General features: G+C 46.1%; 2 protein-coding genes across 9 annotated transcripts; one reads left to right on the top strand and one right to left on the bottom strand.

Moving 5' to 3' along the window:
* The first annotated feature begins 11045 nt into the window (after positions 1 to 11045).
* Positions 11046 to 14404, top strand: LOC123157784 (alpha-ketoglutarate-dependent dioxygenase alkB homolog 3). The gene is made up of 6 exons (XM_044575985.1): positions 11046 to 11340; positions 11420 to 11832; positions 12296 to 12622; positions 13481 to 13597; positions 13748 to 13940; positions 14027 to 14404. Exons 1-6 carry the CDS (start codon positions 11151 to 11153, stop codon positions 14221 to 14223), a joined length of 1437 nt encoding a protein of 478 aa, XP_044431920.1. The 5' UTR covers positions 11046 to 11150; the 3' UTR covers positions 14224 to 14404.
* A 418-nt stretch (positions 14405 to 14822) lies between these two features.
* LOC123156959 (sister chromatid cohesion protein PDS5 homolog A) lies at positions 14823 to 28623 on the bottom strand. 8 transcript variants are annotated; one of them, XM_044575161.1, is made up of 35 exons: positions 28282 to 28620; positions 26503 to 26706; positions 26225 to 26406; positions 24755 to 24881; positions 24439 to 24657; positions 23919 to 24135; positions 23686 to 23831; positions 23441 to 23586; positions 22752 to 22901; positions 22601 to 22649; positions 22330 to 22518; positions 21994 to 22176; positions 21197 to 21348; positions 20957 to 21083; positions 20720 to 20872; positions 20581 to 20646; positions 20358 to 20494; positions 20156 to 20273; positions 19913 to 20047; positions 19636 to 19835; positions 19015 to 19165; positions 18664 to 18807; positions 18431 to 18511; positions 17795 to 18343; positions 17502 to 17603; positions 17290 to 17363; positions 17149 to 17200; positions 16548 to 16634; positions 16421 to 16458; positions 16132 to 16197; positions 15970 to 16035; positions 15827 to 15892; positions 15586 to 15755; positions 15334 to 15488; positions 14823 to 15243 (listed from the first exon to the last, which is right to left on the bottom strand). In XM_044575161.1, exons 1-35 carry the CDS (start codon positions 28372 to 28374, stop codon positions 15208 to 15210), a joined length of 4830 nt encoding a protein of 1609 aa, XP_044431096.1. In that variant the 5' UTR covers positions 28375 to 28620; the 3' UTR covers positions 14823 to 15207. The 8 variants fall into 8 exon arrangements, 6 of the variants coding, with proteins under 6 accessions (XP_044431096.1, XP_044431093.1, XP_044431092.1 ...); XM_044575158.1 differs by having other exon boundaries at positions 16421 to 16455; positions 22601 to 22901; positions 28282 to 28621; XM_044575157.1 differs by having other exon boundaries at positions 22601 to 22901; positions 28282 to 28621.
* Positions 28624 to 72089: the final 43466 nt, after the last annotated feature.

Raw genomic sequence — 72089 nt, forward strand, 5'->3', positions numbered from 1 at the left:
TATTTCCTTCAGTCTCCCACTTGCACTAGAGTCAATAATCTAGATTACATAGTAATGATTCTAACACCCATGGAGTCTTGGTGCTGGTCATGTTTTGCTCATGGAAGAGGCTTAGTCAACGGGTCTGCAATATTCAGATCCGTATGTATCTTGCAAATCTCTATGTCTCCCACCTGGACTTGGTCCCGGATGGAATTGAAGCGTCTCTTGATGTGCTTGGTCCTCTTGTGAAATTTGGATTCCTTTGCCAAGGCAATTGCACCAGTATTGTCACAGAAGATCTTCATTGGTCCCGATGCACTAGGTATGACACCTAGATCGGAAATGAACTCCTTCATCCAGACTCCTTCATTTGCTGCTTCCGAAGTAGCTATGTACTCCGCTTCGCATGTAGATCCCGCCACAACACTTTGTTTAGAACTGCACCAACTGACAGCTCCACCGTTCAATATAAACACGTATCCGATTTGCGATTTAGAATCGTCCGGATCAGTGTCAAAGCTTGCATCAACGTAACCATTTACGACTAGCTCTTTGTCACCTTCATAAACGAGAAACATATCTTTAGTCCTTTTCAGGTATTTCAGGATATTCTTGACCGCTGTCCAGTGATCCACTCCTGGATTACTTTGGTACCTCCCTGCTAAACTTATTGCTAAGCATACATCAGGTCTGGTACACAGCATTGCATACATGATAGAGCCTATGGCTGAAGCATAGGGAACATCTTTCATTTTCTCTCTATATTCTGCTGTGGTCGGGCATTGAGTCTGACTCAACTTCACACCTTGTAATACAGGCAAGAACCCTTTCTTTGCCTGATCCATTTTGAACTTTTTCAAAACTTTATCAAGGTATGTGCTTTGTGAAAGTCCAATTAAGCATCTTAATCTATCTCTATAGATCTTGATGCCCGATATATAAGCAGCTTCACCGAGGTCTTTCATCAAAAAACTTTTATTCAAGTATCCCTTTATGCTATCCAGAAATTCTATATCATTTCCAATTAACAATATGTCATCTACATATAATATCAGAAATGCTACAGAGCTCCCACTCACTTTCTTGTAAATACAGGCTTCTCCAAAAGTCTGTATAAAACCATATGCTTTGATCACACTATCAAAGCGTTCATTCCAACTCCGAGAGGCTTGCACCAGTCCATAAATGGATCGCTGGAGCTTGCACACTTTGTTAGCACCTTTTGGATCGACAAAACCTTCCGGTTGCATCATATACAACTCTTCTTCCAGAAATCCATTCAGGAATGCAGTTTTGACATCCATTTGCCATATTTCATAATCATAAAATGCGGCAATTGCTAACATGATTCGGACAGACTTAAGCATCGCTACGGGTGAGAAAGTCTCATCGTAGTCAACCCCTTGAACTTGTCGAAAACCTTTCGCAACAAGTCGAGCTTTGTAGACAGTTACATTACCATCAGCGTCAGTCTTCTTCTTGAAGATCCATTTATTCTCGATGGCTTGCCGATCATCGGGCAAGTCAACCAAAGTCCATACTTTGTTCTCATACATGGATCCCATCTCAGATTTCATGGCCTCAAGCCATTTTGCGGAATCTGGGCTCATCATCGCTTCCTCATAGTTCGTAGGTTCGCCATGGTCAAGTAACATGACTTCCAGAATAGGATTACCGTACCACTCTGGTGCGGATCTTACTCTGGTTGACCTACGAGGTTCGGTAGTAACTTGATCTGAAGTTTCATGATCAATATCATTAGCTTCCTCACTGATTGGTGTAGTTGTCACAGGAACCGGTTCTTGTGATGAACTACTTTCCAATAAGGGAGCAGGTACAGTTACCTCATCAAGTTCTACTTTCCTCCCACTCACTTCTTTCGAGAGAAACTCCTTCTCTAGAAAGGATCCAAATTTAGCAACAAAAATCTTGCCCTCAGATTTGTGATAGAAGGTGTACCCAATAATCTCTTTTGGGTATCCTATGAAGACACATTTCTCCGATTTGGGTTCGAGCTTATCTGGTTGAAGTTTCTTCACATAAGCATCGCAGCCCCAAACTTTAAGAAACGACAACTTTGGTTTCTTGCCAAACCACAGTTCATAAGGCGTCGTCTCAATGGATTTTGATGGTGCCCTATTTAACGTGAATGCGGCCGTCTCTAAAGCATAACCCCAAAACGATAGCGGTAAATCAGTAAGAGACATCATAGATCGCACCATATCTAGTAAAGTACGATTACGACATTCGGACACACCATTTCGTTGTGGTGTTCCGGGTGGCGTGAGTTGCGAAACTATTCCGCATTGCTTCAAATGTAAACCAAACTCGTAACTCAAATATTCTCCTCCACGATCAGATCGTAGAAATTTTATTTTCTTGTTACGATGATTTTCCACTTCACTCTGAAATTCTTTGAACTTTTCAAATGTTTCAGACTTGTGTTTCATCAAGTAGATATACCCATATCTGCTCAAATCATCTATGAAGGTGAGAAAATAACGATACCTGCTGCGAGCCTCAATATTCATTGGACCACATACATCAGTATGTATGATTTCCAACAAATCAGTTGCTCGCTCCATAGTTCCGGAGAACGGCGTTTTAGTCATCTTGCCCATGAGGCACGGTTCGCAAGTACCAAGTGATTCATAATCAAGTGATTCCAGAAGTCCATCAGTATGGAGTTTCTTCATGCGCTTTACACCAATATGACCCAAACGGCAGTGCCACAAATAAGTTGCACTATCATTATCAACTCTGCATCTTTTGGCTTCAACATTATGAATATGTGTATCACTACTATCGAGATTTAATAAAAATAGACCACTCTTCAAGGGTGCATGACCATAAAAGATATTACTCATATAAATAGAACAACCATTATTCTCTGATTTAAATGAATAACCGTCTCGCATCAAACAAGATCCAGATATAATGTTCATGCTCAACGCTGGCACCAAATAACAATTATTCAGGTCTAATACTAATCCCGAAGGTAGATGTAGAGGTACGTGCCGACCGCGATCACATCGACTTTGGAACCATTTCCCACGCGCATCGTCACCTCGTCCTTAGCCAATCTTCGCTTAATCCATAGTCCCTGTTTCGAGTTGCAAATATTAGCAACAGAACCAGTATCAAATACCCAGGTGCTACTGCGAGCATTAGTAAGGTACACATCAATAACATGTATATCACATATACCTTTGTTCACCTTGCCATCCTTCTTATCCGCCAAATACTTGGGGCAGTTCCGCTTCCAGTGTCCAATCTGCTTGCAGTAGAAGCACTCAGTCTCAGGCTTAGGTCCAGATTTGGGTTTCTTCTCTTGAGCAGCAACTTGCTTGTTGTTCTTCTTGAAGTTCCCCTTCTTCTTCCCTTTACCCTTTTTCTTGAAACTGGTGGTCTTATTGACCATCAACACTTGATGCTCCTTCTTGATTTCTACCTCCGCAGCCTTTAGCATTGCGAAGAGCTCGGGAATAGTCTTGTCCATCCCTTGCATATTATAGTTCATCACGAAGCTCTTGTAGCTTGGTGGCAGTGATTGAAGAATTCTGTCAATGACACTATCATCAGGAAGATTAACTCCCAGTTGAATCAAGTGATTATTATACCCAGACATTTTGAGTATATGTTCACTGACAGAACTATTCTCCTCCATCTTACAGCTATAGAACTTATTGGAGACTTCATATCTCTCAATCCGGGCATTTGCTTGAAATATTAACTTCAACTCCTGGAACATCTCATATGCTCCATGACGTTCAAAACGTCGTTGAAGTCCCGGTTCTAAGCCGTAAAGCATGGCACACTGAACTATCGAGTAGTCATCAGCTTTGCTCTGCCAGACGTTCTTAACGTCGTCAGTTGCATCTGCAGCAGGCCTGGCACCCAGCGGTGCTTCCAGGACGTAATTCTTCTGTGCAGCAATGAGGATAATCCTCAAGTTACGGACCCAGTCCGTGTAATTGCTACCATCATCTTTCAACTTAGCTTTCTCAAGGAACGCATTAAAATTCAACGGAACAACAGCACGAGCCATCTATCTACAACAAACATAGACAAGCAAAATACTATCAGGTACTAAGTTCATGATAAATTTAAGTTCAATTAATCATATTACTAAAGAACTCCCACTTAGACAGACATCTCTCTAGTCATCTAAGTGATCACGTGATCCAAATCAACTAAACCATGTCCGATCATCACGTGAGATGGAGTAGTTTTCAATGGTGAACATCACTATGTTGATCATATCTACTATATGATTCACGTTCGACCTTTCGGTCTCCGTGTTCCGAGGCCATATCTGTATATGCTAGGCTCGTCAAGTTTAACCTGAGTATTCCGCGTGTGCAACTGTTTTGCACCCGTTGTATTTGAACGTAGAGCCTATCACACCCGATCATCACGTGGTGTCTCAGCACGAAGAACTTTCGCAACGGTGCATACTCAGGGAGAACACTTCTTGATAATTAGTGAGAGATCATCTTAAAATGCTACCGTCAATCAAAGCAAGATAAGATGCATAAAGGATAAACATCACATGCAATCAATATAAGTGATATGATATGGCCATCATCATCTTGTGCTTGTGATCTCCATCTCCGAAGCACCGTCGTGATCACCATCGTCACCGGCGCGACACCTTGATCTCCATCGTAGCATCGTTGTCGTTACGCCATCTATTGCTTCTACGACTATCGCTACCGCTTAGTGATAAAGTAAAGCAATTACAGGGCGTTTGCATTTCATACAATAAAGCGACAACCATATGGCTCCTGCCAGTTGCCGATAACTTCGGTTACAAAACATGATCATCTCATACAATAAAATATAGCATCACGTCTTGGCCATATCACATCACAACATGCCCTGCAAAAACAAGTTAGACGTCCTCTACTTTGTTGTTGCAAATTTTACGTGGCTGCTACGGGCTGAGCAAGAACCGTCTTACCTATGCATCAAAACCACAACGATAGTTCGTCAAGTTAGTGCTATTTTAACCTTCGCAAGGACCGGGCGTAGCCACACTCGGTTCAACTAAAGTTGGAGAAACAGACACCCGCCATCCACCTGTGTGCAAAGCACGTCGGTAGAACCAGTCTCGCGTAAGCGTACGCGTAATGTCGGTCCGGGCCGTTTCATCCAACAATACCGCCGAACCAAAGTATGACATGTTGGTAAGCAGTATGACTTGTATCGCCCACAACTCACTTGTGTTCTACTCATGCATATACATCTACGCATAAAACCAGGCTCGGGTGCCACTGTTGGGGAACGTAGTAATTTCAAAAAAATCCTACGCACACGCAAGATCATGGTGATGCATAGCAAGGGGAGAGTGTTGTCCACGTACCCTCGTAGACCGAAAGCGGAAGAGTTAGAACAACGCGGTTGATGTAGTCGTACGTCTTCATGGCCCGACCGATCAAGCACCGAAACTACGGCACCTCCGAATTCTAGCACACATTCAGCTCGATGACGTTCCCCGTACTCCGATCCAGTAGAATGTCGGGGAAGAGTTCCGTCAGCATGACGGCGTGGTGACGATCTTGATGTTCTACCGTCGCAGGGCTTCACCTAAGCACCGCTACAATATTATCGAGGAGGACTATGGTGGAGGGGGGCACCGCACATGGCTAAGAGATCAAGAGATCAATTGTTGTGTCTAGAGGTGCCCCCCTGCCCCCGTATATAAAGGATCCAGGGGGAAGGGGGCGGCCGGCCTAGGAGGGGGCGCGCCAAGGGGAGTCCTACTCCCACCGGGAGTAGGACTCCCTCCTTCCTTGTTGGACTAGGAGAAGGGGGGAACGAGGAGGGAGAGAGGAAGGAAAGGGGGGGCGCCGCCCCCCTCTCCTTGTCCTATTTGGACTAGGGGGAGGGGCGCACGGCCCAGCCCTTGCCTCCTCTCCTCTTCTCCACTAGGGCCCATGTAGGCCCATTAAGCCCCCGGGGGGTTCCGGTAACCCCCCGGTACTCCGGTAAAATCCCGATTTCACCCGGAACACTTCTGACATCCAAACATAGGCTTCCAATATATCAATCTTCATGTCTCAACCATTTCGAGACTCCTCGTCATGTCCATAATCACATCCGGGACTCTGAACAAACTTCGGTACATCAAAACTCATAAACTCATAATATAACTGTCATCGAAACCTTAAGCATGCGGACCCTACGGGTTCGAGAACTATGTAGACATGACCGAGAACCGTTTCCGGTCAATAACCAATAGCGGAACCTGGATGCTCATATTGGCTCCTACATATTCTACGAAGATCTTTATCAATCAATCCGCATAACAACATACATTGTTCCCTTTGTCATCGGTATGTTACTTGCCCGAGATTCGATCATCGGTATCCTAATACCTAGTTCAATCTTGTTACCGGCAAGTCTCTTTACTCGTTATGTAATGCATCATTCCATAACTAACTCCTTAGCCACATTGCTTGCAAGGCTTATAATGATGTGCATTACCGAGAGGGCCCAGAGATACCTCTCCGACAATCGGAGTGACAAAACCTAATCTCGAAATACGCCAACTCAACATGTACCTTTGGAGACACCTGTAGAGATCCTTTATAATCACCCAGTTACGTTGTGACGTTTGGTAGCACACAAAGTGTTCCTCCGGTAAACAGGAGTTGCATAATCTCATAGTTGTAGGAACTTGTATAAGTCATGAAGAAAGCAATAGCAACATACTAAACGATCAAGTGCTAAGCTAACGGAATGGGTCAAGCCAATCACATCATTCTCCTAATGATGTGATCCCGTTAATCAAATGACAACACATGTCTATGGTTAGGAAACATAACCATCTTTGATTAATGAGCTACTCAAGTAGAGGCATACTAGTGACATTAAGTTTGTCTATGTATTCACACATGTATCATGTTTCCGGTTAATACAATTCTAGCATGAATAATAAACATTTACCATGATATGAGGAAATAAATAATAACTTTATTATTGCCTCTAGGGCATATTTCCTTCAATTTTCTCACTCGTATCGATGCTTAAGTCTGTCTGAATCATGTTAGCAATTGCCGCATTTTATGAAATCTTGCAAATGGATGCCAAAACTGCATTCCTTAGTGGATTTATTAAAGAAGAGTTGTATATGATGCGACCAGAAGGTTTTGTCAATCCTAAAGGTGCTAACAAAGTGTGCAAGCTCCAGTGATCAATCTATGGACTGGTGCAAGCATCTCGGAGTTGGAATATACGCTTTGATGAGTTGATCAAAGCATATAGTTTTATACAGACTTGCGGTGAAGCCTGTATTTACAGGAAAGTGAGTGGGAGCACTACAGCCTTTCTGATAAGTATATGTGAATGACATATTGTTGATCAGAAATAATGTAGAATTTTCTGGAAAGCATAAATGAGTGTTTGAATGGAGTTTTTCAAAGAAAGACCTCGGTGAAGCTGCTTACACATTGAGCATCAAGATCTATAAAGATAGATCAAGACGCTTGATAAGATTTTTCAATGAGTACATACCTTGATAAGATTTTGAAGTAGTTCAAAATGGAACAGTCAAAGAAGGAGTTCTTGCCTTTGTTGCAAGGTGTGAAGTTGAGTAAGACTCAAAACCCGACCATGGCAGAAAATAGAAAGAGAATGAAAAGTCATTCCCTATGCCTCAGTCATAGGTTCTATAAAGTATGCTATGCTGTGTACCAGACCTATTGTATACCTTGCTCTGAGTTTGGCAAGGGAGTACAATTTTTGATCTAGGAGTAGATCACTGGAGAACGGTCAAGATTATCCTTAGTGAGGACTAAGGAAATATTTCTCGATTATGGACGTGATAAAAGAGCTCGTCGTAAAGAGTTATATCGATGCAAGCTTTTACACCGATCCAGATGACTCTAAGTCTCAATCTGGATACATATTAAAAGTGAGAGCAATTAGCTAGAGTAGCTTCGTGCAGAGCATTGTAGACATAGAATATTTGCAAAATACATACGGCTCTGAAAGTGACAGACCCGTTGAATAAACTTCTCTCATGAGCAAAACATGATCACACCTTAGTACTCTTTGGGTGTTAATCACATAGCGATGTGAACTAGATTATTGAATCTAGTAAACCCTTTGGGTGTTGGTCACATGATGATGTGAACTATAAGTATTAATCACATACAGATGTGAATATTTGTGTTAAATCACATAGTGATGTGAACTAGATTATTGACTCTAGTGCAAGTGGGAGACTGAAGGAAATATGCCCTAGAGGCAATAATAAAGTTATTATTTATTTCCTTATTTCATGATAAATGTTTATTATTCATGCTAGAATTGTATTAACCGGAAACATAATACATGTGAAAATACATAGACAATATAGTGTCACTAGTATGCCTCTACTTGACTAGCTCGTTAATCAAAAATGGTTAAGGTTTCCTAACCATAGACATGAGTTGTCATTTGATAAACGGGATCACATCATTAGGAGAATGATGTAATTGACTTGACCCATTCTGTTAGCTTAGCACTTGATCATTTTAGTTTACTGCTATTGCTTTCTTCATGACTTATATATGTTCCTATGACTATGAGATTATGCAACTCCCGATTACCGGAGGAACACTTTGTGTGCTACCAAACGTCAAAACGTAACTGGGTGATTATAAAGGTGCTCTACAGGTGTTTCCGATGGTACTTGTTGAGTTGGCATAGATCGAGATTAGGATCTGTCACTCTGATTGGCGGAGAGGTATCTCTGGGCCCTCTCGGTAATGCACATCACTATAAGCCTTGCAAGCAATGTGACTAATGAGTTAATTGCGGGATGATGCATTACGGAATGAGTAAAGAGACTTGCTGGTAACGAGATTGAGCTAGGTATTGAGATCCAACCAGGCGGCAACCCGGACCTCGACGATGATCCCTGATTCGTTTTCTTGCCCATCACCGTCGCCGTTGCTTTCTTCGCGCACTCCGGTGCCGCCATCTTATCCTTCACCATTGTGGCGGGCTGCGCATTGGCGGAGCGGCGGCGTCGAGGATGAAAGAGGACGAAGTGGAGAAGCAGAGGAAGAACAAGGGGAATGGTAGCGCACTGTGCAAATGCATCAGCCTCGACGCCTTTTATGGGCCTACTTCCAAGTGGCTGACGCGTGGGCCCGAGCGGTCCTGTCAAATTCCACAATAGTCGCGCACCGGATACGTGGCAAAAAAGGTGGTGCAGAAATCAAGGCGCCCATGTCTATCCGTCCCGTTTACTGCGGCGCGCTCCGCCTCGCGCGCTTTCCCAAATTTTTGAATCCCGTGAGATCCAGGAACCGCATAACCAATCGCGCCGAAGATTTCGCACCATATAAACACTCGAAGATTGCCAGCATAAGTTCACTCGCCGACCTCTGAATCGATCAAGGCGACTGAAATAAAGTCGAAGTTTCAGCATGGACCTCGAACTCAGTATGAATGCTTGTGAAGCACAAGAGTCAAGGCAGGGTCAACTTCAACTTTCTTTTCACTCGGACCTCATTCCATTCGGGGGCTAATGACGATGCCATAGACCTAGGGTAGGGTCATAGACCTGACCTATACGCCCTACCCAAGGTCACTACCCTAGAAACAAGGACATTCAAAGTATAGCAAGGAGTACCAATTGAAGCCATCAGGTGCAATCCACTCGACCAGTCGTCTCACTCGGATAACCCCAATTTCACTCAACCAGGATGAAGGCATTCGACCATACAGGAAACCACTCGGAGTACAGAAGACCTAAAGTCACTCAGGATGGCAACGGTCAAGCGTTCACTCCGTAGTCTTAAAGATCATTAATAACACTTTATAAAAAAAATGAGACCAGCCCAAGGGCTAACCCTCGTTAGGATTTTTTTATAGGAGAAACTCCGCGAGCACCACACGTCCAAGACGTGACTTGAACTCAGGTGGGCTGGCAGAAATCTTAGCTGCCCCGCCAACGGGTCGACGCCCCGTCCTCTTAATGTACATTGAACCCCTGTAACGGAGGACGGCTGGGGTCCTAGCGCACTCTATATAAGCCACCCCCTCCTATGGGACAAGGGTTCGCACCCCTTGTAACACACACCCATATTCCAGTCGACCGCCTCAAGGCATCGAGACGTAGGGCTTTTACCTCCTTCGAGAGGGGTCTGAACTCGTAAACTGGAGTGTACAGCCTCGCCGTAGCTAGGGCCTTGCCTCCTCATACGTACCCCTACTCTTACTGTCAGACTTAGTACCACGACAGGTAATGCCAACTGTACTAATTAATATTCGCAGTTGGATACTTCAGGAAACTAGTAGTGATTACGCCAGTATATTCTTAGGCGAGCAGTGGGTTATATCACCCTTTTTTGGGGCATGGGATCAAATCAAGGTTGAGCATTCACACGAAACTTCCCTTTAGACGGCTTATATGCACTTGCCCGGCACCTTTCTGTTTATGAATCACCTTTCGTTTTATGGTTCAGGACCAGTTTCATCCCAGACCATGGTCTAATCATAACTTTGTTTTTAGGGATTGGTCTCATAGCTCACTGGATAATGTTCTCTTAAGGAACGTGCAAAAGCGTTCCCGCCAATAGCCACCTTGTATCCCTCTGTCGTATGTCGGGTTGAAGATTGGTCACAGTTATCCATTTCACCCAAACTGAAAGCGATAATGTGCTAATTCATCGGAGAATTGAGTTGTATCCTTGGTAATTTCTTTCTGAATCTTCTCAAAGGAACTTCAAAGTTCCCGTTTCATTAACCCCGCGGCAAAATTTTGAAGCCCAACCCAAAACGGCCCTTGCACCGACCGGGTTCCATCTTTCAACGCCATTCCTGCAAACTTCCAACAGTCAAACCCCTCAACGCTCCTACCTCCCACGTCTCCCTTCCCCTTGGACCAAACCGCCGCGCACCCAGACCACTCTGACCAAGTCATGCACGCACGCTCTCGGCCAATCCCACACCGTCCAAATCCTCACCTCCGCCGCCATCAACGGTCCCCGTGCCGGCCACGTCTCTTCGGGAAACCGCCCACCAATGTACTCCACCGGCGCCACTTCCTCGTCTCCGACCCTATATAACCTCCTCCCCGGCCTGGCAGAGCTCACGAGAGACACCAACCCAACAATCACAGCGAATCCCGCTCGCTGCACAACACTGCTAGAAAGAAGAGCCAGCAAGCCATGGCCGGCGTCCTGCTCTCGGCCGCCGTTGCCTGCGTCCTTCTCGCCGGCGCCGCGTCCGCGTCGTCGTCGTCGCCGCGGGTGTTCACCGTCGGCGGCGTAGAGAGGGGCTGGAGGCAGCCGGCGCCCGGCGAGGAGACCTACAACCACTGGGCCACCAAGAACCGCTTCCACGTCGGCGATTTCCTCCGTAAGCATCGACCAAGCACGTGCATGCGGCGGCCGGCGGCCGTGCGTCCATACGACGGAACTAACGGGAGTGCGTGCAGATTTCAGGTACGACAAGAACGACTCCGTGCTGGTGGTGACGCGCGACGACTACAAGCGCTGCGGCGCGGACAGGCCGGTGCTCCGCCTCGAGGGCGGCGAGGCGAGGTTCCGGCTCGAGCGGAGCGGCTTCCTCTACTTCATCAGCGGCTCGCCGGGCCACTGCGACGCCGGCCAGAGGTTCACCCTGCGCGTCATGGCGCAGAGGGACAACGGCGCCGCCTCCCCGACGGAGGCCCCCGCCATGTCTCCCGGCGGGTCCTTCAACTCCACGCCGGGGTCCGGATCAGGATCCACGCGCATGCCGCCGCGCGGGAACGCCGGCGACGGGAAGACCAGCGGCGCCGCGCCCTTCGGTGCCTATCACGCCGTTGGCGCCGCTCTGGGAGTGGGTGCCGCCTTGCTGGCCTTTGCATGAGAGGGTCGTTGCGTTGCATGCATTGTGCGTGTGCAAACTGTTGGTTGCCTTCCAAGGTCGTAGACAGTCTAGAATCATTTGCTTATAACTTGTTTGCTCTATTGATTCGTCGTGCTATACGTGGTAGTAGCTCGTGGTGTAACTAGATCAAACGTGTCGTGCTAATTTTAGTTGTTTGTTAGTCCCTCCATTCGAAATTGATTGAAATTGAATGTAATTTGTTAACTTCTTTGCGAGCTATGAACTTCTTAGCTATTTATTTTAATTTGTTATAGTATGTCTTTAACTATTTAGAACTCCACACGTTTCAGTGTAACTTTCCTCGCAAAGAAAAGGAAGAAGCACCGTGTTATTTTTATTTCTTGAAACAATTGGATTATTGGACCTGTATTCCGTGTCCGTACTACGTTTACGTACTTCTGAAACCCGCCTTCTTTGGGCCCCTACTCATTTCTGCTAGCCGCCTCTTCCAGCCACCATCTCCGACCCTCCGTCCACCGCCGCTTCGTTTCCCGCCGCATCGCCAATGGCCTCGCGGCTCCGGCTCGGCCAGCCCAATCCGAACCCCGGACTCAGCCCCAGCCCCGGCGAGAGGAAGGGTGAAGAAGGAGAAGCGAGGAAGCCGGAGCCGCGGCGAGAGGTGACGGACCTGGGCGGCGGGAGCGAGGTGGTGCACATCCCGCGGTTCATGTCGCGGGAGACGGCGTGGGAGATGTTCGAACACCTCGACAAGCGCATCCCGTGGACACGCCCCACCATTCGCGTCTTCGGCCGCTCCGTCGTCCAGGTCGGCGCCCCTCTCATGCCCCCCTTATTACCCCCATTTCTTGCGCCTCGTTCAGTCACAGTTAGGTCCCTTGCGTTTAACATTGGTTCCTAACCCTTCTCTCCAAAATTGGTAGCCGTGCTGTTATTTTGGGGAGGAGAAAAAAAATTCTAAGTTTGAAGAAATATTAACTGGATTTTGGAATGGTAGGTTGGATCATCAGTATGGGTCTGCACTTATCCATGCCTTGGGTGGTGAATGCGTGTTGTTTGGGGCAAGCAGTTAGCAGTACAACAAATTGTTTTTTCTTTCTAGAGTACCTCAGTTCAACAGTATGTAAAGCGTACCGATACAAAATTATGTAGGATGATTAACATATTTGACATGTTGTTTGATTGCACCTTGTGGTTTGGTACTTCCAAACCATTTAGGGAATGAGCATCACTCTGTCCCTGGCTGTAGACATATGGCCATTCTTGTTAGCTTGATTGACACTGAAACGAAAGAGCAGTCAGGATATAAGTATGAGGAGCTTGCCTCATGGTAGTAATACATTTTGTCAAACTCTTTCCGCCGTATTGAAGTTTTGATAGCCGAAGATAATTGCTGGATGCTCATCTAATTTGCTCGCTGGAGTGCAACATAGCTACGATGTATACAATGCCAGTTAACCATTGATGGTGCCATGGTGATGGTCTCTTGTCTTTGGTGCCACCTTAACAAAGTGTCTGATGTGTTCCTCCTAACGCTACTAGTCGTCTAGCCCCATTGGTTCGATAACGATATTCGCTCTAGTGACAACTGACAAGAAGCGCATTGGTCATATAACCCTTGTGAGGCTTCTAAACCAAGTATCTGATCCTTTTTGCTATTCTACAGCCCAGAGATACCTGCTATGTGGCAGATAAAGGGCTAACAGATTTGAGGTACAGCGGCCATCAGCCTCATGCGCATTCTTGGGATGATTTCCCAGTGCTCAAGGATATCTTGAAAGAGGTAAGAGATGGGCCAAGGTGACTTCTTGCATTGCTACCCCGTAATCAGCAGAAACCAGTTGGACTTGTTCTTATTTAGAAGGTAACATCTGGAGAGTATTCTCAGCGTTCAGCCTTCACAGCAGTCTTCTGACTCGTACACATCGGTTAGGTCCATGAAGCCCTCCCGGGGAGCCACTTTAACAGCCTGCTGCTGAACAGATACAAGGGAGGTTCAGACTACGTGTCGTGGCACGCCGATGACGAACCCCTCTACGGGCCTACCCCAGAGATTGCGTCGGTCACATTCGGGTGCGAGCGTGAGTTCTTGCTGAGGAAGAAGCCTACCAACACGAAATCACAAGGTACTCGCCACATCTTGCTACTAGATGAGAGCTATAGGCTTTGTACCCTGGAGTAAAACTAACTCATGCTGTTCTTCATCCAGCAGCTGCTGGTGAATCTGGGGAAACGGCTCGGAAGCGGCTCAAGGCCAGCGCCCCTCAGCAGCATTCGTTCCTCCTGAAGCATGGCTCGTTGCTCGTGATGAGGGGCTACACCCAGCGGGACTGGCAGCACGCGGTGCCCAAGCGTGCAAGAGCGGCCTCGACGAGGATCAACCTGACTTTCCGGCGTGTGTTGCCATGAACATGGGCAGTTCGCTTTGCCTCCCTCCAGTTTTGCGCCTGTGCCCATTGCGTGCAGTGTGTAGTTGGTTTCTTGATAATGCTTTGAACTCGCTTATCCCCCCTTCCCACCTCCTGTAATCTCTATCGAACTCTGTATTTCCATTATGCCAAAGTAATGGAAATGGGACAAAAATGTGCAACCTGCTACATTCTTTCAGCAGACCAAATGAGTTTGGCCTACATACATAATAACAGGATAAAAATGTGCAACCTGCAACATTTCTTCCTACGGACCAAATGAGTTTGGCCTACATACATAACAAGATGTCAGGTGGACCATGTGAGAAGATGAAACTTACATCCCCTCATCTGTAGTAGTTATAGAAACTTAGTGACTACAGGTGCAGTATTTTTCTTATAAAAATGGAAATTTGTTGGAAACTTAATCAAGCATTCATCAAATTTAATACTACCTACAGGTTCAGCAAACAGAATTACAACATGATCTCTTTAGCACAGTATGAAGTCCGAATCCAAACAACTAGTGCATCTCGCTACATATTCAAAATCTGTTTCTTCGAAAGTTCGAATAGGGGCCCGAAGAGAGGACCACCGCACTGGTAGCAAAACAATCCCAACACACTGATTTATTGTTGTACAACATTTCTACATGAGTTTCAAAGACACGGTTGCTATCTCCTGCAAAAGAATGGTGAACTAGATATGTTACACAACATCTGACCCTCGAGGATTCATACGCCCATCGAACAATGCCATGGCGAAGTCGGCAACAAGTTCTAGCACCTAAATAACATTACAAAGCAAATCCTTCCTATCCAGCTGGCTCTTCTATACTAACCTGTTGCTATTGCAAAGAACATTTTTCTACATCACAACTGTCAGCTGCGAAGGGTCAAATTAATGAGATATCCACATTCCACAGACGACTGCCTCTGATATCTGCATCCTAGGACGACATATGTCAACTGAGAGAAAGCAAAGCCTATGTCGCTTGCGATGCACGCTTTTTCCAGACACTCTGCAGATTCAACAGAAAACAACAGAAGAGAATCAGAAAATTGAAAATATATCAGGGGTCCAGTCCGGGGTCGAAGCGGGTCACGCTTACAAGAGTTTCGTCGTCAGATTCCTCCTTGCAGCTCAAACTGTCGCCGTCAGGTTTTTTCTCTTCCAGCTCCATATCTTCTGCAGACTCTTTCTCTGTTTTTCCTGTTTTTTCTTTCCCAGCTGAGCCAACTGCTACCTCTTTATCCTTCTCGCCATCTTTGGTAATAAAACAGTCAAAAGCTAAGCTCAACTACGATGATGAAACGGCATGCATATTTCGATAAATGTAAACAAGCACATAAAACGGCCATACCTGATTTTACATCTTTGTCGGAATCTGAATGAGCGAGAGAACTGGCTGAATCTGAATCATTAACACCAGCTTCGCTGGTAGCTTCGATGGACTTGCTACCTCCTGATGTTTTTCTACGCTTGTTTTCCGGCGGCGTTTTTGGTTTTTCTTTCCTCTTTAGAGGTGAGGGCCTAAAGAAGATGGATCGATGAGAAAAAATTGCAGCATGATCCTTAAGCCTGAGAGTTAGATATGAACTTACGTCTTTATTGACTTATGTTGGTTAGCTGGAACTTTCGTGCTGCTGGTAGATTTCGTCTCCTGTGCTCTGTAAGGTGTTACAATGGACCAGGTGAGAAAAATTGCAGCATGATCCTTAAGTCTGGGAGTCAGATATGGACTTACGTCTTTACTGACTTATGTTGGTTAGCTGGAACTTTCGTGCTGCTGGTAGATTTCGTCTCCTGTGCTCTGTAAGGTGTTACATTGGTTCAGGTGGTAAGAAGATGGATCGATGAGAAAAGTTGCAGCACGATCCTTCAGTCTGAGAGTTAGATATGGACTTACGTCTTTATTGACTTATGTTGGTTAGCTGGAACTTTCGTGCTGCTGGTAGATTTCGTCTCTTGTGCTCTGCAAGGTGTTACATTGGATCAGGTGGTAAGCAAAGCAAATTACTTCATCTTGCAAAGCATCAATTGGATGAGATGTGCAATAAGTTCATAACATTTAATCTGACTAGAAACCTTTACATCCAACATTTCACATTGATAATCAATACTTTGTTATGGCTAACAAGCAAAATATAGGCAGACAAAGTCATTTCTTAATTCGTAAAGAAGAAATTCTGGCTTACCGTCCTTGATTTGAACCTACATGATCCTTCTTTTGCTGCTGCAAACAATCAGTAGAACTATAATGAGTTGAGCATTATCTTTAGGGCTACAGAGACAGTTTCTAGGAAAGAATCGACAATACTCTACCTTCATTGGTGAACCATTACTTTCAATCATTTTCCACTTTTCTTTAGCCATGTTAAGCTGCTCCATATCTCCGTCATCATATAAGACCTACACAGAGAAGCATATATATTAAGTATATACTCCCTCCGTTCGAAAATACTTGTCATCAAAATGAATGAAAGAAGATGTATCTAGACGTATATTAGTTGTAGATACATCTCTTTTTATCCATTTTGATGACAAGTATTTTCGGACGGAGGGAGTACCCAGCAGTCACAATATCTTACAAGCACAATCAACTATGCAACTATTGCATGCTGTGATATTGAGTAGGATATGCAGAAGAACTAAAAGGTTGCTGTCATGGCCTTGTGAGAGTTGAACAGTATGTATCAATCTCTATAAATAAGGCTAAGCAGAGAGGGGAAAATCTTCGAATTATAAGTACTCAACTAATTTCATAGAATAGCCTGCATGATAAAATGCAAACTTTTTTTGTTTTTCATGATGGTACTCATAACAGGAAAAATGGATCAAACAGATACACCATGCTGATAGAGATACTAACTAATCCACCGTTTTTTATCTAAAATAAAAAATAAACCGTCTAATGGAAACTTACTGTATGTAGCTTCTTTGCTGAATCATAAGATTTCACAACACCTGGATAAAATCTGATGACAAAAATAACTTAAAATCGAAGCCCACCTTCAAAGATTAGATTATAAAAAATGTTCAGAATTACATAAAATAGGAAACTTACTCCTTATCCAAAGGCCACCAAACTTTTATTCTACGTCCTACCAAGTCTTTACTGCTCGAGTCATGCGTTGAACACTGCAGGCATTAATTAATACTTAGTACACACACTAGAAGGATACTCATACTTGCACTTGCACAAACTTGACTACCACCAGCATATGCATACTTCTAGTGACTTTATTCAACAATTCCTGCATAAAGCTTGGAGATTACCTTTGCTAAACCAGAAACCAGTCTTGGCTTCTGTCTTTTGAAGGACCCATTTAGACTAGCCAGTTCAGCAGCTCTCATAGTACTGTCCTCATCAGCAGACTTCTGGGGAAAGTTCAATAGGAATTGGCAATTTAGAACCAGAACTTTACCAATAGGCCGCAAATACATACTCCCTCCGTCCCAAAATAAGTGTTTTAACTTTGTACTAACTTTAGTACAAAGTTGTATTAAGGTTAAGACACTTATTTTGGGACGGAGGGAGTATTACATACCATAGAACAGAAAGAAATTACCTTTGCACTGCTACGCGAGACTTCAGTGTGGGACTTAGCATCCTTTTTCCCTTTGGATACAGGGGATTTGGTACTGGTAGGTGATGCTACCAAGTCTTTATCATTTGAGTCAGCTCTTCTTTTCTCCTTCAACTTGTTTTCTAAGGAGTCACTGGTTTTTCCTTTGCTGGCAGAATGCACTAAAAGCTCGTCACCGTCTTTACTGCCTTTTCCTGAGTGTGGTCTACTCTTAGAAACTGATCTTTTGCGCTTTGGTGTCGAAAAATCTACTGGTTTCTCGTTGCTCTCTTTCATATCCATCTGCGGCTTCTTTGGTTTGCTCTTCACCGACTCCCCCAAATTGTCCTGGTTCTCTAAATTTATTTCTCTTAACAAACCCAAGACATCATCATCTTTTCCAGTATTTACTGGAATAGATGCTTCCTTCTGTTTCCCCCCTGTCTTTTTTGCTCCTCGGGATTTAAGAATTTGGACAATTTTCCCTAGAGGGATCTCATTACCAAATTCATCAGTCTCGTCTATGAGCATCTTATCTTCGGGAGATTCAACCTGAAGGACATAAGACCAAAGAGGAGTCAAGGTCCAGTAGACAATTGAAGTGGAATCCTAATATGGACATAGACGTGTGTTGTGTACCTCAGCAACATTTGCTGTCATAAGAGCCTCGAAATGGGATAGTACAGTCTCACATCCCAACCACTTCTGTTCATCATTCTCCTACAAAGTAACATGTCAAGTATTATAATCGGAAGCCTATATGCAGAAGGTAAGAAATTTGCTATCTTGGTAACCATCGACGAGTTTATGTCCTGGTAACCATTGACAATTCTTAACAAACAGCATGGTTAATGATTTGTTAGAACACGTACCACAGGGTTTTCATTTTGGTCATTCTGAACTGTCGCATAAAGTTGTGCAGGCAATGGAACCGTCAGATTTTCTGATACGTTTATCTGGTCCGGACATAACCTCTTTGCAATAAGAATACCAAGATCACATATAGCATGTAGAGTCTGCAAACAACATATCTCGATTTTAGTCAACACCTATAGCAAGCAAACGGGTTACAGTACTCCCTCCGTCCGAAAAAGCTTGTCCCTCAAATGGATGTATCTAGCACCAAGTTAGTGCTAGATACATCCATTTGAGAGATAAGCTTGGGACAAGCTTTTCCGGACGGAGGGAGTACATGACAACAAATGCGACGAACACTTGCTTACCTTGGTCTTATTTGCATCGACCACGTCTTTTGAACATTTGATGCTTCTGAATATAGATAATGTTGTCATGAAGCTCTCCTTTTTCATACCAGGTACACTATACTGCAAACCTTCTTCTCCCAGGAGGGTTGAAAGAAGTAGATGCAATGGCCTGGAAGGAGCTCTTTCATAAATATGCATATGCAAGAGTAATTTTAACAAGAAAAGGCAAAAAAAAGACCATTATTTTTAATTACTTTGTATCAAACAGTGTGCATACAGAAAAAAACTAGACTGCCAGTAGGCATTACATAATAGCCATAGGGACACTGTTAGAATCAAACCACAATAATTTTTATTACCACGCATTTCCAACAGATCTTCGCAACTCTTACGGATATTTTATGGTTGACTATCAAATTTTCCAAGCATGTAGTTAGAATGTTAAATTTGTTGAGCGAAACGTTACATTTTGTGTGCACAAAATAGGAAGTGCAAGAAAATGATATCTTAGGAACTTCATGAACAATTATCATGTATCAGTAAATTGACCAAATGCATCAAGCAATGAAAATATGTATTATGGAAACTCACGATAACAAGTAGTAGTACAATAATACTGTAAGAGTTATTATAAAATACCAGTAAATTGGAGCAAATGCTTTGACATCCTCATATTCCTCAATGTTAGGGCATGAAGGATCACGAGCGAGGACATGAACCAGATATGGAATAATATATTCTGGGTAAGCTGTGAGCAAATTCACATCTGCTTGGACAGATAGTTGACGCATCTTAACTTGTTGGCATATTTGTGACACTTCGATCAGGTTGTGCTGGAACTGTGAAATGAAAAGAAATACAGATTTAGAATCAGTGGATGGTGAACTCAATTGATCACTGTGTTTAGAGTGTGAACCTCTTCGTACTGTGGTGTATGATAATCGTCTATGCCTATCAAGAAGGCGCAGGCATATTTTGCGTCCAAAGCCCTCTCCTTGATGTATTGATGTACTTTACTGAGAAACAACTTCCTCATTTGAGGGAAATCATCCTACAAATGAACGAAACTATAAACCTCCCAAGAGGATGCTACAGACAAGCAAACCACATGGAAGTAACAATGAAGAAATCAGCTAAGCTATATATTCCCAAAACATACCTGTGAAATCCTTAGAGTCAAATAAAACACATCAACAGGCACTTTATGGTCCCATTGTCTTGATAAGCGGAGAACAGCTTTCGCTGCAGCCAGCCTCAAATGGGCCTTATCACTAGCACTGCGAGTAATTGAGGGATAAGAAATAACCAAATATAGCACAGAATGTATGCGCTAAATTAGAAGGACAAGTCATTCATAGTACCTTGATATCATGTTTGGGGAAATATCACCATATGTAAGAATGCTCTTAAGGATATCCATTAATTTTTCTATTCCAGGATGCACTTGAGCATCTTTGCAAGGTAGGCAGCTCTTCACCAAAGTTTTAATGCCATAAATCTACAGAGAAAAATATCAGAAGAGAATAACAAGTAAAAAAACATCGACGATTAGAGTAAAGCAGACCATGAAAAGCTCTCACTCACCTTGAGCAAACAACTATGTGAACTATCACCCCATTCAGATTTGTCAGCGGAAACTTTAGCCGTATCCTGGTGACACTTAAACGTTGCAATGAAATTTTGTAAACAGGAAAGACAGAAATTTAAAGATAGCAAGCCTTACATCACTGCAGTCAAGAATCTTTTTGGTTATGAAACTTATTATCTCTTCCCCCCTTGTTTCGAAAATTGGCATCGCTATCTGAGCTATACACCCCAAAGATTGCAAGATAGAAGGTAAATGGACTTTCTTCTCCTCCAACAAATCCACAAGCCTCTGCATAGTCACAAATGCTAGGCACAATACATCAGAAATCTCAAAAATGTACAAAAAAAGGGAATAGCAGGGGCGAATTCAAACCTTGTAAAGAACAGATAGTGCCATCAGACCATCATCTTTAGTTATAGCGGCTAAAGCATGAACAGAATATTTAGCCTGCTTCCTTGTGCCCTCTAAACATAGCCGCTCTAACAGAAGAGCAACAGAGCTGAAAATGGAAGATACAACAACTTAGTTACATAATCATGGTAAGTAGCTCCATAACTGTTCCAAAAAAGTGTAAAGTAGTGCACAAAATGGAGAACTTTCAAGCAGCTAAACCTTGATGAGGCCAGTTGTTCACGAATGTTACCACCAGCTTTGGACAAAACATGAGCAATACCCTCTTTAAGAACTTCATTATCCTCCTTCAGAAGTTCAATGATATCTTCTTCGAATCCAGATAAAAGTGAAGGGAAGAAACTAGATATTGCCTGCAATTAGTAAATGGCATGGGGTGAGGACTGTCTTTAAGAGTCTCAGGGCACAAAATGCATGCACAAAGGGTTGCATGGATCATACATAATACACAAACCAAGAGAAAACGTCTAAATATAAAAAATATTGCAACGGAAGGTTCTGTGCCCGTTGAATCCGTCAGTGCAAATTCATGATATATCCATCTGCCCAAGATCCTTTGCATCATGAAGCATGTTGCACCCCTTGGCATTTTATAGTGGCACAACATGTTTGGAACAACAGAAGATAAAAGACAATTCTATTATAACCCCTATTTTGGATGTAACATTGCATGCCTAGTCCTTCATCCTACTTTTAGGCTAGCAGGTACCCAGCAATTTACATAGCCGTCCTGTGGGTACCTTTAACTAAAAGAGTAAAACCCATCAGAGTACAACTGCCGAATTGGCCTCACAACTTTACGAATAGAGAAATCTGCTTAAAGGAAAAATTGTTTACTCCTCTTTTCTAAAATCAACAATAGTTCGTGCTTGAGTAGCAATATAATAGTAGGTCCATGCAAGCAACTATTCATTAAGTTTTTTTACTTCCATGATGGCAGAAAGAAGACGATCAAAATGCTGCATCAATAACAGAATTAGTTCTTCAGCAAAGTATACCGTCAGAAGATCCATGCATGATGAGATGTGTTTTGTATTCCCAATAGATTTTTGCTCAGAAGCTGCAGACAGGATCTCTTTGACATATTCTTTATTCACAAGTAGATACGAACATCGCATTGATAGTGTGCTGACAAAATCATACAGTTCATGTTTTTCACCAAGTGACTTGAGCAAATCAACCTGCAGATTACAAGTAAAAATTCAAATTGTTTTAAAAGATTTTCAGAAAACAAATCAATAAGACCTAGTTCGAATAAGCGATTTTGTCTACTTGGTAGTGAATATAATTACTGGTCAACCTAGAATGAAAATGACTAGGTATATAGTAGGTACCCGAATAGACCAAGCATTATTGAATGTTGTTGCGCAATCAAGCAAACTTGTGAACATTTTCCAGATATTTTCATCTTTCAGCTGATGAAGCATGTTCAAGTACTCCTCGGCCTTTACCGCGTCACTGAACAAACGGGACATGCTCCGAAAACATCCCAAGATTCTTTTTTGCAGATCAGCTGCATCTTCCTGCGATATAAGAAGAATAAATAAGGCAAGTATTTACCAAATAGTAGCTCTCTGGTGCTTTTCAATCTCAAGAATCACAAACCTGGCTTGTCTGTCGAAGGGACATGTACTTCAGCATTTCTTGTTGTAGTCTGAAGTTGATCAAAATGCAACAAATCAGAACATTCAAAAAAGGAAAGAAAAGAAAAGGGAGAGCAATTATCAAAAAATGATTTATGGACACACGGTCAAACCTTTGCTTCTGCAGAAGAATCTGTTCAAGAGCTTTCATCTCAACTTTATCAAAATGTGTGGCAGCAATTACCCAATGTTTCACTCTTTCCTTTGTCGGAAACTCTGGTGGAAATAATGAACCACATAGGACTGATTCAATTGACTCAGGCCTGCACCAAATAAACAAAACAACAAGGTGACATTATCTTAGGCTCACACTAGAACATCACGGATCACAGAGTGCAATAACGCACAATAGCCTAATACAATATGTTTGCATGAATAAAAAAGGAACTGATTTCCATGAGGGATGCTAGATGTTGACGCTAGCCAGGATGCAAACACATACATCAACAGAAATTTTCCCCATGATTCTGTATGTTCTCAAAATACTCCCATAAGCATTTGTATCCAACGCTTATCTCATGTCAACCACAAAGAACAAAATACCCAATACCATCAACCAGATCTCAAGAGGAGTAAAAAACTGCAAGAGACAGAAAATATTGCACAAGTAATATCTAGAGTGTATCAAGAAAGGATTAGCGAGACATCCCAGACATGCCAAACATACACGGTAAGTCAGTGAGGGAGTATAAAACCGGTAGAACTGCTACATCTAATCATAAGTTGAATAAAATATATATTTCTGTTGCATATCCATGAAACATTAACAACAAGCCTCAAGAATTTAGTTTAGTGACATTACCTAAAATCTTTGTCGTAAATACATCTCAATATTTTTCCAGGTATCCACTCAAAATTATCAAAATTAGTCGAGCTATCAGAACCCTTCAGGCAATACAGCTTGTAGATATCAGCCAATCGCTCCATGGTGTAGCACTTCACTAGAAGCTGGATTTTTTTAAAATACACAATACATTCCAGTAAATTATACAGGGTAAAACATGTGGAAAAAATGGAAGACGATGAAAAGAGCAAAGAAAAGCTAACCGATTTATCACGGACACGCTCGGCTACTAGTTTGATAGTTTCAATTGGCACAGCACCAAATTCATGGCAAGCTACATCACAAACAGCAGCCACAACTTGTTTTCGTACATTTTCTTCATAATCCAACAGTCTGTCACAAAGTGCCTCTGCCAAGGAGCCAACCATCAAAGAAAGAACAATGAGATGCTCCCTCAAATGATATGAATTGTTATTAGGGGGACATAGCTACTTACTGATAATCTCAGGAGCTTCGGGACGGGAATGGTTTGAGATTAGACATTTCTTTAAATGCTCAATCACAGAAAGACGGATTTCTACCACTCTGTCAGTCAATCTCTTCAGGAACTCAATGAAAAGAGACTTAAAAGATTCCAATACAGGGACTCCAGGTAAAGAAAAAAGTTCGCCGAGCAACTCAACTGATTTAGACCGCATTTCTACTTCATCTGCCTATAGAAAAGAGAAAAAATAAAAATGAATTAGCAAGACAAAACAAACTAAGAAAATTAGTCACAAGATGCATGAAACTTTCGTTTTTATTTGATTTTATAGAAAAATATACTTTCTGTTCCAAAGTTATTACTCCCTCCATATTAGTTGTCGCTGAAATGGATGTATCTAGACATATTTCAATGCTAGATACATCCGTTTGAGCGACAACTAATTTAGATCAGAGGGAGTATTTTATAATGAGGAGTCACTCTGCATATAGGTAGTTCAGGGTCAAATTGATAATCTGAAAGTATATCGTACCAGTAGTTCCCCAGTTATATAAGGCACCACCACTTTAAGAACCCTTGGAGCACACTGATACACATCAAATATGACCTCGTGGTGATCAATGTGGCCATTTGCAGAACTGTTGGCCCCAGCCAAGGATGATGTAAGAAACTTCTTTATGTATGGTTCGAGTTTTCCTGCAGATTGCTCTATAACACCCCGAGCCAGCTTACGTGCAGATAAAGAAATACCCTAGCAAACAAGAGTTGCAGAACTAATAGTTTACAGAAGGGCACAAATAATAATCTACTAAATAGCCAAAAATGCCATAAAACTTAAATGCACTCACAGTTTTTTTACGGCCTAAAGCTGATAAGAGTACATGTAGAAGGCTTTGATGTATAATCTCGCTCTCTTCTATAATAAGGGCCATAATTGTCTGCATTGATTTCACAACATTTGCTTCATGATTTTCACTGCATCAAACAAGTTTCAACAGTCATAACACAATGGGTAAACAAAAAGGACCATAGCACACTTAACTTGTTCTGATCGCCCAATATATGTAGCAAGTATAATACTACCCATACTAGTATGTACACACCACCACCCTGGGTTGCGAGATCTTATGGATCTCACCTCTAGCCTACCCCAACTTGTTTGGGACTAAAGGCTTTGTTGTTGTTGTTGTTGTACACACTACCACCCAAAATAATATTTTTACGTTGTAATATGTATAATATGTACACTCCATCAAAAACCAATATGATACATCAAATGGCAGCAATAATAGTCAACCAGGAAATAAATGTTCTATTTTAGGGTAACAAAAGAACATGTCCCAGGTATCTAGCACCTTGCATAGAATGAAATGAATGCAGCTTTGCAAATTAAGGCCAACGGAGCCGCATATGGGCCCACTGAATTTCTAAAGATGTCAAGGGAGCCCACTGCCCCATCTAGTCCGCATATCATGGGAACCATCCAACATATGAGTGGCTATATCAAGGCTGTTAACATGCCTGAGAGCATAAGGTGAGCGACCACTCTTACTAGCGCTATTTAGAACACTGAGGTCTGAACAGCTGTGTCATGACTTACAAACATTCATGCTGCTATAATTTTATACCAGAAGTCTATCACGCAATTCAGGCAAGACTCCATACAGTCAAATTTTCTGAGAAGTCATTTATAAAATTTATTGTCCTTAGTCATCATTAATATTACAAAGAGGACCTCCACACAAATCACACAATGAAAATGGTGTAGTCCCTCCGATTCATATTACTTGTCACTCAAATGGATGTATCTAGCACTGAAATGCGTCTAGATACATCCAACTGAACGACAAGTAATATGGATAGGAGGGAGTAATGTATTTCAGCCCACAAACTAGCGTATTCATGCAATGTAAACTTTCAAATAAGTCCATACAATTTCTATCCTCAAAATATTATTAATCTTGGTCCTTCTGATTTAGAAGTACATAGAGGTCCTCCACAGAAATCACAGAGTGAAAAGTGTGCAAGTGTCTCTCAGCCTACAAACGATTGTACCCTTATAAACCATCACAAATAACCATAAAAGAAATTAAAACAATTAATTTGCAAAATAGCAAAAGTCATGATCCGGAAAGGACAGAACTAAATTCATTGTAGTGTTCTTCCATGTGAACCTAACAGGGTGAAACAGTGAACCAAAAATCGTAGTGGTTACTTCTTACATGCTCATGCAAAGACTGGAAACTAGTCCATCTATGGTGACATTACATAACACAAGGTATTTACCAAACCTGGCTTAGATGGCATAGCAGAATTACCTGACGATTTCTAAAAAAGTTCGGAACATGTCTGTGATGAGATCGTTGCATTCAAGGTCTAACATCACAACACATGCCCGGTATCTTGCAACTGTTTCCAGAATAGCAACTCTCCTGCTAAAGTAATGGCTATTAACATCAGCGAGTCCACCAAATGTACCAACAATCAGACGAAATATGGTCTGCAAGAAAGAAAAAAGAATACTCAAATACTGAACAAACATTGTAAGCTCAGTCAAAGTAATTTGATTCTGCACTTTTTGTGAGCACAGGGTTACCCTTAAAACATCATCACTATATGGAGCTTCAGGTGCAGTTATTCTTGTAATTTCACAGAAGCAGGTTGCCAAGAGAACTTTAACATCTTGATCCTGATGTTTCAGCAATTCTTTTCTGACAACTGCTGTTAGACATGGTTGGATAGCTTCCATCACCGAGGACCCTGGTGACTGTTCTATTCCATGTAGGCATTCCGCAGCTTGCTGCAATACAATTAGCATTAATAGCACACCCAAAAGTTACATAAGCAGAAAAGGAAGGATTTTAAGCAAACAAGTCATTATATCCAGACAGTACTGCAATACTGTCAGTCTGCTCCCTGTGATCCTGTGCTAGGATAGAAAGCAACAAGACAGACAATTAACTTTCAAACAATTGATCTTTTTCCATCATTGATGCCAAGTTACAGATTTCTTATGAAAAGATAAAAGGCCTATTTTTTAGCTTCAGCTTTGAGCCATGGACCAGCAAATTATGTTGTTTAAAACAAAAAAGTTCAAACCTTTGGAAATTCCTACGCCAATTACACAGATGTTATTTACTACCATAGATTTGGGCATAAAAAGTACTCCCTCCGTTCCTAAATATAAGACGTTTTGGCAGTTCAAATTGAACATACAAAACGTCATATATTTAGGAAGAGGGAGTAACAAATTAGGAATTGCAAAAAACTGTCTGTATTTATATGTCTACTATCAACATCCTAAACCCTGACATAAAGATACCAACACCAGTACATGTAGAGCTCAGAAATTTGAAACTAGAGAAAAAAATTCGCTGGCCAGTTTTCCTGACAGAGGCACTGATCAGCTCTAAAATAGGGAACAAAAAAGGCAACACAACTACCTATGATGTTAAGAAAATATTTTTTATCACATTTGATGCTACTCCCATTAGGCAACAAGGACAGATGTCAGGATTAAAAAATGTGCCGTTGTTTGTTGGATTTGGAAAGCTCTAAAGACAGAGACATTAAATTTGTTCTCAAAATACTGTAAGCAAATGTTTACAAGACAAAAAATACCATTTTAAGCACAGCATTCAGGGTTACAGGTGCAGACGGAACTAGCATAAAAACTTATCGGAGGACTTCCATGCACCATGCCATAGACATCGAATGGTCCATATGAACAACCAAATAAAAAAAAATACGGGACCAAAAGTTTGAGCTTTATAGTAGCACATTTCGGTTGTCCAGTAGTATGACCAAAGTAACCGTTTAGTGCGCCAATCAGGCACAGAGAAGCCTGTTTGGACCACCGGAACCCGGCAAACCCTAATCCCACAGACGTTCCTAGGGGGAAACAGTAGGAACTGAACCAATGGCAACCGAATAAAATCAGCAACATAACCTCACTGTGCATCCCCGAGCTTCAGTTACACACCCTCCCAGCTGAAATGAAAATAAATTCCAGCTGAAACCAGCAAAAACGCGCTATGCATATCACAAATTAAAGCAGTGGCGCAGTGTCCCTAGGAAATCTCACCAAAAAGGTAAGAATTTCCCTCCTCATTACCCAGCCCTAGCTGAAAAATTGCTCCTTTTGGACCCTCCTCGTCGCTCGGTGCAACATAAACCATCGGAATCCAGGAACGGGACCCCTAATTCGCAGGCGAAGCCCGAGGACATCCACCTCACATGCTCACGCCTTCCCGCCCTAAACCCTAAAACCTGCCGAATTGGCGCTACGACCACAGATCCACCCCCTCCGCGACGGAAGCGAAGCTGGCAACCAAAGAGTATGACTGTATGAGACTCGGGAGTCGGGAGTTGTCACCTCGAGGAGCTTGGCGAGCGCCTCGGCCTCGGCCGGCAGCTCGGAGCCGAGCTTGTCCCCGAGCTCCCTGAGCTGGCCCGCGACGGCAGCCATCCCCAGGCCACCTCGCCCTTGACCCGCAGCGAATTGGCGCGCCGGCGAGCGCCTCGAGGCCGAAGCTCCTGCTCCTCCTCCTCCTCCTCCTTCTGGGTCGAGCCTAGGGCCTAATCTGAGAGGAGACAAGGGTTTCGCGTTGCCTTTTTGGCTCTCGCTGTTTCGAAATTGGTGTGGGAGAGAGGCGGAGAGCTCGTGAGCGAAATGCCCAGTTTGGGGATCGGGTTTGGGTCTCTGCGCTGCGGTATCCTCCTCCTGCTACCACGCCCCCCTCCTACCGTTTAGTAGATGGAAGAAAAAACATGACGCGCCTCGCATGGACGCGTGTGGCTGGGGTGCGGGTCCTGCGCCGCGCATGGCCGGCCTGTCAGCGTGGCGCGTTCCGCCTGGCGACGGTGGGGGGTGGTTATTACGGTTCCGGGTGGTTTTACGACAGAGTTTGTTAGGTTCCGGAGAGCGTGACTGCGACTGTGAGTGAGAGCCCTGTCTCGGCGCTCAGAACTTTGAGAGAAAAAGAATATCTTTTTTCCATCCTATCAAGACTGCAGCCTGACATCGAATGAGTGTCTGGTTGCTTAGGGCATCTCCAGCCGTTGGCCCCTCAGGGGGCGTCTAAAAGCGCCGCCTGGGGTGAGCCGGCACAAAAAATGGTCCTGGGGGCGAGTCGGTCCCCAGCCGTCGGCCCCAGGGCCGCCCCCAGGCGCGTATTAAAAAAAAGGGGCCGTTCGGCGAAGTTATGATAAAAAGTAGTTAAATTTTGGCTAAACATGGCAAATTTCGGCGAAAAACACGCATTTTCATTACATTAACCTAATCTAAAAAAGAAAGGGGCTGAAGTCGTCGCCGCCATCGTTGTCGTCGGCCTTCTCCTCCTTGACGCGGGCACCCCTGCTGGACCCGGCGTCGCCATGGCGGACTGGCGGCGGCGCGTCGTCATCGTCGTCGCCGCTGTCGCATAGGACGACGACCCCGTCTTCATCGCGGCCGCGTCGGCGCTCCTCGAAGCGGCGCAGGGCGGCGCGCTGGCGCTCCTTCACCTTCTCCCGGCGCGCCTTCTCCATCGCAATGGAGTCCTGGCGTGCCCATTCTAGGGTTGCGTCGTCGTCGTCGAACTCCGCCTTCACCGGCGCCAGCCCCGGCCCCGTCTTCACCGGCGCCAGCCCCGGCTCCGTCTTTGGCTTGACGAAGCGCGGAGGAGCCGACGAGGAGGAGGCGCGCCGGCCGCCCTCGTTGATGACGATGCCGGCGCTGCGAGTGCGCCGGCCGAGCGGCGACTCCGCTGCGGGCTCGACCTTGACGCCGAGCAGGGCCGGAGTGCCGGAGGAGTGCGATGCGGATCGGGAGGAGGAAGAGGAGGAGGAGGACCCGAACCTCCTTGGCGCCCATGGCCCGACGCGTCGGTGCTGCGCCGGTGTCACATCCCTAGCTTCTGGCATTGCTCTAGGTTAGCTTCATGTGTGCATCATGTCTATATTTTTGAAACTTGAATTGAGAAATATTGGAAGCCTCAAAACCCTAAATAAAAGAGGGGCAAAAACCCTAGAAATCTCATTCATTGCTCCAAAAGGCTCTTCTTAAATGTTTGATAATTTTTGGTAAGGGTTCTGGTCCCAACCAAAATATTGAACATTTTTAAGGATTTATTTTTGGGACTTTGAATTTAGATCATTAGCTATTTGAATTTGAATTATATTCATATAATTAGAATATAATTTAAATACCCCTGAAATATTTTATAAGCTTTTGGAAAAGTCCATCTAGCATTATAAAATATTCAGAGGAGTTTTTGGCATTGTTTGAATTATTTTTAAAATTCAAAACAGTGGCAAAATAAATTAAATAAAACAAAACAGAAGGGAAAAAAATAAAACAGAGCAGAAATAGAAAGAGAGAGAAGGACTACCTGGCGCTCACCTGGCAGCCCACTTACCTGGCCTTCCACTGTAGCAGCCCAGCCCACCACCGCAGCCATCCCTGTCGTCTTCCTCCCTGCCAGGAGGACGGACACCGCACGCACGCGCGCACGCGGAGGCCTCCACCTCCTGCTTCGCCGTGGCAGCCTCCCCGACTCCCTCGCGACGCCACGGAGACGCCCTCGACCCCCTCGACCGCCTCTCTCTCTCTGGACCCCCTCCTCCTCCTCTGCGCTCCCTCCCTCTCGTCACCGAACGCACCTGAGAGCGCCGCTCGCCGTAGCCATGACCACGGCCACCCCCTCTCCTCTCCGACGTGCTCCCGAGCTCCTGCACCTCGTCGCCAACCCCCTCACCGAGCCACGTGACCGGAAGAGCCCGAAGTGCCGCCCCGACGCTTCCCCCCCCCCGGCCGCCGGAGATCGGCCTCGCCGTCCCGCTCGCTTCGACGCCTCCCCGGCCCCGTCGTCTGCACCGGCCAACTCCCCGTGAGCCCCTCTTTCTCCTCCCCCTAGTCACGTTGCTCAAGCTGCCCCCAAACCCCGTTGGCCATCACAGCCGAGAGCTCGGCTCCGCCGGCCATGGCGCCGCCGTGGCCAGGGCCACCGCAGCCCGCGCCTGAGCACGTCACCGTGCTCGGTGAACCCCCAGGAGCACGTAGCACTCTTCGTTTTCTTTTTTAGTGCGTCGTAGCATCGCCCCCGATCGCGCCCGAACTCCGGCCGCCGCGGAAGCGGACGCCGCCGTCGATCTGGGTCGTCTCCGGCGACCCCACTAGCTCCAAACGACGCGGACGAGGCTCGGGGTTCCAACGGTGCCATCCGCGCCTCGAACCGTGGCCTGTGCTGCGATTCCGCGCATCGCCGCCGTCTCGGACCTCGCCGGCGGTTAGTCGCCGGCAGGTTCGACTGAGTTGACCAGGGGTTTGACCCCCCCCCTGGGTCGATGACAGGTGGGGCCAGCCCCCCTGTTAATTAGTTTAGTTTATTTTAACTAATTACCCCCCCTGCTGACACTGACATGCGGGCCCAGGCTCTAATTAAAATTAGGTTAGTTAGTTAGTCACTAACGTGTGGACCCCACACGTCAGGTTTGACCCGAGCCAGCCCAGTTGACCCTGCTGACGTCACTGTGACGTGGGGCTGACGCAATAAGTATTTTCTGGATTTAAAAATAATCAGGAAATTCCAGAAAATAGCTAAAACTTCAATAAATCATAGAAATTCAACCGTAACTCCAAATTAAATAATTTATATATGAAAAATTATCAGAAAAATTCAAGGAATCCATCTGTACCATTTTCATGCATGTTAGAACAACTTATCACTACTGTTTAGGGCAAATGAAGTAAATGGCATTTGAATAATCACATATGGAGTTTAAATTTGAATCTTGTATTCAAACCAACCCCATTTAACTTGTTGCTAGTTGCATTAGCTCAAAACACCAGCATGTTGCCATGTCATAGCATGCATCATATTGTGCATTGCATTGATTGTGTTTCCTTCTATTTGCCGGTGTTGTTCCCCCTCGATAGACGTTGTATCGATGATGTGATCGTTGACACTGATGGAGACTCAATGTTATCTTCAGAAGTGCCAGGCAAGCAAAACCCCCTTGTTCATTCCGATACAATCCCACTCTCTTGCTCCTGCTCTCTTTTACTGCATTAGGACAACAACGATATATTTGTTACTTGCTGCGGTAGCTGAACCCCTTTATCCTTTGCATGATCTGTCATTGCCACAGTAAATAGATGAAACCCACTAGCATGAGTAGGAGTTGTTTGAGCCCTGATGTGCCTACTCATTCATGCTTGATTGTCATGCCTGCTACTGCTTAGAGTCGAGTCAGGTCTGATTCATCGGGGATGAATCAGAGGCGTGTGAACATGTCCTACTGTGTGTGAGCTAAGTGTGTGAACACGATTTGGTAAAGGTAGCGGTGAGAGGCCATGTAGGAGTACATGGTGGGTTGTCTCATTGCAGCCGTCCTCAGGAACTGAGTTCTGTGTTTGTGATCCATGAACAGCTACTACCACACATTGGGTTCCGGTAACTCGACCCCTCTCGACTTATTAATCAACATGATCTCTGTCCAGGAGTTGCAACTAGTTTCTGGTGTTTGTAGGTAGTGTTAGTAGTCTACCAAGTGGCACCCGGTACAGGTGGGCTTGGGACAGACTAGGCACAGTGGCACGGTGTACCAAGTGGCACCCGGTTGGTGGGCTTGGGAACCCTGCACACATCGTTTGGGGCCGTGAGCGACACCCCGGCCGGATCTCCTTGCGGATGGAACCCGAATAGGCGATAAACCTGGACTAGAGACTTGTTCGGTTAGTCAGGTCGTGGCCGACTCCCTCGCCCGGCTTCTGCTTGAAGGTTGCCGAGGTACATGACGTGTACATGGCGGTAAGTGGCGAGAGCGTGTGTGAAGAAGTACACCCCTGCAGGGTTATCATTATCTATTCGAATAGCCGGATTCCTCGGATATGGAAACGTGGACCCCTTATATCAGTTCATAGACAAGTGAAAGTGGATACTCTAAAATACGCAAGATAAGCGTGAGTGCTATGGATGGCGTTCTCGTAGGGAGACGGGAGCGGATCCATAGTGGTGTATTGATATGGTGAATATGTGGACTCGTGTGCGCCACCTCAAAAGAGTCGCTTGCAGTCGTAGTTAGGATAGCCACCGAGTCAAAGCTGGCTTGCTGCAGTTAAACCCCACCACCCCTTTGTTGATAATGATGCATATGTAGTTAGTTCTGATGTAAGTCTTGCTGGGTACATTTGTACTCACGTTTGCCTATTTTATGTTTTTGCAGAGAGACTTCAGTCTCACTAGTAGTTCCGCTTGGACTTCGACGTTTAGCTTGTTACCTCAGCTACGATCTTGTGCCCTCGGCAGGATCTGGTAGATAGTCAGGCTTCTCAGCCTTTTCCATTTATAGATGTCTGTACCCAGACATGATAGCTTCCGCCTGTGCTTTGACTTGTATGCTCTGAGTGTTGGGTCATGAGACCCATGTTTGTAATATCTCGCTCCTCGGAGCCTATTGAATAAATACTTGATTTGTAGAGTCATGTTTGTGATGCCATGTTGTATTTGCACATATCGAGCATATTGTGTGTATGTTATTGAAATGCTTGGTATGTGTGGGATCTGACCATCTAGTTGTTTATCTTTAGTAGCCTCTCTTACCGGGAAATGTCTCCTAGTGTTTCCACTGAGCCATGGTAGCTTGCTACTGCTCCGAAACACTTAGGCTGGCCGGCATGTGTCCTTCTTCGTTCCTGTGTCTGTCCCTTCGGGGAAATGTCACGCGATGAATACCGGAGTCCTGTTAGCCCGCTACAGCCCGGTTCACCGGAGTCCTGCTAGCCCAGTGCTACAGCCTGGATTCACTCGCTGATGACCGACACGTTCGATGTTGGGTCATGGATGCCTGTCCCTGTAAGTCTGTGCCACTTTGGGTTTACGACTAGTCATGTCAGCCCGGGCTCCTTATCATATGGATGCTAGCGACACTATCATATACGTGAGCCAAAAGGCGCAAACGGTCCCGGGCAAAGGTAAGGCGACACCCGTGGGGATACCGTGCGTGAGGCCGCAAAGTGATATGAGGTGCTACAGGCTAGATCGATGTGACATCGAGTCGGGGTCCTGACAGCCGGGGGTACGCCAACGGCGGGTCGTTGCCGCCCTCGAGGTACGTGAGCACGCCCTCGAGTGTGCGGCCGGGGACGCCCCACCAGAGGTGGCGCCCCTCGCTTTTCTGCCGGCCGCCGACCACCGGCGCGCCGTTGGTGGACGCCAATCGCTGCTGCTGGCGGCGCTCGAAATACGCCACCCAGGCCGCGTGGTTGTCGGCGGCGTACTGGGGGAGGGAGAGTTGGGCGTCGGTGAGGGACGCGCGCACGATCTCGACCTCCTCGGCGAAGTACTTCGGCTTCGCCACGGCGTCGGGCAACGGGGGAATGGGCACTCCCCCGGCGCTGAGTCTCCACCCCGTCGGCCCGGCGCGCATGTCCGGCGGCGCCGGGATGTTCGCCTGGAACAGGAGCCAGGACTCCTGTTCGCGGAGCGGACGGCGGCTGAAGCCGTTGGCGGCCGCCTCGTCTCCGGGGAAGCGTTCTGCCATGGCGACGGCGGGGTTGGGCGGGCTCTTGAGAGGTAGAGGGAGGGGCTGGGCGGCGGTGCTCGGGAGAGGCAGGGAGAGGGAGGGGCTGGACGGCGGCGAGGGGCGGGGCTGGTGTGGGCACAGGCGAGTGGAGGGCGCCGGCTTTTATAGCCGGGCCGCGCCCATGTGTACGCGCGCGAGGGAGGGGAGGCGTCGGCGCGCCGTCCCGTGAGGAATCAATGGCAAGGCTGACCGGAGGCACCCTTGCCATTGATTCCCCGCGGGAACCGAGGCCGTTGGGGGAAGACGAGGCGCCGAGTCGCTGACGCGGCTGGCCCGCGTCTTTTTCACGCCAAAACAGCTCGCCCCAGCGCCCCCGGGCGCCCCCCAGCGCGCCGGGTTCGGGCTGGGTCCGCCGGCGCTGTTTTTGGCCCAAGCCGGCGAAAATCGGGCTCCTGGGGGCGCGACTGGGCCGTTTTTTCGGCGCCGGCGCGAAAAAATCGCCTGGGGAGGCCTTCCTGGGGGCGCGGCTGGAGGTGCCCTTAGGCTGCATGATTTACATCCTGCTTTGATTGTATTGATTTGGAGGAAGTACAAGTTACATGTTATCTACCACGAGAACTTGTGTGTATAAGATTTGTCGTCTACGGGTCTAACCCCTTGGTTTATATAGATATCGGGGATACCTAGGGTTTACATAGGTGGGTTACATCTAAGGGTAATCATGCCGAAGACGACCTCTAAGTCTTGAAGTACACGCCAAATCTTCGGAAGATATCCACCTTGACACTCTTGGGCCCTAAGAACGTGGCCCACCGATTTGATCATCCTAGGGGTCCTCGGCTCGGCCCATATGGTCGAGAGCCGACGTGGTCAACACCCCCTAGTCTAGGACAGCATCAGTAGCCCTGAACCAGTCTTTCAGTCAAGGATGTTCCTCGGTACTTCTAAGTTGTACCTCGTCTTCAACATCCAAGCTGGTTCAATAAATCTTCATCTATTATGGATGAGTTTCATGCGTCGGGCATCCGAGGAACACCTTAACATTTCCATGCTTGCGTTCTTCCGGAAGATCCCTAATGTATCCGAGGAGAGCCATGGATTCGAGGATCATTTCCGCGCAGGGCTATCGGAGTACGACAATTTGTGGGACCGGCAAGGATCCCTTTGTAGTTCGGTTGGGTAGTCGGCGAGCACAGAGAGCAAATCTAGTATATGCGCGAGATTTTCTCAGGTTCGGGCCGCCGTGGAGGCGTAAAACCCACTCCTGTGTTTGGGTGGTTTGACTTGGGGCTCAAGTTACAAGCGCAACTTGCCAGAAAAACATGAGCAAGGTGCAGCTACTGTGTAAGCGTGAGTAGGGTGTCAACTCGTGCCAAGGTAGCCATGGGCCTACTTTTATAGACAAAAATGGGTCACCGCAGTGGCAACATGGTCATTACATGTATGTGAATAGTGGTCTTGATGATATCCAACCTAATCCTGCTGGACTAGGACAATGGCATTTAATGCACCATGAGCTAGTGGCCATCCTTTGGCAAAAAGAGTCCCTCCTTCTGTGTCGTCGACGTGGATGAGCATATCTTCTTGACACATCCACTAGACGAGTGTCAATAAAGTTGATCTGCATCTGATGTGCTGACACATGTCTTGTTAACTTCCCTCGGGCCGCCTGCCCGCTCGACACCTAATCTTGACAGCCATCAGCTGGTCGATGAGGTGGAGCGGCCGAAGGGCGAGAGGGAGCACTTTCCGGCAAGGAGCTTGTCGGGTCCTGGCTTGCCGATGCGAAGCTTACCAGCAACTGAAGTCTTGATCTTCAGTACTAACTTAATACTTCTTGATCACCTGCCTGGAGGTCTTCTTCATGGTCTTGGTGCCCAAGTGTTGATACTTGGGTTGGGCTATCCTCCGAGAAGCCCTTGCCATCCAGAGGGCTGCAACTGCTTGTGCACAAGTCTGGAGTACTAAAGGACCCCTATTTTTGTACACCGACAGGAGCCCCCGGGCGTGGGCCGTAAACACATGCGACGCATCATTGGGATAGGCCCAAACAGTGCACATCTTCTCTTTTACCATGCCCCACGATGCACATTAAATGCGGAATATGGGAGAGGTGGAACGAAATGGCTGCTAGGGGTAGTGCGCCTGAAAAGCACAGCCATATAGGACGGAAAAAGCCAGCCTCCGCGCCTTCTCCATAAAAAGCAAACTGCGACAGGCGCTGCTCATTTACCCCCTTTCGCTTCCAATCTAGCACCACCTCCTTCATCTTCTTCCTTGCGCAAGAATTCTGCCCTTTTGCCGTCGCTCCACCACGCCATTCCTTAATTCTTCCTCAAAATACACTTCCTCGGCAGCCATTATGGCACCCAAAAAGGGGCAAGGCAAGGCTAAGAAGGCAACCGATTCGGAAGCAGAGGAGAGGAGGCAAGAAATGGCGGCGTGATGAGCCACAAGTATATGGGATCAATTGTAGCCTTTTCAATAAGTAAGAGTGTCGAACCCAATGAGGAGCAAAAGGAAATGACAAGTGGTTTTCAGCAAGGTAATGTCTGCAAGTGCTAAAATTGTAAGTAACAGAGTAGTTTGATAGCAAGATAATTTGTTACGAGCAAGTAACGGTAGTAGTAACAAAAGTGCAGCAAGGTAGCCAATCCTTTTGAGGCAAAGGATAGGCCAAAATGGTCTCTTCTGATAAGCAAAGTGTTCTTGAGGGTACACGGGAAATTCATCTAGTCACTTTCATCATGTTGGTTCGATTTGTGTTCGCTACTTCGATAATTTGGCATGTGGGTGGACCGGTGCTTAGGTGCTGTTTTTTACCTGAACAAGCCTCCTACTTATGATTAACCCCCTCGCAAGCATCTACAACTACGAGAAAAGTATTAAGAATAAATTATAACCATGGCATTAAACTTTTGGATCCAAATGGTCCCTTGCGGAATAGCGCATAAAACTGGGGTTTAAGCTTCTGCCACTCTCGCAACCCATCATTTAATAACTACTCCACAATGCATTCCAGGCCCAAATATGGTGAAGTGTCATCTAGTCGACGTTCACATGACACCACTAAGGGAATCACAACATACATATCATCAAAAATATCGAACACATATCATGTTCACATGATTACTTGCAACATGATTTCTCCCCTGACCTCAAGAACAAAAATAACTACTCACAAATGATAATCATGCTCAAGATCAGAGGGGTATTAAATAGCATAATGGATTTGAACATATAATCTTCCACCAAATAAATCATATAGTAATCAACTACAAGATGTAATCAACACTACTAGTCACCCACAAGCATCAATCTATAGTTTCAGTACAAAGATTGAGCACAAGAAATGAACTAGGGTTTGAGAGGAGATGGTGTTGTTGAAGATGTTGATGGACATTGCCCTCCCCTAGATGGGAGAGTTGTTGGTGATGATGACGACGATGATTTCCCCCTCTGGGAGGAAAGTTCCCCCGGCGGAATCGCTCCGTTGGAGGGCAAAAGTGCTCCTGCCCAAGTTCCGCCTCGAGACGGCGGCGCTTCGTCCCAAAAGTCCTCTCCTTATTTTTTTCTAGGTCAAAATGACTTATGTACCAAAAAGAAGGGCACCGGAGGTGGGCCGAGGGGAGCACAACCCACTAGGTTGCGCCTGGGATCCCTGGCGCGCCCAGGTGGGCTGTGCCCACCTGGTGGGCCCCCTCTGGTACTTATTTGCTCCAATAATTCTCATTTATTCCATAAAAAATCCTCGTGGAGTTTCAACTCATTTGGAGTTGTGCAAAATAGGTAGCCCGACGTAGCTTTTTCAGGTCCAGGTTTCCAGCTGCCGGAATTCTCCCCCTTTGTGTGTACCTTGCATATTATGAGAGAAAAGGCATTAGAATTACTCCAAAAAACATTATTATGCAATAACAACATAAATAACAGTAGGTAAACATGATGCAAAATGGACATATCAACTCCCCCAAGCTTAGACCTCGGTTGTCCTCAAGCGAAAACCGAAATCGAAAAACATGTCCACATGCTTAGAGAGAGAGGTGTCGATAAAAACAAAATAATGACATAGAAGCATCATGTAACTTATTATGACAGTAACAAACTTTAACATAAAACTTTTTATCATAGAACTTTTAGCCTTCTCATGAAGAAGTAACAATTCATCACAACATCGAAGTATAAAGTATAAACTCCACTGAAAACCAACAAACTATGTTCTCAGTCAACTTTGCAACTACAATTCATCATCTTTTCAGGAAGGGTCGTGTATCAGAGCCTTTTTGGCAAGCCCACATACTCAACCATCATATAGTCTTCTATGATTGCTAACACTCACCGCATAGACATGAGCAAAACGTTTCAACCGGACACATAGAAAGATAGGGGCTTATAGTTTTGCCTCCCAACGTGTTCACCTCAAGGGTGATGTCAACCATAATAACTCATGCTGCCCATATTCAACTGGATATATGTGCCCAGATCTTTCCTCACCACATGATGCTTGCCAAAAGAGAAAATAAAAAGGAATAGAGAGAAGAACTTTGACTCTTGCATGAAAGTAAATACATAAAAGTAAAAGATAGGCCCTTCGCAGAGGGAAGCAGAGGTTGCCATGCGCTTTTTGGTTGTATGCTCAATCCCTTAGTGCAAGAGAACGTCATGTTATATTGCCCCTTATGATGACAACATTTATTATGCAGTCTGTCGCTTTTATTCTTCGCCATCACAAGTTCGTACAACGCTTAATTTTCTCTTACCCTAAATGATCTAACACTTTTAGAAGCAATTTTTATTGCCTTGTTGCACCGATGACAACTTACTTGAAGGATCTTACTCAATCCATAGGTAGGTATGGTGGACTCTCAAAACAAGATTTGGGTTTAAGGTTTTTTGGATGCACAAGTAGTATCTCTACTTGGTGCGGAATTTTTGGCTAGCAAAGATAGGGGCAAGCACCACATGTTGAAGGATCTATGACAATATAACTTCTATGTGAATATGAACAAACATGAATCATTACGTTGTCTTCCTTGCCCAACGTCAACAATTTTGGCATATAATATTTTGATGGGGGCTCACAATCACAAAAGATTTCCAAGATAGTGTATTTGCATGTGAATCTTCTCTCCCCTTAATAACTCTTTCATGAATTGCATCACTGACCAATGCTATGTTTGTCAATCTACAACAAAATTTTCTACTTATACTTTTCCTTATGTGGTGTCATGACTCACCATAAGATTAGCATATGATCTTTTTCATTTATTTCCTTTCTTTTTATTGAAACATGAAAGTAAAGAAAGCAAAACTCAAACTAAACTTTATTATATATCTAGCACACAACTACAAAGATAGATCACTAAGCAAACTCTCGAAAAGAAAGGACGAACTAAACTTTTATTCATCTAAAGCAAAAGATAACTATGGATCGAACTAAGAAAAGTAAAAGCAAAGATAGTGCAGGTGATACGATACCGGAGCACCTCCCCCAAGCTTGGCGAAAAAGCCAGGGGGAGTGCCCATGCCCGATACTAAATTTTCCTTTGGTGATGAAGGAGGAGGTGGTGGTGATGAAGCACAGGGTTTGTCTTTCTTCCTTAGCTTACGCTTGAGGATGGAGTTCTCATCCTTCAATTCACTGATCTCCCGCTCAAGTTCCAATATCTTTTTGCATTCTTGCTTGTTTTCCTGCAAAAAGACGAAAGGGGATAAACTGGATCTTAGGCTTCTTTTCTTTGTTGGGGAGACTCGACTTCTTAAATTCAACGTGCATGTCCCCAGGTTGGGGCAATGGGGCTTCATCTTCGTCTGAGCTCGTTGACAAGGATACAGACCTGCGGTAGGGTCATAGGCTCGACCTATACGTCCTACCCAAGGTCACTACCCTGGAAGATGAAAAGACCAAGAGTTAACAAAAGAGCACCAGTCTCATATGTCGAGTGTAATCCACTCGACAGTCACATCACTCGACGGTGGTCACTTATCACCACTCGACCTCAAGGAAGATCACTCGACCATATCAAAGACCAGTAGTCAGGAGAGCACACAACGGCCAGATATTTATTCCTTAGTCTTCATGGGCATTAAGAGTACTTAATGCTGGCGTTACCAGTAACGCCTCTACTTTATGTACATTAGTTCCCTTGTAATGGAGTTGGGCTGGGGTCCTGGCGCACTCTATATAAGCCACCCCCCTCCTCTGGCACAAGGGTTCGCACCCTCTGTAATCCAACACATATAATCCAATCGACCGCCTCTAGGCACCAAGACGTAGGGCTGTTACTTCCTCCGAGAAGGGCCTGAACTCGTAAACATCATGTGTACACCTTCATCGTAGCTAAGATCTTGCCTCTCCATACCTACCCCCCTTTCTACTGTCAGACTTAGAACCATGACAGTTGGCGCCCACCTTGGGGCAGGTGTCTTAGTGACTTATCGGTGAAGTTGCAAGTTTTTCCGACCATCATCATGGTTTCCGGCGGTGAGATGATTCAGGGCCGCGAGATCCGTCTCGACGCGCTCGTTTTCATCGTCGATGACTCGGCGTGGCTTCAGGAAGCCCCGCTCAACGTCGAGGCACTCCCCGTCCGAGGGGCGCCGCACTTTCACGCATGCGTTCGCGGCGTCCTTCTCCGGCAGTCGTCGACTCAGTATCAGTCGGCTCCGACGATGTCTTCTCTCCCCGCTGTTCACCGCTGTAAGCGATCCGGTCGATCGCGACTTCAGCGCTGGGTGAAACACATGGTGGCTCGACGCTCGACCACCCATCAAGTCGCGGCAATCGAGCCCAACAAAACCCTCCACGGCCTGTTCGATCTGTCGACTGGCTCCGCAGAGACTGCATCCGAGTGTGATAGCAGCGATCCTGCGGCCGAAGTTCTGATGGTCGATGGCCCTCACAGCCCTCCTGGGTTCCGTCGCGAGGGCTATGGAGACGGAGGCGGTAATCATCACACGTCCATGAGGAGTACCGACCCGAGCCCCTCTCTTCGCAGCAGAGGGAAGACCTTCATCGCCGCAACATGGATGCACTCCATACGCCCATCGTTGGAGAAACCCCCGAAGCTCGGGCCTTGGAGGAGGCGCGCCTAGCCAACTTGGCTGAGTGCACTCGACTGGACAATCTTCAGCGTGCTCTCGACGAGCGCGCCCAGGAACGGATCCATGAATCCAGTCGACGACAGCTTTTCCCGCCCCCACCTAAGGTATACTGCACTCCAATTCAGAATCTCACAGCTGCAGCCCGGATAGCAGAGTCGATCCAACCTTCCCAGTCGGAAGCTGGCAGAGGGCTGATGCAGATCCGAGCCTTGCTCAGGACAGCAGGAGAGCAGAATACAACAGTATCTCAGTCGCGGAATAGGATTCATAGCAGATTCGTTGCAGCGGACACGGTCCAGTCGGCCCACAACCCGAGATCGCCTCCGTGGCGTGAAGGCCGTGGGCAATATGATCTTCCACTCGACCGTGACAATCATCGTCGGGGACCCACGCCTCCTCCGAGGAGCGCGTCATATGGGCCTCAGCTGAACGATGATAGGCGCCATCACAGTGGTGAGCGCAGGCATTCAGTCGACCCAAGAGAACCGGGCTTTGACGCGAGGTCTATCCTCATTCAAGGCCTGGTCGACCGAAACAGAGCACACAGGGAAGACCCTGGCAGAGATCGCCCAAGTGGTAGCCGAGTGCATGTTTTTCTGGTCCCGAGTGTTTCAGCAGGGCCATCAGGGAAGCAGTGATACCTCCTAACTTCAGGCTGGCATCCGGAGTCAGTAAGTTCACCGGGAATCTAAGCCTGAAACTTGGCTTGAAGATTACCAAGTGGCTGTGCAGATCGGAGGTGGTAACGACGAGATTGCTATGAAGCATCTCCCACTCATGTTGGAAGGGTCAGCTAGAGCATGGCTGACTCAGTTGGCTCCGAGCAGTATTCACAGTTGGGAAGAGTTGTCCCGAGTGTTCGTGAGAACTTTCGAGGGCACGTGCAAGCGACCCGGAGGATTGCCCGAGCTTCAGCACTACGTGCAGAAGCCGAATGAGACTTTGAGGGAATTCATCCAGAGATGGTCCACTTTGCATCACACCATCGAGAATGTTTTAGAGCATCAAGCTGTGTGCACCTTCAAGGAAGGCGTCAAATACAGGGAGTTGGTCTTGAAATTCGGTCAGACTGGAGATATGACTCTAGCCCGAATGATGGAGATAGCCACCCGATACGCTAACGGAGAAGAAGAGGATCGACTCCGTAGTGGGAAGAGCAAACCAGTTGGCCAAGAGGCCGGTGGGGGTAATTACAATCGGAAGCAGAAACGCAAGGCCGAGCCAGCGGCTCCCGGAGAGATTGCGGCAGTGAATCAAGGAAAGTTTAAGGGAAAACCTAAGGGGCCCTGGCCCCCTAAGAAGGTGAAGGATAAGGAAGGAAATGATGTGATGGATTTTCCATGCCACATCCACACGAAGAAAGATGAAGAAGGTAATATGATTTACCCGAAGCATACGACCTGACAGTGTCGACTCCTCATCCAGCAGTTCCGAGAGAAGCAACCCAATGAAAAGGAGAAGGAGTTAGACCAAGGGGAAGATGATGAGGAAGACGATGGTTATCCCAAAGTCAATTCCACTCTGATGATATTTGCTGACGTCGAAAGCAAGAGTCGGTTGAAGGTCATCAACAGGGAGTTGAACATGGTCGCTCCGGCGGCGACAACCACCTACCTTAGATGGTCTCAGACAGCCATCACGTTCGACCAGTCTAATCACCCTGCTCGCGTAGCCACCCCCGAGAGGCAAGCTCTGGTAGTCGACCCCGTAGTTGGAGGCACTCGACTGACCAAAGTACTGATGGACGGTGGCAGTGGTCTGAACATCCTCTACGCTGAGACCTTGAAAGGGATGGGCATTCCGATGTCCAAGCTTAGCGAGAGTAATATGAGTTTCCATGGTGTTATTCCTAGGAAGAAAGCTGAATCACTCAGCCAGATCTCCCTCGACGTGGTTTTCGGCGATTCAAAGCATTACCATAAGGAGAAGTTGACATTTGAAGTCGTGGATTTCCAGAGTGCCTATCATGCCATTTTGGGTAGGCCATCCTATGCGCGCTTTATGGCTCCACCATGCTATGTGTACCTCAAACTGAAGATGCCTGGCCCCAAAGGCGTGATCACTGTTACAGGCAATTGTCAGAAGGCTGGGGAGTGTTTTCAGAAAGGCTCCAAGATCGCTAATGAACAAATGGCAGCAGTCGAATTCCAAGAATATCAGAAGAACGCAGATCCGAGTGATTTACTCAGAGCCAAGAAACCTGCCACAGATTCCGCATTCCAATCGACTGGTGAGACGAAGCCAGTTCACGTTCACCCAACGGATCCCAATGCCGCGCCGACTCACATATCAACAATACTCGACAGCAAATAGGGAGAAGCGCTCGTCCAGTTCCTCCGTGAGAACTGGGACATCTTTGCATGGAAACTTTCTGACATGCCTGGTGTGCCCGGGGGACTAGCCGAGCACCATTTGCATGTCGACCCCAAAATAAAACCCGTCAAAGAACACCTTCGGCGGTCCGTCATGCAGAAGAGGAAAGCAATTGGCGAAGAAGTGGCTCGACTGTTGGCAGCAGAGTTCATCCGTGAAATCTACCACTCCGAGTGGTTAGCCAATGTAGTCATGGTTCCTAAGAAGGATAATTCACTTCGTATGTGCATTGATTTCAATCATATCAATCGGGCCTGCCCGAAAGATCACTTCCCTCTCCCTCGCATCGATCAAATTGTTGACTCGACTGCGAGATGTGAGCGCTTGTCTTTCTTAGATGCATATTCCGGATACCACCGGATCCGACTGTATGGTCCCGATGAAATAAAAACAGCCTTCATCACCCCATTCGGGTGCTTTTGCTATGTCACCATGCCTTTCGGTTTGAAAAATGCCGGAGCCACATTTATGAGAATGATTCAGAAGTTTCTGCTCACTCAAATCAGTCGGAATGTGGAAGCGTACATGGATGACATCATGGTCAAGTCTCGCAAAGGTTCCGACCTATTGACTGACCTCGCAGAAACCTTTGCCAACCTGAGAAGGTACGATATCAAGCTTAATCCGTCAAAATGCACATTCGGAGTTCCAGGGGAAAAGTTACTCGGTTTTCTCGTTTCCGAACGAGGGATTGACGCCAATCCAGAGAAAGTTGATACCATCCTCCGAATGAAACGCCCCGTGCGAGTGCATGACGTTCAGAAGCTGACTGGTTGTTTGGACGCCCTGAGTCGATTCATTTCTCGTCTCGGTGAAAAGGCTTTGCCTCTTTACCGATTGATGAAAAAGTTTGATAAGTTCGAGTGGACTGATGAAGCTGAAGCAGCGTTTGCAGAGCTCAAAACCCTGCTTTCCACCCAGCCGGTGCTCGCTGTGCCAATCAGCAAAGAGCCTTTACTGCTCTACATTGCAGCCACTAGACAAGTTGTCAGTACGGTGCTCACGGTCGAACAGGAGGAAGAAGGAAAAGCCTACAAGGTTCAACGCCCAGTCTATTATCTCTCTGAAGTTTTGACTCCGTCCAAGCAGCGATACCCGAATTATCAGAAGCTTGTCTATGGAATATATATGACCATGAAGAATGTTGCGCATTACTTCTCTGACCACTCCATTACAGTCATCAGTGATGCGCCACTATCCTAAATTCTGAACAACAGATTTGCAACTGGTCGAGTGGCCAAATGGGCGATTGAACTCCTCCCTTTGGATATCAAGTTCGAGGCAAAGAAGGCCATCAAGTCCCAAGCAATTGCAGATTTTCTGGCTGAGTGGATTGAGCAGCAATTGCCGACTCAAGTTCACTCGGAGCATTGGACTATGTTTTTTGATGGCTCCAAGATGCTGAATGATTTAGGTGCTGGGGTAGTTTTGGTATCCCCCCGCGGAGACAGGCTTAGTTACGTTCTCCAGATTCATTTTGATTCCTCCAATAACGAAGCCGAATATGAAGCACTTCTATACGGGTTGCGTATGGCCATTTCACTCGGCGTCCGTCGTCTTATGGTCTACGGCAACTCGGATTTGGTGGTTAATCAAGTGATGAAGGAATGGGATGTCAGGAGTCCAACCATGACAGGTTATTGCAATGCAGTGAGAAAGTTAGAGAAGAGGTTTGAACGTTTGGAGCCCCACCATGTGCCCCGACTGAAAAATCAAGCTACAGATGAGCTGGCCAAGATAGGTTCCAAGAGAGAAGCTATTCCCCGAAACGTGTTTATGGAACATATCCATTCACCTTCGGTTCAGGAAGACCCTTTCACCGAAGAGTCACCACAGCCCAAGAGCGCCTCGGATCCGACTGAAGTCGAAGTCTCAGCCGTGGTAGACTTAATCATGGAGGTTTTGGTCATTACGCCCGACTGGACAGTGCCATACATTGCATACATCCTTAGGAAGGAACTCCCAGAGGATGAAGAAGAGGCTCGACAGATCGTCCAATGATCTAAAGCCTTCACTGTGATAAGGGGATAGTTGTTCAGGGAAAGTGTAACTGGAGCCTGCCAGAAGTGCATCACGCCGGAAGAAGGCCGAATGATCCTCAACGATATTCACTCGGGGACCTGTGGTCACCATGCGTCCTCTCGGACCATCGTAGCCAAAGCATACCGAGCCGGGTTTTACTGGCCACACGCCAACGAGATGGCAAAGGAAATAGTGGACAAGTGTGAAGGTTGTCAGTTTTATTCCAACATGTCCCACAAACCTGCATCAGCTCTGAAGACTATTCCACTCGTCTGTCCTTTCGCCGTTTGGGGACTGGACATGGTTGGACCCTTGAGGACAGGCAGAAGTGGATTTGCTCATGTGCTGGTAGCAGTCGACAAGTTCACCAAATGGATCGAGGCCAAGCCCATCAAGAGCCTTGAAGCAAGCACAACCGTGAGTTTCATCAGAGAGCTTATATTCAGATATGGCGTCCCACACAGCATCATCACAAATAACGGCTCGAATTTCGATTCGGAAGAGTTCAAAGCTTTTTGCGCCTCCCAAGGCACGAGGGTCGATTACGCTTCAGTCGCCCATCCCCAGTCGAATGGACAGGCGGAACGAGCGAATGGATTGATTCTCAAATGACTAAAGCCTCGATTAATGCGTGACCTCAAGCACGCGAAAGGGACTTGGGTTGACGAACTTCCATCGGTGCTTTGAGGACTAAGGACAACCCCCAATCGGTCGACTGGACGAACTCCATTCTTTCTAGTCTACAGAGTCGAAGCCGTTTTGCCGAGAGATTTGCTCCACAATGCTCCATGAGTCGAACTCTTCTCAGAAGAAGAGGCAGAGCAAGCTCGACAATATGCAGTTGGCCTGCAGTTGGCCTCTTGGAGGAAGAAAGAGAGATGGCCTTGATCCGGTCGACCATTTATAAGCAAGACTTACGTCGATTCCATGCCAATAATGTGAGGGTTCATGCGTTCCAGGAGGGGGACTTGGTTCTACGAGTGGACCAGCAAAAGCCACACAAGCTCGCCCCCGCTTGGGAAGGCCCTTTCGTCATCACCAAGGTGCTACACAACGGAGCATACCGCCTCTTCAACGTCGAACACAACAAAGATGAGCCGCGCGCCTGGAATGCGGATCTGCTCCGCCCTTTCTATTCTTAGATATTTTAGACCGACCATATGTAATAAGGAATACCTTTCAGCTTAACTATCAAAAGACATAATTTGCTCCTCCCAAATGGTTGTTGTTTGTTTCTTTTGTGTACATTACCTTATCCACGAATCTGCTTCTCTTGAAGCAAATCGATAAAAATCCTACCGAGTGATGAGTCCGCCTCTCACTCGGGGGCTTAGCTGCAGCTCAGTGCTCGCCTAAGTGTTAAAAATCCTACAGAGTGATGAGTCTGCCTCTCACTCGGGGGCTTAGCTGTATCCCAGTGCTCATCTAAGTGTTGAAAATCCTACCGAATGATGAGTCTGGCTCTCACTCGGGGGCTTAGCTGCAGCCCAGTGCTCGCCTGTGTTAAAAATCCTACTGAGTGATGAATCTGCCTCTCACTCGGGGGCTTAGCTGTAGCCCAGTGCTCGCCTAAGTGTTAAAAATCCTACCGAGTGGAGAGCGATCCTCCCGCTCGGGGGCTTAGCTGCAGCCCAGTGCTCGCCTAAGTGTAAAAAATCCTACCAAGTGGAGAGCGATCCTCCCGCTTGGGGGCTTAGCTGCAGCCCAGTGCTCGCCTAAGTGTAAAAAATCCTACCGAGTGGAGAGTGATCCTCCCGCTCGGGGGCTTAGCTGCAGCCCAGTGCTCGCCTAAGTGTTAAAAATCCTACCGAGTGGAGAGCGATCCTCCCACTCGGGGGCTTAGCTGCAGCCCAGTGCTCGCCTAAGTGTTAAAAATCCTACCGAGTGGAGAGCGATCCTCCCGCTCGGGGGCTTAGCTGCAGCCCAGTGCTCGCCTAAGTGTTAAAAATCGTACCGAGTGGAGAGCGATCCTCCCGCTCGGGGGCTTAGCTGCAGCCCAGTGCTTGCCTAAGTGTTAAAAATCCTACCGAGTGGAGAGCGATCCTCCCGCTCGGGGGCTTAGCTGCAGCCCAGTGCTCGCCTAAGTGTTAAAAATCCTACCCAACCGGTCGACTGGAACGTCAGGACCATTACTGAGTGCCTTGCTGATGAGTTGGTCAATGCTACTCAAGGATCACCCGATCGGTCAACTGGAACGTCAAGACCATTGCTGAGTGCCTTGCTGATGAGCTGATCAATGCTACTCAAGGATCACCCGACCGGTCAACTGGAACGTCAAGACCATTGCTGAGTGCCTTGCTGATGAGCTGATCAATGCTACTCAAGGATCACCCGACCGGTTGACTGGAACGTCAAGACCATTGTTGAGTGCCTTGCTGATGAGCTAATCAATGCTACTCAAGGATCACCCGACCGGTCGACTGGAACGTCAAGGCCATTGCTGAGTGCCTTGCTGATGAGCTGATTGATGCTACTCGCGGATCCCCGGACCGGTCGACTGGCCTTTCTTCTCCAGAAGCTGTGTTAAGCAAACATACAATAATTCGAGGGAAAGCCGAATTTCATTCGAAGACAGACGCAATATGTGAGATGATAAATCCGAAGTTTCTTAAACCACAAAATAAAGTGCTCGGGCGTCAGGCCCGAAGAAGTTTTAACGATTACAAATCCACTCGGCATTCCGAGGCAAATAAAAGTGGTGGCAGAATGTTTCTTCGTCACTCGGCGGGAGAAGGACTGCCCGGGTCGCAGAAGCTGTCAAGGTCGATGCTATCGGCGATGCGAGTGGCTGCCTCGAGGAAGGTGTCCATGAAGTCCTGGAAGGAATGCTTCTTGGTATTCGCCACTTTGAGAGCTGCCAGCTTGTCTTCCCTTGCTTCCTTGCAGTGCACTCGGACCAAAGACAAGGTGACGTCAGCACCGCAGCGGGCAAAAGATTTCTTCCACTCTTGCACTCGGTCTGTGATCTGGTTTAGCCGAGTCATCAAAGACTCGAGGTCTTGGGACATTTCCGCTTGGGGCCAGATTTCAACGTCCACTCGAACCATCGCCGCCCTCAGCCGAGCCAGATAGTCGACTGCACTGTCCAAGCGCGATTCCAGTCGAAGCAAGTTCATCGCGACTTCATCTTTCATGGGGCAGTTGATGGGGTCGAGACCTGTCTCGACCCGTCTGGTTTCAGCCTCGAAGTCCCGACAGAGTTCTGTTCCACCACAACGAACAATGAATGAGTCGACAGTATTGCAAATCCCAGTCGATGACTGTTATTTAACTGAGTAGACATACCTTCCAGCTTCAGGACAAGCTTTGCCGCGAGTTGTTCCAAATGAGACTCTAGCTTGCTGGCCTTGGTCTTGAGACCCTCGACTTCAACGGTCAAACTCTCCTTGTCCCTCTTCAGCTGCTCGACTTCACGATTGGCGCCCGAGACAGTCGTCTTCAATGTTGCGTTCTCATCCTCCAACTTGCTGACCGAAGCCAGCTTCTCGTCCGTGAGCTTCATCTTCTCGCGCACTTCCTTTTGAGCAGCTGCCAGGTCCAGATCCTTCTGCTCCAGGGCTTCCTTCATCCTCTCTAAAGAAACAACACTCTTCAGACGAGACTGAAGTTGGCGATTTTCACTATGCACATCTGCTTGTGTGAATTCACTCGGTTCAAAGAGACTGGAAGAAAAGCCAGCGCCAAGCATAAAGCTACAAAGCAGACAAGGTGGTCGAGTGATTACCTCCCATGATAGTTGTTTCTTCTTGAGCTTTCTTCAGGTTCTTCTTTGCAAGTTCGAGGTCAAGTTCAACACTGATATGCTTCTTCTTAAAGTCGGTGAGCCGAGCTCCAAGATCACAAGACCTCTGCAGCCAGAGAGACAGACATGTTAGTCGACACATACAGTGAAGGAAAAGATTTACTCTAAGTCTACTGCCGAATCAAACATTCAATAGTAGTCTCGGGGACTACACCCAGTGGGTGCACTAGGCGTGCCTCCACTGGATCAGATCAGTACTCAGCGAAGAGTTCAAAAAAAAGAGAAGGGACAGAATGATCAAATCTCATTAGACCTCAGTCGACTGCCAGCAGCCGACCGTGGTCTCAGGGACTACACCTAGTGGGTGCACTCGACGTGCCCCCACTGACTCGGAAAATGGAAAATCAGAGATTACTCAAGTTCTAAATAGGGGAACACCCAATGGGTGATCAGATTTAGAGCAACGCTCGAAAGTTCAGTCGGAAGTTTACTAACCTGGACATTGGTCTGAAGAGCAGTGCTAGCATTGTAGGCTATCTGGCTAGCTCCATGCATCACTTTCACCTGCTCCATGACAAGATTCCCTAGCGGCACTCGGAGAGTTGTCCGGAGTTTGATATGTGGCAAAGAGAGAAGGCTCCAGAGGGGCCAAAGTAGTGGCCGGGTCAGACGAGTGGAGTTGCGCTGGTGCAGCAGGCGTCTATGCAGTCGACCCCGACGGACGATCAGTCATTAACAGGTCAGCAAACGTCACGTTGGTCTGAGCCATCGTCTCAGGTGTCGGTGTCGACTGAGGAATTTGGACTTTGAGTCTCCTCCTGCTCGACCCTCCACTCCTCTTCCTCCTCTCCTATAGAGGCTCTTCTTCTTCTTCGTCATTGGGAAGCACAACGACATCTTGTGGGGCTATGCAAGAAGAGAAGCACCAAATTTTCAGTCAATCGACCACCCATTCAATTAAACAGGATTGGGTTGAATAGACTTACCAGCTCGTGAGGTGGCTTCTTTGTCTTCTGGTGCCTTGTCAACATCCATGTTAGTGGTAGCAGAGGCGGGGCTGAGAGGACACAAGAATTAGTCAGTCGGATCGAGAAAACATTCAGTCGACTTGCAAAAACACAAACAAGATACCTACCCTGAGGCAACGAGGACTCCCATCTTGATTCGCGACAGCGTCTTTCGGGTCTTGGAGGGGGCGACTTTTGGCTGCTTAGCCACCTTCTCCGTCGGCTCCGGAGTCGACGTCCGAGTGCGCTTCTGGGTGGTGGCGCTCGGAGCCGCACTCTTCACACGACCTCCAGACGAATCGTGTTGCTGCTTGGATTGGCACTCAGAGCGCGGCGGCGAGTCGACCTCCTCCTCTTCGTCCGACTCCTCGCTCTCCTCATCCTCATCTCCTGGAGACTCCCATTCGCCACTCTCCTCCGCACTGTCCTCCCCCTCCTGGTTCTGCACCAAGGCCTGTTCGCCGTTGGGCATTGAGTACATCTCAGTGAATACCTGCAAAACAAATTGGTCAAAACAAGAATCAGCCAACACCGAGTGCAGTCGGAGCGCAAACGGAAAACAGTCGGAACGGAGAATGTACCTTGTCGGGTGGGTTGTCGCTTCTGAAAGGGACAACTCACCTGGATCCTCTGGGGTTATCTTGATTGCCCGTCATACCCTTCAACCACAAGGCCACGGTGTTGAGCGACACTTCTTCCGGATGGACATGAGTGGTGTCGCCTGGTCCAGAATACAACCACATCGGGTGGTCACGGGACTGGAGAGGATGGATCCGTCGAGCGAGGAACACCTCCAGCAAGTCCGAGCCCATGACTCCATCGTTGATGAGCTGGACCACTCGGTCCACTAACATCCTTGTCTCCATGGTCTTGGTGGCGGTAACCTTCAGTGGAGCAGGAGTTTGGACACGGTCAAATGAAAAAGGAGGAAGACCGGTCGACTGACCGGGAGTCGCAATGTCCTGGTAGTAGAACCAGGCCGACTGCCAACCCCTGACAGATTCGGGAAGGGTTACAGCAGGGAAAGCATTCCTATTCCTCTTTTGGATACCTAAGCCCCCGCACATCTAGACACGTGGGTTTTTGAGTCACTCGACTTCGCCTTCTTAACCGACTGAGAAAAAATGGTGAAGGTATGTTTAAAGAGACCCCAGTGCGGTCGACACCCTAAAAAATTCTCGCACATCGACACGAATGCGGCTAGGTACGTGATGGTATTGGGGGAGAAGTGGTGGAGCTGTGCCCCGAAAAAGTTCAAGAACCCTGCGGAAGAAAGGGTGCGGAGAAAGCGAGAAGCCCCGATCGACATGTGTGGCGAGCAAAACACACTCACCCGGTCGAGGCTGTGGCTCCGTCTCTCCCTTCGGCAGCCTCGCCGCCCCTGCCGCGATCAGCCTGGACTCCTCCAGCTCGGTCAGATCCTCCTGCTGAATCAAAGACTGGATCCAATCGCCTTGGATCCAGCCCAACAGCAACCCCGAGCGCGATGACGATCCGCGGCTTGGTTTCTTACCCTTCACCGCCCCCGTCGCCTTCTTGGCACGCTCTAGCGCCGCGTCTTGTACTTCACCATGGTGGGGAAGCGGTGGTGTCGGAGGCGGAGGAGTGGAGGAAGAAGAAGAAGAGGCAGGTGTGCATAGTGCAGGCACCCCGGTCCCGTCCCCTTATAAAGGCTCACTTCCGAGTGACTGACGAGTGGGATCGGGCAATCCCATCAAATCCTGCTACAGTTGCGCGCAGCGAACGTGGCGAAAAGGGCGGCGTGATAATCGAGGCGTCTCGGCTCGCCCGGGTCCCCCTTTTTTCGGTGCCCTCCTACCCGCACGCGCCTCCGAAATTTCGTATCCCGCGGAATCCGGGATTCCCCACAGGCGATCGCGCCCACGATCTCACATTCCCACTCGACACTCGACACATGAGGCCATCAGTTCAGTCGACGACGTTCTGAATGGATCAAGGCAACCGAGTCGGCTCCAAAGTATCAACGCAGGCGTTCAGTCTAACAAGAAGCACTCACGGGGACACAAAACGCAGGACAGGTCCAACGTCGCCTTACATTCCTCTCACACCTTAATCCATTCGGGGGCTACTGACGAGGATACATACCTGGGGTAGGGTCATAAGCTCGACCTATACGTCCTACCCAAGGTCACTACCCTGGAAGATGAAAAGACCAAGAGTCAACAGAAGAGCACCAGTCTCATATGTCGAGTGCAATCCACTCGACAATCACATCACTCGACGATGTTCACTTATCACCACTCGACCACAAGGAAGATCACTCGACCATATCGAAGACCGGTAGTCAGGAGAGCACACAACGACCAGATATTTATTCGTTAGTCTTCATGGGCATTAAGAGTACTTAATGTTGGCATTACCAGTAACGCCTCTACTTTATGTGCATCAGTTCCCTTGTAATGGAGTGGGGCTGGGGTCCTGGTGCACTCTATATAAGCCACCCCTCCTCTAGCACAAGGGTTCGCACCCTCTGTAATCCAACACATATAATCCAATCGACCGCCTCCGGGCACCGAGACGTAGGGCTGTTACTTCCTCTGAGAAGGGCCTGAACTCGTAAACATCGTGTGTACACCTTCATCGTAGCTAAGATCTTGCCTCTCCATACCTACCCCTCTTTCTACTGTCAGACTTAGAACCACGACACTCGTCTCCTCCTCCCTCTTAGGATCATAGTCTTCTTCTTCCTCCGAAGTCCAGCTATAGTGCTCCACGTTGCCATAGACCCTAGGGTTTGCGATATAATCAGCAACATAGCTCTGACCCTCTGAGTCTTGGGATGACATAATTTTGGATCTGTCAGGAAAACAGCGAGAAAAGAAAATAGGAGATTTCTCCGTGATATGGAGGTCAATAGGTTCAGGGGTATATAAAGATTTGTTTTCTTGGGAAACAAGCAAACGGAAGAAAAACGGAGTCCAGAAGGTACCCGAGGTGGGCACAACCCACCTAGGCGCGCCTGGCTCTTGTGCCCACCAGGGTCACCATCCTGGTAGTTTCTTATTTTCCTAATTTTCTAAATATTTCAAAACTGGCAAAAAATATTTTTGCGGATTTTTCGGAGTCCGTTTACTTACCATATCACGTACCTCCTCTTTTTCACGATTCTGGAGTGTTTCGGAAGGTTTCTTTTATGTGTTCCTCCGGTGTCATAGTTTGGATAATTTTTCTTTCAATAGTAATGGGCGTACCTGAGATATAATGTTTTGATCGTTGCCCATTAAGAACCTTCGGGTTAGTACCTTCGACATTATTTATTTTGATAGCTCCAGATCGATAAACCTCCTCGACAACATAGGGTCGTTCCCATTTGGAGAGGAGTTTTCCTGCAAAGAAACTGAAACGAGAGTTGTACAAAAGAACATATTCTCCAACTTTGAAGTCACGCTTTTGGATTCTTTTATCATGCCATATTTTAACTTTTTATTTAAATAACTTGGCATTTTCATAAGCTTGGGTTCTCCATTCATCTAATGAGCTAATATCAAATAACCTCTTTTCACCAGCAAGTTTGAAATCATAGTACATTCTTTAATTGCCCAATATGCTTTTTGTTCTAACTCAAGAGGCAAATGACAAGCTTTTTCATAAACCATTTTATAAGGAGACATACCCATAGGATTTTTATATGTTGTCCTATAAGCCCAAAGTGCATCATCTAATTCTTAGGCCAATTCTTCCGGGACCTATTGACAGTCTTTTGTAAAATTAATTTTATTTCTCTATTGCTAAGTTCTACCTAACCACTAGACTGAGGATGATAGGGTGATGCAATTCTATGGTTAACATCATACTTGGCAAGCATTTTACGGGAAGCACCATGAAGAAAATGTGAACCACCATTAGTCATTAAATATCTAGGGACTCCAAACCTTGGGAAAATAACTTCCTTCAGCATTTTAATAGAGGTGTTGTGATCAACACTACTGGTTAGAATAGCTTCTACCTACTTAGTAACATAATCAACAACAACCAAAATATGAGTATACCCATTAGAGGAAGGAAAAGGTCCCATGAAATCAAATCCCCAAACATCAAAGGGTTTAACAGCAAGTGAATAATTCATAGGCATTTCTTGACGCTTACTGATATTACCTATTCTTTGACATTCATCACAAGATAAGACGAACTTACGAGCATCCTTGAAGAGAGTAGGCCAATAAAAACCAGAATGCAATACCTTATGAGCAGTTCTGTCTCCCGCATGATGTCCTCCATAAGCTTTGGAGTGACATTTCCGTAGGATTTGTTCTTGTTCATGCTCAGGCACACAACGTCTAATAATACCATCTACTCCTTTATAAAGATGTGGGTCATCCCAAAACTAATGTCTTAAATCATAGAAGAATTTTTTTGTTTTGTTGGTATGTCAAGCTAGGGGGGATGTACTTAGCAACAATACAATTAGCATAGTCAGTATACCAAGGTGTAACATCAGAAACATTTATTGCAGCTAATTGCTCATCATGGAAACTGCCGTGGATTAGTCACGGCAGATGTCTTAGCATGAGGACTTAGTCGCGAGGCCAATGCATCTATGTGGTAGCATGAGAGGGGTTGAGCGGAATCGAGAGACTCAATATAAGACAAGGATTTAGACAGCTTCGGGCCCCAGGAAACATCATCTGGTAATAACCCTACATGCTGTTTGTGGCTAGGTCTCATTATCATCATGAGGGAGTCGCCGCATAAGCCGTCTCTCCTTCTTGTGTCTAACCCTATAGATTGTTTCTTCTCCCCTGTCCTTCTTGGGGTGCCCTGCCCCTCCTTATATAAGTTAGAGGGGCGGGTTACATGTGGAGTCCTATTAGGATTAGAACTAGTCTACCTTCTAATACAAACCGGATACAAGTCCGAGTCTTAGCTCCTTGTAAGGTAAATATTCCTCATACCTTTCCTCTTAAACCGGCCCACCATTAACATAAACCGGCCTTCTCGGCCTTGGGCCTTGTCATCCGTCCGCCGCCCCCCGGGTTACCAGTGTGTCATAATGTTCAGGCAGGTTGCCTGTAAACCGTCTAGTCAGGGCGGGTCGCCAGTGAATCGCCAAGTGCCCACCGGGTCTCAAGTAAACTGCCAAGCCCGGCCAGGTTATACTTCCGGTCGGTTCATACCGCGGGGTATATCCCCAACAGAAACAATCATTAATAAGTTGTGGGTCATCAAGAATATTTTCAAGCCTAGACAAGTTATCAGCCACAGGGTTCTCCACTCCTTTTCTATTAGTGATATGCAAATCAAATTCTTGTAGTAGAAGAACCCACCTAATGAGTCTAGGTTTAGCATTTTTCTTCTCCACAAGATATTTTATAGTAGCATGATCAGTGTGAACAATTACTTTTGAATCTACAATATAGGATCTAAATTTATCGCAAGCAAACACAACTGCTAAAACGTCCTTTTCAGTAGTAGCATAATTTCGTTGGACACCGTCTAGAGTTTTGCTAGCATAGTGAATAACATTCAGTTTCTTATCAAATCTTTGTCCTAGAACAGCACCAACATCATAATCACTAGCATCACACATAATGTCAAAAGGCAATCACAAGCAAACACAACTGCCAAAAATTCCTTTTCAGTAGTAGCATAATTTCGGCACTGTCTAGAGTTTTGCTAGCATAGCGAATAACATTCAGTTTCTTATCAAATCTTTGTCCTAGAACAACACCAACAACATAATCACTAGCATCACACATAATGTCAAAAGGCAAGTTCCAATCAGGTGGTTGAACAATAGGTGCAGAAATCAAGGCTTTCTTTAGTGTTTCGAAGGCTTCCAAACAATCATCATCAAAAACAAAAGGGATATCCTTTTGCAAAAGATTTGTAAGAGGCCTAGAAATTTTAGAAAAGTCTTTGGTAATTCTCATATAGAAACCAACATGACCAAGGAAACTACGAATACCTTTGATATCTTTAGGACATGGCATTTTCTCAATTGCATCAACCTTAACTATGTCCACCTCAACACCTCTTTCAGAAATTTTATGGCCCAAAACAATACCTTCGTTAACCATAAAGTGGCACTTCTCCCAATTCAAGACAAGATTTGTTTGCTCACATCTCTGCAAAACTCGATCAAGATTGCTTGAACAATCATCAAAAGACTTCCCATACATAGAAAAGTCATCCATGAAAACCTCAACAATCTTTTCACAAAAATCAGAGAATATAGTAGTCATACATCTTTGAAAGGTACTAGGTGCATTGCATAAACCAAAAGGCATACGTTTATAAGCATAAGTTCCAAACGGACAAGTAAAAGTGGTCTTTTCTTGATTAGGCTGAGAAAGATGTATTTGTGAAAAACCAGAATATCCATCAAGGAAGCAAAAATGTGTGTGCTTAGATAATCTTTCTAGCATTTGATCAATAAAAGGCAGAGGGTAATGATCTTTTCTAGTTGCTTTGCTTAATTTTCTAAAATCAATTACCATTCTATAACCTGTGACAATTCTTTGTGGAATAAGTTCATTCTTATCATTAGGAACAACAGTAATACCTCCCTTCTTAGGGACACAATGATAGGACTTAACCATCTACTATCAGCTATAGGATAGATTATACCTGCTTCCAGAAGTTTCAACATTTCCGTTCTTACCACTTCTTTCATCTTCGAATTTAACCGACGTTGGTGATCAACAATGGGTTTAGCACCAGGTTCCATATTAATCTTGTGCTGGCATAGAGTGAGACTAATGCCCTAAAGATCATCAAGAGTATAGCCAATAGCAGCTCGATGCTTCCTGAGAACTTCCAATAATCTTTCTTGTTCATGTTCTGAAAGGTTAGCACTAATAATAACATGATATATCTTTTTCTCATCAAGATAAGCATATTTCAAAGTGTCTGGCAATTGTTTTAATTCAAACATAGGCCCACCTTTAGGTGGAGGTGGACCTCCTAGAGTTTTAATAGGCAAATTGTGTTTAAGCAGAGGTGGTTGTTCAAACAAGATTCTATCTATTTCATTTCTTTCATGCATATGCATATCATTTTCATGGTCTAGCAAATATTGTTCTAAAGGATCAGTAGGAGGTACAAAAATAGAAGCAAGATCAATAATTTCATCCTTACTAGGCAAATCTTTCTTATGAGGTTTTCTGCTAAACTTAGAAAAATTAAACTCATGAGATTCCTCACCAAAGCTAACACTGACAATTTGTTTCTCACAATCTATTTTAGCATTAACGGTGTTCAAGAAAAGTCTACCAAAGATAATGGGACAAAAGTCATCTTGTGGGGAACCAAGAGCAAGAAAATCAGTAGGGTATTTTATTTTCCCACACAAGACTTCAACATCTGTAACAATCCCAATTGGTGATATAGTATCTCTATTGGCAAGCTTAATAGTAACATCTATGTCTTATATTTCAGCGGGTGCTATATCATTCATAATTTCTTGATATAAGATAAAAGGAATAACACTCATGCTAGCACCTATGTCACATGAATCATGATAACAGTGATCTCCTTTCTTAACTAAGACAACATGCATGCCAACAACAGGTCTATGTTTATCTTTTTCATCGGGTTTGGCAATTCTAGCAGCTTCATCACAGAAGTAAATAACATGCCCATCAATATTATCGACCAAGAGATGTTTAACAATAGCAACACTAGGTTCTACTTTGATTTGTTTAGCTGGTTTAGGTGTTCTAATATAACTTTGGTTGACCACAATTGAAACCTTAGCATGTTCCTTCATCCTAACAGGGAAAGGTGGTTTTTCAATATAAGCAGTGGGAACAACTGGATCAACATTATAAATGATAGTTTCATCTTTAGCTTTTACCGGTTCTTTAATTTCTTCTTTAATTGGTGGGTGATATTTGAACCACTTCTCTTTAGGAAGATCAACATGAGTAGCAAAAATTCACAAAAGGGAGCTACTATCTCAGAGTCAAGCCCATATTTAGTGCTAAACTTTTGAAAAGCATCGGTATTCATAAAAGATTTAACACAATCAAACTTAAGCTCAATACCTGACTCTTTACCTTCTCGAGTTCCCAATCTTCAAAGTTGCATTTAATTCTTTCTAAAAGATCCCACCGGAATTCAATAGTCTTCTTCATAAAAGAACCAGTACAAGAAGTATCGAGCATGGATTGATCAATACAAGAAAGCCGAGCGTAAAAATTCTGAATAAAATTTCTCTTAAGAGCTCATGATTGGGGCATGAATATAACATTGACTTAAGCCTCCCCCAAGCCAGAGCGATACCTTCTCCTTCACGAGGCCAAAATTTTTATATATAATTCCGATCATGATGAACTAGATGCATAGGATAATTATTTTAATGGAATTCCAATTTCAACCGATTCCAGTTCCAAGATCCAATATCATCGCATAGCCTATACTGTCAATGCCTTTCCCTTCAAAGATAAAGGGAAAACCTTCTTCTTAGCTTCATCTCTGGGTAAACTCGCAAGCTTAAACAATCCACAAATTTCATCCACATATATCAAGTGCTTATCAGGATGTTCAGTTCCATCTCCTGCATAAGGATTAGCTAGCAGTTGTTCTACCATACCCAAAGGAATTTCATATTCAATATTTTCAGTAGGTGCAATAGGTTGAGGGGTAACTAATTGTGGTTCTGATTGAGGTGAAGATACCTGAACAAACCCCTCAAAGGATTGTTTTCCATAGTAACAAGTGACAATAAATTTCAGCACAAAGAATAATTTTTCCTTACTAATTTCCACTTACCAAGAGCACTTCACTCCTCGGCAACGGTGCCAGAAAAGGGCCTTGATGACCCACAAGTATATGAGATCAATTGTTGCCTTTTCGATAAGTAAGAGTGTCGAACCCAACGAGGAGCAGAAGGAAATGACAAGTGGTTTTCAACAAGGTAATGTCTGCAAGTGCTGAAATTGTAAGTAACAAAGTAGTTTGATAGCAAGAGAATTTGTAACGAGAAAGTAGCGGTAGTAGTAACAAAAGTGCAACAAGGTAGACCAATCCTTTTGAGTCAAAGGACGGGCCAAAACGGTCTCTTATGATAAGCAAAGTGTTCTTGAGGGTACACGGGAATTTCATCTAGTCACTTTCATCATGTTGGTTTGATTCGTGTTCGCTACTTTGATAATTTGGTATGTGGGTGGACCGGTGCTTAGGTGTTGTTCTTACTTGAACAAGCCTCCTACTTATGATTAACCCCCTCGCAAGCATCCGCAACTACGAGAAAAGTATTAAGAATAAATTCTAACCATACCATTAAACTTTTGGATCCAATCCGCCCCTTACGGAATAGCGCATAAACTAGGGTTTAAGCTTCTGTCACTCCCGCAACCCATCATCTAATAACTACTCCACAATGCATTCGCTTAGACCCAAATATGGTGAAGTGTCATGTAGTCGACACAACATACATATCATCAAAATATCAAACACATATCAAGTTCACATGATTACTTGCAACATGAATTCTCCCATGACCTCAAGAACAAAAGTAACTACTCACAAATGATAATCATGCTCAAGATCAGAGGGGTATTAAATAGCATAATGGATCCGGACATATAATCTTCCACCAAATAAACCATATAGTAATCAACTACAAGATGTAATTAACACTACTAGTCACCCACAAGCACCAATCTATAGTTATGGTACAAAGATTGAACACAAGAGATGAACCAGGGTTTGAGAGGAGATGGTGTTGTTGAAGATGTTGATGGAGATTTCCCTCCCCAAGATGGGAGAGTTGTTGGCGATGATGATGACGATGATTTCCCCCTTCGGGAGGGAAGTTCCCCCGACGGAATCGCTCCGCCGGAGGGCAAAAGTGCTCCTGCCCAAGTTCCGCCTCGAGATGGCGGCGCTTCGTCCCGAAAGTCCTCTCCTTATTTTTCTTGGTCAGAATGACTTATGTACCAGAAGAGGGGCACTAGAGGTGGTCCGAGTGGAGCACAACCCACCAGGGCGCGCCTGGGCTCCCTAGCGCACCAAGGTGGGTTGTGCCCACCTGGTGGGCCCCCTCTGGTACTTATTTGCTCCAATAATTATCATTTATTCCATAAAAAATCCTCATGAAGTTTTAGCTCATTTGTAGTTGTGCAGAATAGGTAGCGTGACGTAGCTTTTTCAAGTCCAGATTTCCAGCAGCCAGAATTCTCCCCCTTTGTGTGTACCTTGCATATTATGAGCGAAAAGGCATTCACTACAAAAAAAGGACACATCCGTGACATTTTGGGTGGAATGGAAAAAAATTATGTCATGCTTATGACACTTCTATGACGATAATTGTGACAAAACCCGGTATCATCATAGATGTGGTGGGCTCCTACTTCTATGACAAAAAATCATGATAGAAAATGGGCTTTTTGTCCTGGGCGGGCCGGAGACGCAGCTGCATGACATTCTTTGGGCCGTCCATGACGGAAAAACCCGTGGTAGAAGCAAGGGCGGGGAAACTATCGAAGAGTTCCCAGTTACGTTGGGTGGTCAGGGGCCGAGCAATGCGCATTTCTCTCATACATGTATGCGCGTGGGTGCGAGGCGTTGGGCTCTAACTGAACCTGGGCAAGGCGTTCGCCTACTGAACCCGAGCGATTGCGCTACAGGCTGTGCGTTACTGAACCCGAGTGATTGATTGATCCCTGGCTGTTAATTGAACCCGATCGAGTGATTCCTTCACTATTGCTGCTAACTGAAGCCGATCAAACCTACTGCCTCTTTATGGAGCATTGTTGGGGGGGGGGGGTTGGATGAACAGTTCTTGGTGGGGGGTTGGATGAACAGGACCCCGTGGTAGTAGAGGTCGTTGCCGCTGGATGAACAGGACCCCGATCGATCGAGCCGGTTGGGGTGGATGAACAGGACCCCGTGGAGGGCCGGATGAACAGGACAACCCCGTGGAGGGTTGGTTGAGCAGTAGTCGGTGGAGGGCTGGATGAACTGTAGCCCGTGGAGGGGTGGTTGAACAGGACCCCATGGAGAGGGCTGGTTGAACAGTAGCCGGTGGAGTGGAGGCTGGATGAACATGAGCCCGTGGATGAATAGTCGCATGTGGAGGCTGGAGGAGGTCGACGGTGGATGAACAGTAGCCCGTGGAGGCTGGATGAGGTCGACGGTGGAGATGAACAGTAGCCCATGGAGTCCCGTTTTGCGGTATGCCACACCCCTCCTGATGAACATGACCCCCATTTCAACCGTTGCGCTCCAACACAAGTCCATTTCCTCCGTTTTGCGGTACGCCACACCCCTCCCGATCAACAGGACCCCGTTTCGATCGTTGGCACTCGATCACAAGTCTGTTTCCTCCGTTTTGTAGTACACCAGACCCCTCCCGATGAACATGATCCTGTTTCGACCCTAGGCGGTCTAACACAAGGCCGTTTCCTCCATTCTGCGGTACGCCAGGCCTCGTTTCGATCGACTATTTCATCCAAGCCGGTTGCCTCCCGATGAACACGACGACGCAGTTTCCCCGTTCTGACCCAGCTGGTTGGCTGTCGATGAACAGGACGCTGTCGCTGCCTCTCCATGTACACGAGCCCTGTCCGTAAGTATGCGTGAGTAGGTGTTCGAGACCCCGTCCGTATGTACGTACGTGGCTGTATTTACTTTCTTGCAGCCTGGCTGTATGTACGTGTACATGCTACGTGCACGCCTCTACTATGACACGTGCATGCCTCTACTATGACACGTGCCCTTCCTTACTCGGCCATGGTTCATCGCTGCAGCCTATAGACAGACCAATCGACAGTATGTACATACATGTTCACGACCAGAATGACAACGCTACGCACGCTTCGACCAGGTGGGTCCCGACTATCAGGCACTTCCTTGCATGCGAAGATGTAGCTGGTGGGTCCCAGCAGTCAAGGGGAACTTTTTATCGCGAAATATGGTGGCCCATCTCGTGGATCCCTGCTATCAGGTGGAGGAATCATTATATTGCGCGTAATAAGGATGCACTTCCTTGCTGTGGCTGTGGACCCAACTGTCAGCCTCTTCACGTACAGTACTCTTTCGATGGAAGTCGTTCCTTGACCACATTGACCATGCTGTGCCGAGAGCACCAAGGCGGTGGATGACGGCAAGGCTTGGGAAGGGGACGACGCGGAGCCGGAGAAGACGCGACAGTGGATGCCCACGCAGAGAGGAGTACGAGGGTTCGCTGGTTCGGCTGCGGTGTGAGGCTGCCATCGCCGCAGAATAACATGGGGTGTGGGTGAGTAGAGGGATGGCCTGGCCAGCGGTGGGAGTAGTAGGGGCGGTGAGGCCTCCATGGCAACACAACCGGCCACGAGAGGCAGGAGCACGCGACACGACCGGCGTTGGTTTGGGCGGCTAGAGTAGGAAGACCAAAGGTTGAAGAAGAACTACGGCCATTGGATGGACATCGTACGGTCACTGGAGCTAGAATCATTCATATTTATTGACTAAGTTGACGAAGCCCTCCGTTCGCGTCAACTTAGTAGGCCCACAAGTTAGCCTCCCACTATGGTGGGTCCCAGCTAGCAGGGGGAGTATTCATTTTTTTGTGCGTAATAAGGAGGCACTTCCTTGCGTGCGAAGATATAGCTGGTGGGTCCGAGCTGTTAGCGGGGCGTACGTTTTTTTCACGAAATACAGAGGCCCTTCCGGTGGATCCCATCTGTCATATGGAGGAATCATTATTTTGCGCGTGATAAGGATGCATTTCCTTGTGTGTGGCCGTGGACCTAGCTGTCAGCCTCTCCATGTACAGTCCACTTTCGATGAATGTCTTTCATTGACCATGTTGACCATGCTGCCCTGAGAGCACCAGGGCGGTGGACGATGGCGAGGCCTAGGAAGGGAACGACACGGAGCCAGGGAAGACTCAACAGTTGTTTCCCATGCGGAGGGGAGTACGAGGGTTTACTGGTTCGTCTCCCGTCCCCGGAGAATAACAGTACGTGTGGGTGAGTAGAGGGATGGCTAGGACAGCGATGGGAGTACGGTGGGGCAGTGAGGCCTACGTAGCAGCACAGCCGGCCGCGGGAGGAGGGAGCAGTCCCGCCAGTGCTTGTTTGAGCGCCTGAAGCAGGAAGAGCAGAGATTGAAGAAGCACGACGGCTGTTGGATGGACATCCAATAGTCACTGCTCTCGTGTGTTGACTAAGTTGACACGGTGTTGCGTGTGCGTCAACCTTTTTTTGGGAAAGCGTACGCGTCAACCTATAGTAGGTGCACAAGTGAGCCTCAAATGTGTGGAAAACAACATAAAACCCATCTGCCATTATTTCTAATAATATACAACCCATTCGCTAATTCTTAAGTATTATTTTGGAGCCCATCTTCTTTTTGTTAGCATTACATCCCATATTGGGGCCACAGTTAAAAATTATACAAAATTTAGCATATTTCGGTGCGGTCAACTGTTTTTAATCCCGACATTTCGAGTCACATTCAAACTAATTTGAAAAATAAATTCATATCAATAGAAAATCCAAATAATTGTCCAGGCATAAAAATCAATGGAATTTAAAATTTCGAAATGAAAAATAAATAAATTTGAAACTAATTGTCGGTTTGATTTGTTTTAAAAATGTACAACCCATTTCTCATTACTGATAGCCCATTTTCTTGTCTTGAAAGATTTGCAGCTCAGCAGGGCTGACAAAGCAAGTAGGCCTCTGTTGGGTATTCTGCAAAAGAACAAAAACAACTGGGCTAGCAATTTTCAGAAAGAAAAAAAACTACTGGGCTGGTCTTGTGGTAAACATAAAAGAAAAGGCTGGCTAGACAGACCAGAGTGCCCCGCGTAGCCCAGTTGACACCCTGCTTCCGTCTCAAAAACAAAGATAACTGGTCAAGCTACTTCCCTAAAAAAACTGGGCAAGCTGCTGGGTCCCTCGTGTCAGCCGCTCGTTGTGCAATTCTCTCGTTTATTGACTATGTTGACAATGGCATGGGACCCAGATGTCTAAAATCGATTAGGAGGAACCATTTTCTGTCTTGAAATAAGGAGGCACTTGCTTGTGTACTGCCATGACCCTGGTGGGTCCCTGCTGTCATCCTCTCCACGTACAATCATCTCCTGATTGTGTATGCGTCAACCTAGTAGGCCCAGAAGTCAGCCTCTAAACCCGTGGCGGAGAAACACAACCCATTTAAAAAATAATAGCCCATTCCATACGTTCACATGGAAAGTTCAACATACAGAGCAAAGTAACAGGTCTGACCAGATATAGAGTACTGAACTTCCATGTTGACAACCATCATAGCCAAGTTAACTATCTACTCCCACTAATACTCTAGTGTACAAGTATTGACTTACTTCTAGCTAACTAGACGATGTCGTCTACCATCTGCGGTACACGCTAAATGCCGGCACCGACGTCCTCCTCCTCGCCTCGGACTTACTGTAGGTGCGATAGGGCGCATTGCTCGCGCACGTTGGGCCTTTCCATGCCGGCGTGGTCCATCGAAGCTTCGGCTTCTAAGCGGGAAACCCACTTGATGAGTTGGTAGTAAAATTCGGTGTCGCGCACGCGTGCGTGCCCAACAGTCTCTAGGGCTATTTACCGGGCGCCGGCCTCCACGTAGTCATCCCAGTCATGGGTTCTTTACTCGCGAATCAAAGCGGTGGTGCACTGCTGCTCCATGCCTCGCTGGGGCGCAAATCGGTGATACGCTGCTCCTCCGCCAGGCGGTCGCGCTCCAACAAGTCCTCATACTCTGCATTGCCATCTAAAGACCGATAGAATGCCTCCTCCCTCCATCTTCCTTCCGTTGAATAACCGAACACTAGCTCCGGCGGTGATCGCCTCTAGCGTCGCCTATTGCGGATGGTCGGGGGCATGACAGACGTGGTGAGAGCGAGGGCAAGTGGCGAGCGACATTGGGCCGACGGGTTTTTTGAGGGGAGTTGATAGGGCGAGTTGGGTGACGGTGCTATGAGAGAACGCCAGGAACCAGTAATTATAGGCGGATAGTGTATGTGTAGCAGCGTGTCACGGGAAATGCTATAGTGATAAACAATCTCACCAACCAAGATAGTTGAAGCAGCGTGTCGCGGGAAATGCGACGGTCATTGGAATTCAATGCATAAGCAGGCATGGCTTAGCGCGCCCTGTACCGTCAGTGGTGCGTCCCGTCTGTGCTAGGTGACGGTGCTACTATCGGCATGACGGTCAAACGAGTGCACTCGAATCATCTAGACGATGTACTCCCTCCTTGTCAAAAATGATTCCACCACTCATCATCTACCCTGGTTGGTGAGATTTTTGAATTGATCCCTACAAACCGGAAAGGAGGTAGTACGTGCGTGATCCGCTATTTATTCGTGTAGGATCGAGTAGGTCAGATAGTGTACATGTAGGATCGAGTAAGTCGGATAGTGTACGTGTAGGATCGCATTAGCTGATGAATGTTCGCTAGGAACTAAGGCATTTGCGAACATTTTTGCTGGCAGTTTCTTCAGATTCGCATGGCATTTTCTTCAGAACAGCTTGTCAGTTTCTTCAGATATAGGCATTTTTATTCAGAAAACTGCCACCTTTGGACCTTGTGTCGCAAGTAAAACTGCCAGGAGTGTATTAGTAGGCTAGCTAGTGATCGATAAGTAACTTGTAAACATTGAGCAAATAGAAATAAGGAACTACCAGTAACTTGTAAACACTGAGAACACAGAAATCAGGATCATGTTGTGCATAGTAGTAAGAGCCGATCCGTTCGAAATGTTCACACGAGACTCACAGGCCTGGCATTGTAATATGTTCACATTAGTAGCCCAAATTCACAACCAACTAGTAACTTGTTAACGCATCTCAATGATTCATAGATCATATACAAATATATATCTCCAAAAGCAAAGATCTAGAAAAACATTTGCTCTTCCTACTAACATGGATGCTTCTCTGGCCCAACATTCAATACAGAGTGAAAGACAATTTTTTTGTGAAGTCTACAATTCCTCTTGCAAACGTAAGTGGTTTCACCAACAGTTGGAACCATGAGAATGAACCACACATGATGGAGTAACATCCACTGCAATATGATTTGGTCTTCTCTCAATCACACGACGAGACTATTTTCGGAATACAAACTTTAACTTAGGCAAAATGATGCCCATTGTATAATCAGATTAAAGCAATGAAGCACCTAGTGTTGGCCAATAAATAGTACAGTAATACTTTTGTGCAGTCCATGAAGTGACTATCCAGTCCTTTTGTGTCTATTTTCAAATGGCACTGCATGCGGTGACTATACTATTCTTTTGTGCAGTTCCACCAAAATTACGGTCACTTTGTTTGTTCGGGCAGACATCTATCTGCACAAATATCAACTAGCTAGAAAAGATATACCCCACCTTGTATTTTCGGTTTAAACATGCCTCTTCCGCTTAACATCTTTCATGTTTTGCACTGGACAATTTGATACTATCATGTTTGGCCCTGGAAAATTTCATACTGAATTGATCTGCTGGTACAGAGTAGAAATATAGCGCCTATTCTTCATCAGACCAAGGATATCCATGTTCACAATGATGGAAGAGGTGAAACCAATACAACCGAAATTGAGCATCCAATCATTGAATCATGTCCTGCACCTCCAATGTAGGTCCACCCTGCCAATAAATTCACATGCAAACCACTAATATTACTATCTAATGACAATACAAAAAGAGTAGCAAGATAGTAGCAAACCATGTACCTTTGTAATGAACAACTCATAGTGCCACCAATTGGATATAAAGGTTTGGAAGAAAACATGCTCCTAATGTTGAACCATTTGGACTTTTTGTGCAGTTCCACTAAAATCGAGCATCCCTATTTGCATAGATATTGAAAGTGTGATTACTATAAAAGTGGCACTAGTTGAAGCATAGACTCACAAATATAAGCATTCCAATTTCTTAATGGGAAAAGGCAGCAAGACTGTTTCTAACCACCTGTTTGAAGGAATAAATAATGCAACAACGACTGATGTCAGGAAGGCATATATAGTTCTTTCTAAAAAAATGAACGATTCCCGACCTTTCCTCTTCTTTTAATCATATTTTGTGCAGTTCAACTACAATAAAATGCCATCACCACCTTGACAATTCAGTGACACTGTACAAAAAGAAATGACTTAACATTACATCATGATGTCAGGTATGTAATCGACAGGTATGTAATCTATAAGCATTAACAGTGCAAAAATTTGAAGGTAGTAATAAGTTTCATCGTTGGTATACTGGCTGCGCAACAACATTAGAATGCCTTAGCTGAAAAATATTTAATACATCCACAATCAACAGCTAACCCTGAACTAATCCAGTGACATTAAATGACATTGCTTAAATTTATCGGTGGCATTAGACTAGGTGTGGCATTAGTTAAATGTGGCATCACTTTAGTAGTAGCATTGCTTGACTTTACCACTGGCGTTATACTAACAGAAAAAAGTGGCAATAAGAGCATGGGATGCCCATTCGGGCAGTGGGCGCACTAGTATGATGTACCTTCATGGACGCATAGAGTGGTGCCCAGAGCAACAAATATCCAGGCATCATATTGGATTACGTCCCATTTTTGTTCTCTTTAGCCACCTTTTTCCTATGTGAGGACAACACACCGATCGACCTGGTCATTCGCTATAGCGTTGTCATGCCTTTATACCCTTTTTCAACCAAGAGACACGAGACTCGTTCCTTAGCTACTGATTTCCCCCCTTTCAACCTAGATGCGGGTTCGATGCCTAGTCTCTTGGACAATACTTTCTCCCTTCCTTTCCTTATTCATCCCAGACATGGATTAGTCTGCATGAAGTAGGGTTTCCTTTAATAGTGCAAATTAAGATTTTCGTCTGCGTGACTAGTAGAGCAGAGGATAGCAAATTGGGAAGATGGTGGAGTGGAAAAGATCCACATGCAACGACGTGGCAGATGGGGCAATAGAACAAGGGTATGGTTCGAAAAGAGGTAGCATACCTGAGGGTCGGCGGGAAGTGGCTTCGCTCGTGGTCGCCGTCCTCCGCACACACTACGACAGGGAGCTTGGGGACGGAGGCCATCCCGCGAGGGCGCTAGGTCTGAGAGGACGACCTTGTCATCAGTGCGTAACCTCGCTCGCCGATGACGAGTGCGTTAATGCTGCACGTCCTTTTCTTCCCCGGCGGATCTGAGACCACCGATGAGGAGGGAGAGGTCGTCTTTTTTTTAGATCTGGAGAGAGGGTGATAGTGTGAGAAGCAAGTGGGCAGCCCTTAGCAAGAAAGCACTGAAGCTCGAGCCTATATATCTTTTTTATACCAGTACTAGAGATGGAGTAGTGGTAGAGTAGTTTATATTTTCTCTGCATACAGTACCAGTTAGTCATGCTTCAAAACTAAACGGCACACCATTAAAAAAATTAAGGTCGATAACTAATGCGGCACCTCGGGCCAATGCGGCTAGATCGCATTTTGCACGAGAAATTACACACCATGTTTTGTTGACATGTGGTCCTGTTCCAACATGTCAGTGAGACGACGGCGGGTCCTTTTGTACAATTTCCGCATGGATGTCTATGTAGGCCGGGGCGCCTCTTCGTGTTCCGTGGCAACCGTCCACTGCCTCTTCGCCTTTCCCTCTCGATTTGGAACTGCTGTTGCACGCTCTTCCTCCCTCCTCCATTTGCCTTCACCCTTCCTTCTTCCATTGTTTGATCGTCTTCTCCATGGAGGGAACAGGCCGGAAATGACCCTGTTATTCTTGCCCCAATCTGAAAGATGACGTGGTGGAGGAACTCATTGATCGGTGTGACGTCATCACCTCGGCTAGCATGGCAGGTTCGTTCAAGACCATTCTCGACTCAACTAATAACATCATTACAAGGAACCCAAGGGTCCAAGAGCGGTTTGATCTCCCCTATCTTCTTCGCTATAAGCATGTTCACATGGGCACGGACGACGGAAGCCTCGCCTTGTGCAAGTTGATGCCGCTTGATAATCATACGTGTGATGTTAAGATGCCATCGCTTAAGGGTAAGGCCTGGGCTGATGCAAATGGAGATTGGTTTGTTTATATTGGGTACAACTGCGAGTGGGAACTTGTGAATGTGTACACTCGTTAGCAGATTTTCCACTTCCAAAAATCTCAGAGTGCCCTGAGGTTGAGCACACAGATGATCTAAATACGTACAAATACGATCGTGGTGACTATCGTCTATGGAAGATAGCAATTTGTCGAGTTCCCAACCGCTCTTGGGATTACAAGAACTATGAAGTTGTTGCTATCTTTGACAAGCTTGTTGCCGTCGTTACTGCTTCCACGGCTCGTCCATGGATATTGCTCAAAAATCAATTTCTGTACATGGATGAGTACTGTGATGCAATTGCATATGAGCGTCTTGTGTTTGCTACCACCACTCATGGCACTGTTTTTGCATGGAATACTTATGGTTTTGGTACGTTTGTCTTCCACCGTAATTATAATTGTTTCATCCACATGCATGCGGGTTAGCACGTTTCCCTTTATTAATTAACCTTCTTGTGTTTCCAAGGTCATGTGAACATTCCACCACCTATACTTGAATTTTTTTATAACCAAGGGGGAGATGACGATGGTGATGATCACGAGCATGAGGATGAGCAGAACCTATATACTCAGTGGCGCCTGGCAACTAATTCTGATGGATCACCTCTTCTTATCTGTATGCAGTGTGCTGCTATTGTTACTACTGAGGGAGCAGGTGTTGTCTCCCATGTCGCCCTCTCCGGACCTATTCCAACACCCGTTGCAGGGTATTCGGGATGGATACTAGTATGCTAGCGCCAACACCTTCTCCCTGGTTCAATATTGATAGTCTTGGAGAAAACTCGCTCTTCCTTGGACAAAACTATCCCATGATGGTGGAAGGCGATCTAGCTGTTGTTGACACAACATTACTACCATTTATGAGAAGCAACTGTATCTATACCTCAGGCATTGCGGTGGTTCCCTACCCTAGTCCTGATATATGCCGCTTCAGCCTGGATGATCAGTCCTGCGTTGCTGTCGATATTGACAATAGCTGGCCCTTCCCAGAGCACCTATGGTTCAAAGCAAGCGTTTCCAACACCGAGGATTGGTTGAGCTGAAGTTCATTTCATTGTTTGTTATTTGTTGTGTGATGAAAACTTTAGTTTTTGTAGAATGTTTCATTGGAAATAATTTATAAGCCAACATGTATCCTCGTTGTCATTGTGTGTTGAGGACTTGTTGTTTGTAATGAATGGTACATTTGCAAATGCATGTCATAAACTCAATTTATGAATGGTTTTCGAGTCACTTCTTGGAGTGTGAGTACCGTAGTAGTATAGCCAGCATTCGGTTATATGAAGTTGCCACATCACATAGAGCCAACCTAATATTGGAGTATGCTAGCACAATAGTTAGTTCTAGTTAGATCAACTAGAGCTAGGTGTCCCACGGAGGCCAAGAAATATGGTGATAGCGTGACTGCGTGAGGTGGGCGTGTACGTAATATGATGTAGGCACAGGGCTTGCCGTGTTTCCTACTCCTCCGGTCTAAATGTGGAGAAGATTTGGTCAAGTTCTTCCTCCTTTTGCCGACACGTGGGACATCCAACATCCAGGTCGTGTCATGCAAGAAAATGGAGTGCTAGTTGAAGCCACGTGATGTGCATCTTGGGTTAAACTATAAATAGAATCTTACTCTTGAGTAACTCAAAAAGTGGCCACCGAAGATCTTTATTGGATTTGTTTTTCATCGCCAGCATGTCGAGGTGAAAGATGTGCAAGTTCAGTTCAACCTGGCAGTCGAGTCGGGTTTGGCCGGGTTGACCCCAACCAAACCCATGCCCGATTATACTATCGGGTCAACCACCAACCCACCACCCTACCCACGGGTCTTAAGATGGACCCATGCCTGAACCCACCGGGTAACCCGGCCCGATAGGGAACCCATCGGGTAAGTAACAAACATTCTTTTTTTTTCAGTTCGAGTGATAACATGGGGAAAAGAATTCGCCGTCTTCAGCTACAAAAAAGAATTCGCTGTCTTCCCTACCAAAACAAAGCGACAAGAGAGTAGTGAGCATTATTGCGCTGTGGTTCTGTTTTATAGGCAGCCATCCCTTCTAGTCCTCCTTCCCCAGCCAAGGTGGTACTAAACTACTCATACCACAACATCGTTGCAGAACTGCAGGATTCATCCAGAGGCATCAAAGACGGGCCGAGTGTTTCTATTTGCACATGCATGTGGCCCATATATGGCTGTAACATTGGGCTGCCAATTCTCTCCACTCTTCTTGTTTTTGTGCTATGGGCCGAGTGCTTCTCTTTTGCACATGCATGTGGCCGGTGTATCATTTGGCTGGCAAATACTTTTTTGCTTTCTGTCATTCCTTTGCTATGTGGCTTGTACGTATATATGCATACGGATTAAACATGTACGTATAAACTAGATCACCTTACGTATGTGACCCACATTTCATCCTAATCCGGTAGCCCATCGGGTAACC

Source organism: Triticum aestivum, chromosome 7B (genome assembly GCF_018294505.1).
Source record: "Triticum aestivum cultivar Chinese Spring chromosome 7B, IWGSC CS RefSeq v2.1, whole genome shotgun sequence".
Taxonomy (NCBI): domain Eukaryota; kingdom Viridiplantae; phylum Streptophyta; class Magnoliopsida; order Poales; family Poaceae; genus Triticum; species Triticum aestivum.

Bases quoted from the DNA above. Each gene is read 5' to 3' on its own strand.
- LOC123157784 (XM_044575985.1), top strand. From the start codon at position 11,151: ATGGCCGGCGTCCTGCTCTCGGCCGCCGTTGCCTGCGTCCTTCTCGCC. The intron at 11,833-12,295 runs TGAGAGGGTCGT...CATTTCTGCTAG, and splicing joins CCGCCTTGCTGGCCTTTGCA to CCGCCTCTTCCAGCCACCAT. The intron at 13,598-13,747 runs GTAAGAGATGGG...CACATCGGTTAG, and splicing joins TCAAGGATATCTTGAAAGAG to GTCCATGAAGCCCTCCCGGG.
- LOC123156959 (XM_044575157.1), bottom strand. From the start codon at position 28,374: ATGGCTGCCGTCGCGGGCCAGCTCAGGGAGCTCGGGGACAAGCTCGGC. The intron at 26,707-28,281 runs GTGACAACTCCC...ATTGTATTGCAG, and splicing joins CGCTCGCCAAGCTCCTCGAG to CAAGCTGCGGAATGCCTACA. The intron at 26,407-26,502 runs GTAACCCTGTGC...TCTTTCTTGCAG, and splicing joins ATAGTGATGATGTTTTAAGG to ACCATATTTCGTCTGATTGT.